The sequence below is a fragment of the Punica granatum genome, chromosome 7, assembly GCF_007655135.1.
Source record: "Punica granatum isolate Tunisia-2019 chromosome 7, ASM765513v2, whole genome shotgun sequence".
Taxonomy (NCBI): Eukaryota; Viridiplantae; Streptophyta; class Magnoliopsida; order Myrtales; family Lythraceae; genus Punica; species Punica granatum.
The window spans coordinates 23898889-23967046 of record NC_045133.1 but is presented as its reverse complement, the minus strand read 5'-3'; the positions used below and the strand labels follow the sequence as shown (position 1 = coordinate 23967046).

General features: G+C 36.0%; 6 protein-coding genes and 1 long non-coding RNA gene across 8 annotated transcripts; 2 read left to right on the top strand and 5 right to left on the bottom strand.

Annotated features, from left to right (window-relative positions):
* Positions 1–24708: 24708 nt before the first annotated feature.
* On the top strand, positions 24709–26347 carry LOC116213401 (strigolactone esterase D14-like). Its single transcript, XM_031548300.1, has 2 exons — positions 24709–25193; positions 25408–26347. The coding sequence occupies exons 1-2, from the start codon at positions 24823–24825 to the stop codon at positions 25835–25837; spliced, it is 801 nt and encodes a 266-aa protein (XP_031404160.1). The 5' UTR covers positions 24709–24822; the 3' UTR covers positions 25838–26347.
* Positions 26348–34409: 8062 nt separating this feature from the next.
* On the top strand, positions 34410–36191 carry LOC116213400 (probable strigolactone esterase DAD2). The gene is made up of 2 exons (XM_031548299.1): positions 34410–35019; positions 35234–36191. Exons 1-2 carry the CDS (start codon positions 34649–34651, stop codon positions 35661–35663), a joined length of 801 nt encoding a protein of 266 aa, XP_031404159.1. The 5' UTR covers positions 34410–34648; the 3' UTR covers positions 35664–36191.
* Positions 36192–39340: 3149 nt separating this feature from the next.
* Positions 39341–41665, bottom strand: LOC116215145. The gene is made up of 3 exons (XR_004158420.1): positions 41479–41665; positions 41312–41403; positions 39341–40839 (listed from the first exon to the last, which is right to left on the bottom strand). It is a non-coding gene; the product is annotated as an uncharacterized LOC116215145 (long non-coding RNA).
* Positions 41666–50235: 8570 nt separating this feature from the next.
* LOC116215485 (U-box domain-containing protein 4-like) lies at positions 50236–52927 on the bottom strand. 2 transcript variants are annotated; one of them, XM_031551209.1, is made up of 2 exons: positions 51714–52920; positions 50236–50504 (listed from the first exon to the last, which is right to left on the bottom strand). In XM_031551209.1, the coding sequence occupies exons 1-2, from the start codon at positions 52728–52730 to the stop codon at positions 50427–50429; spliced, it is 1095 nt and encodes a 364-aa protein (XP_031407069.1). In that variant the 5' UTR covers positions 52731–52920; the 3' UTR covers positions 50236–50426. The 2 variants fall into 2 exon arrangements, with proteins under 2 accessions (XP_031407069.1, XP_031407070.1); XM_031551210.1 differs by lacking the exon at positions 50236–50504 and adding an exon at positions 51041–51571 and having other exon boundaries at positions 51714–52927.
* A 4284-nt stretch (positions 52928–57211) lies between these two features.
* Positions 57212–58517, bottom strand: LOC116213829 (F-box/kelch-repeat protein At5g43190). The gene is made up of 2 exons (XM_031548910.1): positions 58376–58517; positions 57212–58280 (listed from the first exon to the last, which is right to left on the bottom strand). The coding sequence occupies exon 2, from the start codon at positions 58104–58106 to the stop codon at positions 57399–57401; it is 708 nt and encodes a 235-aa protein (XP_031404770.1). The 5' UTR covers positions 58107–58280; positions 58376–58517; the 3' UTR covers positions 57212–57398.
* LOC116213827 (WD repeat-containing protein ATCSA-1-like) lies at positions 58399–62781 on the bottom strand. Its single transcript, XM_031548908.1, has 10 exons — positions 62418–62781; positions 61687–61947; positions 61413–61572; positions 60599–60774; positions 60002–60245; positions 59703–59857; positions 59479–59568; positions 59295–59360; positions 59027–59108; positions 58399–58536 (listed from the first exon to the last, which is right to left on the bottom strand). Exons 1-9 carry the CDS (start codon positions 62565–62567, stop codon positions 59067–59069), a joined length of 1344 nt encoding a protein of 447 aa, XP_031404768.1. The 5' UTR covers positions 62568–62781; the 3' UTR covers positions 58399–58536; positions 59027–59066.
* A 2376-nt stretch (positions 62782–65157) lies between these two features.
* Positions 65158–66393, bottom strand: LOC116213828. The gene has a single exon (XM_031548909.1). The coding sequence runs from the start codon at positions 66315–66317 to the stop codon at positions 65520–65522; it is 798 nt and encodes a 265-aa protein (XP_031404769.1). The 5' UTR covers positions 66318–66393; the 3' UTR covers positions 65158–65519.
* Between the last annotated feature and the right edge of the window lie 1765 nt (positions 66394–68158).

Below are 68158 nucleotides of genomic sequence, written 5' to 3'. Positions count from 1 at the left end.
TATTGATTCAAATGTCAAAATTATAAACCATGGAAGTCAAGTCAAAGGAAGAATAAAGAATTTGATAAAACTTGAAGTCGATCAAATTAAAATAATTCTACTGTTGGGAGACGCCCATCCAAATCTTTCCTTCTTTTTTTTTTCTTTTTGGGTAATATTATATCAATGATCTAGCCAAGTTACTTCAGTTATGTGTTTTTTTTTAAAAAAAAATTATTAAAGAACTAATACAAACACGACTTACAATCTGGTAGTGTTTCAAACGAAATTATTAGCACTCAAGGCCCGCATCGCACAATGGATCCCCTGACCGAGACATCATTTCCAACCTGTAATAAGTATGAAATGGATTTATTACTTATAAGTAAATCTCAACATTTAATCAATCAATTTAACATAAAAAAAGTAATGTGAACATACAGATGTGGATTCTGTCAGTAGAAAAATAAGGCGACTTTGGGTTCCATCTATCGAGGTAACCCACAATCCTGATTAGAAAGTTTTACTTGTTCGATAAAAACTACTAAATATCAAACATCAATATTATCAATTAGGATGTCAAGAAGACCCTCTTTAACTTTACAGAATACTTATTCAGTTACATTTTTATTACAAAAATATAGTGAAGCATATGCATTATGAATAATCATTACCTGGGAATATTTATGATTATAAAGAAAATTTTTGCATCTATATGGATTGATGTGATCTTTGAGTTCCAAAAACACAGTGGAAGAAGAAGAAGAAGAAGAAGAAGAAGAAAAATGCTCTTTAATTAATGAATCGAAAAGAATTAAAACATTACTTAAAGATATATTAGATATGTTGAGTTGAGTACTTTTTGCAATAAATGTAACAAATGTACTTAATTTTTTGAAAAATAAATATATCTATATAAATAAAATTTATTTGAGTAGCAGTGAATGCTCTTGAATTAATGAACTGAAAAGGAAAATAAATTGAAATTAACATACTACTTCAAGATATATTACAATGTAGAATTGACCAGTTTTTAAAATAAATGCTATCAATAAATGTAACCATTATACTTAATTTTTTTAATAATAAATAACTTAATAAACAAAGATTGAAATAGATATAGAATATTTTATATTCGAAAATAATTTCTTAATCATATGTATAGATTAGAACAAGGAAACTAATTATATAAATTTACTAGCATATTAAAAAATAAATTTCATTATGTGAAAATAAGGATTGTAATATTTCGAAAAATGTGCAAAATAAAATTTATACATCTATATGTAATGTCCTCAATATATATTTGTATTATATTAACAATATCCAACATGTGTTGAATAAAATTTTAATTACCTCCACGTATGATTATATTTTTAGAATAACATAGGACTCTAATTCTACAAATGATGGTCACATAAAAAATGAAAAGTTAATTATGAAAGAAAGGAGTTAACAATATATTGTTTTAAAAAATATTTGCAAAATTAAATTTGTATCATTGCACTTCATATTTGTAGTAAATCTGAATAATATTAGCGATTAAACAAATACTGAATATAATTAAACAGGAGAATTAGCAGCAAACTTACAAAAAACTATTTAAAATTATTCTAAGATATAAGGTTTGTAATTCAAACCATTCAATTATTCTTGAAAATTTTCATTATACTTAAAAAGTAAACTTATATTTTAAAAATTATGAATAATTTTTTTGAGTAAATCCTTGCAACCCACGAGTCCGAACACTAGTATCTATACATATGTAAAATTCACTTGAGACAATAAATGCTCATTAAAAATTGACTTGAAATAGTTATAGATGTATTTAATGCAATTTAGTTTTGTTTAAAAAGTTAAAATGAGAATATCAGAAACTGAAAAAGAAGATCATCATTCCACGTGAAAAAAAAAAAAACGAAGATTATCATTAATGCACATATCAACGCTCAACAGCATTTTCAATATGAAATATTTGAAGAGATTTTATTTTAAAATATAACTATAACTATAACCAATTCCATTGGAAATGACCAAGCTTTCTGGAAAACGCTGTCAATCAATGAAATGAATTAAACAATTGAAAAATAGAAGAAAAGTTAATCTTAATTATCACAATTAAAAATTTTAGAAAGATTCACTTGAATAGTATTAAATTAAAAAATAAAATTATTTTAATTTGCCATGTTAAAAAGATACTTAAGAGTCTATATTATATATCCACATCTAATGTGCTTAAATTAATACACTTAAAAATTAGAAGAAAATTTTATTTTAATTTTCTGAATTAAAGATTATAGAAAAATTCACTTGAATAGTGTTAAATGTGTTTAAATTAGTGCACTTAAAATATAGGAAAAGAAAATTATTTTTAATTTTCCAAAGTAAAAAATTACCTGAGGATCTATATTATATATCCACATATATATATTTAACAAAAAAATGAAGAAGAGAACTTAATTTTAACTTTCGGAATTTATATATATATAAACTTGACAAAATGTCAATTAATAGGGATATAAAGGTAAATATTGTAATATCATAGGGATAAAAAGGTAAATCTATTCAATATATATTATGTTTATTAGTGGCATAATTGTAAATAGATTAGGATTAATTAGGCTAAATTAATAACAAATGAATACAAATTGAAATTTATAAATAACAATACTTAATAATTTTAATATATATGCATAAATATGTTTGGACGTGAATTATTTTAATTTTATATATCCTTAAAACTTAAGATAATTACAAATTATCCTCAAAACTTGCATAATAATTTTGAATTGGAGAATTGATAATTTTAAAAAGGTTACAGCACTCCTCCTCTAATATAGTAGTATTATATGAATTAACCGCAATTTCTTAAGATATTTTGATAAAACTATTAGATATTATATAATATAGAAAAAAGATTAATTCTTTATTAAATTATAAAATTTAACAAAATTTAGTTAAAATTTGAATAGGTAGATAAAATTATATTTGAACTAAAAGTTTCAGTGCAATGCACGAGTCAAGAAAACTAGTCTATATATGTATATATAGCAAAACAAACTACACTAAGTAATAAATGCATCTAATAAATGTTATCAACATACTAAAAATAAATATTGTAGTTAATTTATATAAATAAAAATAAGTACATGATACAACAAAATTGTCATATTATTTGCACGATTTCACATATAGAATTAAGATATAAATTACTAGAAGTCACTTATTTTTTGGCAAAAAATTATCAAAAGATTTAAATTAAGTATTTTAAATGAGAATGTCACGATATACTATTAGAAATCATTATATAAAAAGCTACAAAATCAAGTTTCTATATTTAAACCAAATATATATACAACTTGGATAAAATACAATAAAGTATAATTATGGGTAGAATAGTAATTAAATTATTATTTTATAGGTTAATTGCCATATAAAAATTAATAAAGTATAATTATTATTATTATTGTGTTCAATAATACTATATAATATAAAAAATTCAAAGAAGTATTAAAAAAAGGATTCCTATATCATTAGTAAATAAATATTCCTAACTTTTTAGAAGTATTTTATAGCTAGCCTTATTAAAACTTAATTAAGTATTTCTTTCATCGAAGTAAGTGGGACACTTTATATCTAAAATTATTCAAATTCATACAAGTCCTTTATGTAATGTGAAAAGAATAAAGTACAAGCATGTTTTAAATTGCTAGTATAACAAAGCATGCGTTGCACGTGCGTTGTCTATATATATGGCTTTATCAAGATGGAAATTAAAGGGGTAACAATATATAATAAATAATAATAAAATTGCAGCAATACACAAAAAGAAAAAAAGATTTGTAATTTATTGATCTCTTCGATATTGAATTTAGTAGGAGTCTTAAGGGAACAACGAATCTATGGCATGCACCTGATCATAAGCTTCTTGAAGTTTCCGGAGCTACCAGAACCTTTCAAGTGTAAATGCAGCAATATTTTGTCACTATATAATGGACGTTCTATTTAGTGAGGATGTGTTGTCTATTTCCATTTGCTGCAGGGTATTTTGACACTCAATTTCAGCCAATTGGTTATCCATTGCACTTGACCTCTTGGTCAAATTACTAAGTGCAAGGCGAAACTGTTCGTGCAAGAGGGTAACGGATTCTCATCAAAATTGTAAAACATCGATATGATGTGTATTCTAACAAATGGATCACATCAAAAAATTAAAATTGAGAAATAGGGAGAATATCGTAATACTTTTGCAGCTTCATCCCTGGTTTATGCTACGAAAATGCATGTAGTAGTGGATTCATCGGAAAACACAAACAGTATCTTGTCTTTGTTTATTGGGCTGAAAGATTTCCTCTTTTATTCATCATCCATTTTCATCAATACAAAATCCTCCACTATTATTTACATCAGAATATAACAAAATATGTAAAGAGAAGGGGTCCATGATCCAATTTCCAGAGCTCATTCCCTTCTTATAGTTGATTGCTATCCAATCAGCACAAGCATTAACTTGTCTTCTAATCAGACTTATCTTTATGCTTCTAAAATGTTTCTTGTTTTTCGTTTATCTCTTGATTGGAGGGTCTTATCTTCCAGGGAATGTCCACTGCCTGCATTGTAGACTGCTGAAAATAATCGCAGAATTTGTCTCAGAAAACAACAGACTTCCACAAGTTCAACTGAATCTCCCATCATTCTTCTTCCTGTCCCTCCTATCATACTTCCTGTTGAGTCCCTGGCAATCACACCTATACCTGCCACCACATTCTCTGTGTCGATAGCCCCATTGCAGCTGATCTACATACAATCTGAAAAAATGCATAAAATACGCCAAAATATTAAGAGAAAGAATAAATAATTTTAAAAGTCTATCAAAAATTCTAAGATTTATCAAACGTCATTATTCAAAAAAGGTCAGGAATTAAATACTTATAAAGAACAATTAAAGTAAGGGTTATTTTACATATTTACATTAATTGAAAATAAACAAAAATTAATAAAAATGAAAGGAAAAGGATTTCTCATTTATTTGCTAATAATTTTATACTTAATTTTATATTTCACATTTTATTTTTATTACCTTCATATTTGACATTTGGTTTATATTACCTAGGTAACAAATTGGTGTCAGAGCTTGTTCGCAAAATTTTTGGGGGAAGAAAGAATGGATTTTGTAAAATATTTTAATTTTAATTTGCAACATAATGCGAAAAGTGCCGTAAGTAAGAATAAACTTGAGTGCTTTGAAAGTATTTTGCCGGATAGTTGTGATCTCGACAGTAAATCCTAGGAAAAGGCAGTGAGACTGTTGGCCAGCGGTGACCGCGCAATACCTAAAGGCACTTGATGTTAAACTTACTCTCTCCAATTTACACAAGATTTTGTAGAAAGAAATTAAGATGTTTGCACTATTTAGAATACTCAATCGTCGAAAATCTATCACTAGTTCATATACTAGTAGTATTTGTTCTTCCCATTCTGCTCAAACTGAATTTTCTACACCAACGATGGAAACTAATCAAAACCTTCATAATGCACAAGAAATTCAAATTGCGAATATAGAACAAGATTTACAAAATTGGGATATTCCCAATACTAGTAAGAAATAAATATATGAAGTTGAAGTTTTTTATTCTTTTCAAGATTATACTATTAAAACTGTTGAAAACTCAATACCCATTTCGGAAGAAGCCATTAACTTGCAACTATTTGCTAAGGAGTATATGAGAGAACATAGAACGAAATATAAGTTTTTAGATATTGGCTTAGTACAAATATCAGTAAAACGATTACATAGGGTAGGCCTAGACGTACCAATTTCAGTTTGCTTGAGAGAAAAATCTTTTAAGAAATCTTTATTAGCAATATTAGAGTCAAATTTACAAAATGGTCATGTATACTGTTATCCTAACTTTTCCATAGATTTAAATGAACCTTTAGTATTAGATACTTCAACTTTAAATGCACAAACGCAAAATCACGACTTTGCAAAACAAGGAAAATGTTTAGTCTTAATATATGGAATTTAATATAAATTGATGGGCACTAACCTCTCACCAAAAGCTTTAAAAACGTCAAAGATGGAAGAGATAGTTTTAATAGAAGCAAATACACAGAGATTAGGCGTCATAACACCCAAGCCTTTAAAATGGAAAGAAGTTACATTTTCCAAAGTCATGGAATCTGAAGGAAATAATGCCAAACCTGACAGCTCCTTTAATAGTATGCCTTCCAGGATAATAGAATTTGAAAACGGAAGTGTTCAATTACTTTGAAGGACAATGCCTTAGAAAGATTCTTCTTTTTAAGAATCTTTTGGTACCGCTCCAACCCCTTATGGGAATTCTTTCCATATGACATGAACATCTTCCATTAATCTGGAATAAGTAGATTTTAATAGGCAGATTCCAAAACATGTTTTCAAAGAAGAAATGGAAAAGTCAATGTCTCCCACACAGTTTGATATGCAAGCAGATAATTCTGAATATAAAGAAATTTTATGATCACCAGAGAATTTATTTTTTATAAAGAAAACTAAGAAAGGAGTTTTACAACAAACAGAACAAAGAAAGAAGAGAAATTTTTTTTGTTGATTTCAATAATGCTCAAAGAGATCAAATTCAAAAGGAATATTATAAGTATATGAATGATTGGAAAGAAGAAGTTTCATATTTTGAATGATTTGAAACTTACACAAAGTTAAACTTTATGCCGATCAATAAGACAACTAAAAGTTGGAATACAACCAAAGGAAATACATTTTTCTCAATTCACCCTAGGAACTAAAGATTACAGAAGAAATTACTGCTGCACCATTTAGAATGATTAGAGATAAACATGGAATCTCTAGTAGTCCTCCTACGAAATATGATATAAGAAACGTTTAGATACAAAATAATTACTCTAATCAAATCCTTCACACTATGTCAGAACAATTAGACATGATAGAATGCTAGATAGAATCTCTAATAAAAACAGAAAATAATATTGGTTCTTCCTCTTCCCAACCAAAGTTCAAATTTCACTTCTCAAAACCCCATTTTAACCCTCCAGTAATTTCTAACGAAGAGCTTTCCATTCTAAATAAAGAAAATACGAATGATTCGTTAAAAGAAATTACCATAAAAATAGACAAACTCGCTCAAGGAGAAAGTAAAGATAAAAATATTCATGTAATCTTACAAAACGATGGAAGTGAAAACGAAAGTGAAGAAGTTGAAGATGAGATTGATAAATTAGTTATCCAATTTAGGGAAATGAATAATGAAAGCTCAAACATAAACAAGATTCGAAGATATATCCCGAAAAGGCATTTTTTTCCAAAAAACTACTACCCTAGACCTATGCCTCTAGATTTACAATACGAAGAATCAACATTTGCTACTTCATATTTTGGCGATAGCCTTTACAAATGGAATTTAGACGAACAATCGGAGCACCAAATTATTAATATACTTAACGAAATGACTATAGCCGCTAAGACGTATAGAGGTATAAATAATAATGATCACGCAATTGCTAAACTTCTAATAGCATGATTCATTGATCTCCTAAAAGTTTGGTGGGATAATTATATAATGGAAGAACAATGGAATTATATTTTAATTGCTACGCAAAACATAAACGGAGAAGATGTGAAAATTGTTGTATCAACCCTAATTTATGCAATAACTAAACACTTTGTAGGCGATCCACACCACGTACAAGAAAGATCTATGGAATTATTAACAAATTTAAACTGCCCCACTTTACTCAATTTCAGATGGCATAAAGATGTATTTTTGGAATCAAGATTTTTGGAATAAAAAATTTATTTCCGGACTACCACCTTTATTTGCGGAAAAGGCAAGAGAACGAATTAGGGAGAGACATGATGGAAATATACCTTATTATGTTATAACATATGGAGAAATAATAAATTATGTAACAAAAAAAGGATTAATGCTATGTGTATATCTAAAATTAAAATCTAACGTTTCTCAAGATACTAATAGGTTTAAGAGAGAATTAGGATCATTTTGAGAAATTTTACCTGTTTGGATTGCAAGTTAAAATTTTTTAATTTTAACTTTAACTTTAACTCAACACACTACAAACAAAAACACACATTTTCCAAGTCAAATTTATAATCCCATCTCATTTGTCCTTTTCCACAATCAAAATCAAAGTTAAAGTTTTGCAACTTTAATTCTGAATCCAAACGGCCCATTAGATTTTAACTCTAGATCTGTACATAGCATTAATTTTTCAGAATAAGGTATATTTTGCCATCCATATAGCCTAACATTTGAAGGAATTCTTAGTTCTAGCCCAAACTTGATTTTTTACTTGAGATATCCCAACGTTGACGTGTTTAATTTCATATCTATCCCGATACTAACTTCCCGTCCAAAATTGACGAAATTACACACGTGGCACGTTAATTTTGTAACGTTGCTTACATGTCTTACAAAATTAACGTGTCATGTGTGCAATTCCGTCAATTTTGGACAAGAAATTAGCGTCGGGATAGATGTGAAACCAAGATGTCAACGTTGAGATATCTCAGGTAAAAAATCAATTTTGGGCTAGCACTAAGAATTCCTTCAAACGTTAGACTATATTGCGTAATTAACCCCTTTACGTATTTACATTAAAAGAAAATAAACAAAGATTAATAGAAAATGAAGGGAAAAATGATTTCTTCATTTATTTGCTAGTAATTTTGAATTTTCTTTACTTATATTATTACATTATATTAAAAATGCATGTAATTAATACTATTAATATTGTAAAAATAACTATTAAAATTAATAAAATAAATATGATATTTGATCTACGTAAATAATAGATAAGTATATATTTTATGAAAAATAAGTCCTATTACTATTATATATTTATATTTATGATAGGTGTTATAATTCCACGTATAAAATTAAAATATGAATAATATGAAACTTATATTAAATAAAATAATTTTTGTAAAACGTATGTGCTTAATCTAATAAGTTTCATATTGATAGTTGAATAAATATGCAACGTGTATTAAAAAAAATTAATAATGACCTATTCATGTAATATGGTTTTAAAAAAACACAAGGACAACTAATTTTTTTACATAAAAACAAAAAAAATTAATAAAAATAACAAACCGTTATCGGTAGTGAATCTGCATAATATTAATGATTAAACAAATGTCCTATGCACTTTAAATAAGAGAATTAAAAGCAAAATCGGACCTAAACTATTTAAATTAGCATAGCATATTAGAATTATTATCCAAATTTATAGTTATTATAGAAGTTCCAAAATTTATGAATAATTATTATAGAAAATAAATTCATGCAACGCATGGGTTAGAACACTAGTATTAATTAAAACAATTAATTGTAATTTTTATTGAACTATTTAACTTACTTGATTTTAATAAAAATTATTGAAGATTATTACTTGAAATTTAAAATCAATAATTTAAGGTATTATTATTTTATAAAAAATTCGTGTTTCAAAATATAAACGATTAGACTAAGAAATGATCAAGAGATATATATAAAATGAAATGATATAATGCGCCGGATAAAAGCTAGTTAAATTTAATTTAGGGTTATTACGCCAGATATTTCATAGTATCACTCGTTTCTCAAATTTATCACATGGTTTAAAAATTACCGAGAAAGGCCTATGGTTTACATCTGGTTCCAAATTTATTCTGGCATTAGTTTCTCTGTCAACATTCAACGATATTGCTGACGTGGAATGTAAGTGGACCCATTCTTGTCACTATACCCCTTTATCCGAGATAAATTTGAGAAAAAAATTAAAATTAATGGATAGATTTGAAACCAACTTACGTTTCATTAACGGATAAATTGATGGCGGGATAAATTTGGAATAAAATGTAAATCATATGATTTTTTGAATAATTTTTTAAAGTATAAAATAGATTTTTAAAAACAGTAAAATTATAGAATATATGGAATAATAACTCATTTAATTTATACATGTATACGCGGTGGACACGCGGAGTGCAGAAGCTGGCCGGCTTCTGCGAAATTGCGCTTGACCTCTTCCTTTCTCATTGATTTTTCTTGGAAACATTGAACTACCAGTCCACGATGTCGACTAGACAGACAGACCCAATATAGAAGTTCAAAAAATATTGGCCGGGAAAATAAAAATCAAAAAGCATATAAAAATCAAAACTGTTGTATTCAAGCAAAAACAAAGCTAAAGAAGAAGAAAAAGAAAAGAAAAAACGACAACGACTTCCGCACTTTTCTTTTTCCCAGCAATTAAAGAAAAAACGACAACGACAGCTCGGACATCATTATAGAATATCTTCGTTTCGTCGTACTTTCATCTTCATTTTCACAAATTGCTCCTTACAGTTTCTCGTAACCTATCATGAATTATTTAATCACAGTGATATTTGGATTCCGAACTTTAAATAAATTGCAATGACTTTGTACTGCTTCCACAGTATTTATTTTCACGAATCAGAGATTGCGCATGAGGCATAATCTTAATCTGTTGCCATTGAAGTATGTATTTGTGATCCTACAAGCTTAGAAACTTCTCTTTTTAAAAAAAAAGTAGTTCTCGGAAAACTTGAAAATAAATCAACTAAATTTCTAGGTATTATATGTATATATACATATATTCTTTCAGAAATCATCTTTCCACCTACAACCTGTTTGTTGGTAAGAAAATTGTCCTTTCCCATTTTGTTAAATGGAAGTCCAGCCAGATGGGGGAGGGTTGCCAATTCACGACGAACTATGCGGAAGAACCCCAAATTTTTATTTGGAAAACCAAATTTTTAGACAGCACGACTTCCCAAGAGATAAAATTGTCAGGTATTTTAATGCTCAAACTTATCAAAAAAAGCGGGGAAAAAAAAGAAAAAGATGAAAGTTTGAGAAAACAATTAATTACATCTAACACTAATAAAAGGAAAATTGACTGTTTAAATTTGCTAACTACTTCGCAATTTCCTAGTAAGTTATTTGTTTTGTAAATGTGCTGAATTTGACAATTGAAGAATTTTATCTTCTTTTCTGTAGCTAAAAAATATAAAATAGGAGAAGAATTTTAAAATATAAAATAAGAGAAAGAGCATTGAAATATAGAGAAAGATAAACGTGGATTCGTCATAAGTCAAAATCACGAAAAATTATTCGGTGATCTTACTTCTAACATGAAAATAAATCAATTAAATTGTAATAAACTTAATAATAAGTGCTAATCACTCAAGTAATTGTGATAAATCTTCTTAATTGAAATAATATTATTAGTTCTTTCCCGTCATATCATTATGAGGTAAGATCATTTAAAATTTTCTCCAAAATCACGCAATAAGACACAATTTTAGTCATAGACAGCTCAACGAATTTTATAAAGGAATTTTCTATTTATAGGCTCAACAAACCACTAAAATAGGAAACAAAATAACATAAAAATATGTTAACAAATTCAAATAATTTGACATACTCAATACTCATCGATAACTAACCAAATAAACGAAATAAAGAGTTCTATTCTGCAAATCATCTATTTCCTAAATATTAGATCTACATCTCCAGTACCAATCAAAGTTAACATTACTAGATTTATTGCATCTGCGTATTATATCCCTTCAAAACAATATACGATTACCTGTCAGCGTTAGGTTAAGGATAGGAATGGGGATGAGAACGGGAAGATGTGGGAGTTGAAGAATATATAATGTTGGATATACTAATCAAATGTTTGGGGTGTATCAAGGATTAGGATTAAGTTATAAAAAGGAAAGAAAAAACATACATAGATAATGTTTTTTTAGAATATCGTAAAGTTAAAACAAAAGAATTCTGAAATTAGAAAAAGAAAAAGCAGAGGAACAATTGCAATGTTCATGGAGGGGGGTGGTGATCGGTGGACCCATGGCTCGCCTACGACCTTGCATTTCGGTCACATAGCCCCTCTCCTTCCTCTGATCTCTCTCGAGTGAAGAGAGAGAGAGACCATTGTGGAGCCGTGGAGGCCCCTCACCGGCCACCACGGAGGGCGGTGGTGGCGTTGGGGCTCCACTACCCTTCTCCTTCTCCAATTAGTCTAATGGCAATTTCGGAAAATTCAAAGTAAGAGCAGAGGCAGTTCGATCTTTTCGTGTAAAATGTTATCCCAATTCTCTTTTAACCCACCTCTAACTGGGACTAGCCTGGGAGGCTACCCTACCCCTTTTTGCCATTTCAAATAATTTTTTATACATAAATTTGTCAAAATCTTTACCTTTGCCCCCCCCTAAAAAGCACAAATGCGCCCCCAAATTATTTTATTATTTGACTTTTGCCCCCAAGATTTTCTTATAAGTCCTACAATATTTAGAAACTTTTGATTTGGCCCCTTAGCATTATTTCTAGCGCTGCCCCTGATTAGTCTCTTATCGATTATATCCTGGTAAATCCTTAACCCAATTATTATCTCGTTGTCTCCAAACAAGGGTTTGGGATTTCTAAAACCCCATCCCGCTCTATTTCCGGCCTACCAAACATGGCCTACGTGAATTACTCAGATGGCATATATTGAGAACTTTGATCAGCTAGACGCATTTATGATTTGTCCTTGAAGCAGCCTTAATTTTGCCAGCAAAAAGCATCATGAAACGAAAATTTATGAAGCTTAACTTCATGGACTATACGATTTGATATCAACTTTTTTAACCATCAAAAACTTATTTCTTTAATTCTTATTATATCATGTGTACCCTTATATTTTAATCATATCTTAATTTGTGAATTTTTTGTGAAAATAATTTTTTGGCGAGACCACGAATTTTCGCAACCTATTGATTGTGCTACGAGTGGTGGGATTTTTATATTCCAGTTTCTATATCATACAAAAAAAAGGTGTGGATCATGGACGGGACGGTGGATATATATTAAATATACACATATATATATATATATATATATAGTTTTTTTCCTGAGCATGATTCCTTGTGATGTGTACTGCATTGGAGCCCGGCCTGTATCATGTGGGAATGGGTTCCCATGATATACATTTCTTAATACGCAAAACTGTCCTGTCATTTCCATGACTTTTTAGCCTTGTAAGTCTTAACATGTCACGTGCCTTCTATTGGAATAATTCCCTTGCCGGCCCTTCTTAAAGTCATAAGTAAATGAATGAGACATGCTTGCCTGCACCGACGTAATACAAAACGTGAAAAATATCAAAACCAACTGGTCGACGTGGTAAGATCCAATGATCTCGTGCCAGGGGCTTGTGAGCCCCTCAGGATCCTAGAGAGGCTCTTCATCCACCAACAACACTCATTTGGACACATTATAATCTCATTTGTACCCCCAAGGATCCGGCCCTCATTAATCCAAATCCTACGACAGCCCCTGCAATCTGATGATCGAGGTTGAGCCGCGAGTGCCAATGAATTATATAAGATTAATAAAGATGGGTGCACCGTGCACGTTTGATGTTTCAGCATTCGACCGGATACCGGACCCTATCTCGGATTCATAGTTCCTTATTGGTCTCATTTGGACACTTTATACTCTCATTTATCCCCGAAGGATCCCGCCCTCATTAATCCGAATCCTACATCAGCCCCTGTAATCTGACGATCGAGGTTGAGCAGGGATGCCAATTGAATTGTATAAGATTAATATAGATGGACGCATGTTTCATGTTTCGGCCTTCGATCGTACACCGGGTGCTATCACGGATTCATAGTTCGTTAGTGGTCTCATTTGGACACTATATATTCTCATTTGTCCCCCAAGTATCCCGCCCTCATTAATCCAAATCCTGCATCAGCCCCTGTAATCTGATGATCGAGGTTGAAAGCGGAGTGCCAATGAATTATGTTGCGTTTGGTTTCATATTAGGATTTTGAAATCAGATTTTGATTTTGAAAAAGAGTGGTATAAGTAGGGCACACCATTTGACTTTGTATGAGTTATGTTGTTTTGTTGCGGAAAAAAGTGATATAAATGGGGTCCACTCTTTAACTTTGTATGAGTTATTTTGTTTTGTAGTGGGTAAAGTTAAAGTTAGAATTGTGATTTTAAAATATTATTATAAAACCAAACAACCCCTATATATATTATATAATAAGATTAATAAAGATGGACGCATGTTCGATGTTTCGGCCTTCGATCGTATACCGGGCCCTATCACGGATCATAGTTCCTTATTGGTCTGGACTGGAATACAGGCCTGATCAGGGATCACGGATCGAACCCAATTCAAGAACAATTAATCCAAGAATTAATCTGGGTTCCATTTAGAATTGGGCCAGAATGGGACCCGGATTCAGCCCCATATATGTCGGGAGGTTACGCTTGAGAAGGTCCAATTGTCTCGCTTAAGGGCATCTCTTTACTTTCCTTTCTTTATCTTCAAGCGATTTTTTTTTTTTAAAGGGAGACCGGCGAGAGTATACGTCACTGTATTACACCCTCTCTTGATGTATAATTATTCATCTATTGTATTTTTGCTTACTCCCAATTTCACAAGTACACATAGAGTTCCTCTTGCACAGATTGTGCTAGCTAGAGCCATCCCCTCTAAATTATCATTCATACCGGAAATCACCCCTAGCCCACAACCATCGGCTGCAAGGACATAAATAGTTTGAAAGATTCCGATTACTCCTTGTATAAACAAATATAAGAGGAATTAAGGGAGACTAAAAGCGGTATTGTAATCATTGTTCCTGCGACAAACACTTAGTAATATGAGCGATAATCACATTAAAAAAAAGTGCTATTCACGTCTCTAAATACATCATCGGGTTCTACCTTCTACTCTCTTATGCTTCTAGCGCGGGTTCTAGATCCACCAAGAGAAGCGAGTGCCTGCCTGGCTCGATCCAGGTTCCTATACTCCGAGTATCTTCTGGCCCAACCGCTGTGTCGATCTGGGAAAGAGCAATACCCGCACGTCCCTGTGCAGCACCAAAATATGCAGGTATGGACAATTGCTGTGTCCTATGCTTTTGATACGAAGAACGGGAAAGAATCACACATTCGATCTGCAATCCGCATATTAATTTCGTACGTGCATCTGAAATGAAAGAGAAAACGGAAGGGAACATAAGTTGACCTTTTTTTTTTTTTAACACATACTCTGGAAATTCCCCTTAAAATTCTCAATTAAATATTCCTATGCAGGAAATTTGTATATGGGAGAGGATCCGATAATAAGAGTGAACAAATTTCATAGAATTTTAGGAAGCAAAGAATAAATTAATGAGTGTTAGTCCAACGTCACGCAATGGATAGAATAGTATCGTTAGAATGAGTAACTGAACGTCCCCACCCACCATATATTCATTCAACGGACTGATCGAAAATGTTTGATGTATTAACGATTCTATATATCGTGTGAAAACTTAAGAATGCCAATCACACACTTTTATATTGATGTACAACTGAACGGGAGTTACATAATTCATCAGTAGATCGATCGATTTGATTCAAGTGTTGCACGGATTAGTAAACAATCGAGATTGACTATGTACATTAAATGTTCAAGTTAAAGTTGTTGCCACAGTACATATAATTAGCCTACTGCCCTCGTGATGCACAAGTTTTAAATATATTTATCTTATTCAAAGTTGTATTAATGTACTTTTAGAAGACAACTATCATAATTGGAGCGTTTGTTATTTGATAAAATTATATTTCAGTAAATTTAAATAAAAAATTAAAAATTGTATACATAATTTAAGGTGATCAAATTAACATATGAAATGATTATTTTAAATTCTTTGAGAAAGTGATTTTTCTAACAAACACATAATATTTTCAATTAGAAGTTAAATGTGCTGAATATTGAACCAGATATCATATAAATTATATTATATTATTTTTAAATAAATAATAAAATAAATAGATATGCCTAATACATTTTTCTAAAATACCTCTTTTATGTAATGTTTAAATTATAGTGATATTTATAGTTATGTAAATTTTATAAATTTGGAGATATTTCTACAAAAAGTTATAATCAATATCCAATTCAGTACATGTAAATTTGCTACTAAAAAATTATTAATATTTTAAATTTTTTTATAATGAACTATAAAAATAATATTAAATAAATTATGATATATATGAATTTCTTCATTTGGCATTTGGCATGATTGATATGTAAAAGTTATACATTACATATACTTAAATAGTTTGCAATGTTAATAAGAGCAAAATACCTACATACTACAATCTCTTTTAACTATTTTAGAGCATCATCCTATAACAAAAATTTATATTTATTCAGTGTATAAAATTTTAAGATTCATTTTGTTATGAATCATTTCCCAGAAAATAAAATTGAAATTGATTTTTATAGAAAAATTAAATTAATTGCTTATATTAATACATTTAATGCATAATAAATTGGTCAATTCCATTTACACTATGTATTATAGATCGTCCCACCCATTTATCGTCACAGGGCACCACAATCACTAGGTCGAAAATGATTGTCGTGCCGATGTCCACTGCCATTACCCCCGGGCCGCCACAATATTTAAGTCGATCGTTGTCCCTTTCGAGTAGTTGCCCCCACAAATGATCATCAATAGCTTCGCATAGCTGAAGTCATCCTAGACAACCTTCTCTTGTTGCTGGTTGATCTCTCTTCGTCTTCTTATAATATATTTTTATTAAGATGCATTTTGGAATTCCGATCATAATAACTAATATGTCACCAAGCTAGAGATTTGCCATCCATCTATAATCTATAGCTATTACCAAAGTACGAAATTCAATGAAGTTTTTCTCGATTTTTTGTAAAAAAAATTATGCTTTCAATGTGTCTAGATTTTTTTTTTCATTTAATTTGCTTCCAATACTTTCAACAGATCTAGACCATTTTTACTCTCTCCATGTATTTAGACATATTTAATACTTTCTCCATGATTTTGATGTATCTATCTTATTTTTACATTTTCAATGTAATAGAAAAAAATTTAATGTCTTTCATGTATCTAGACTATTTTTGTCATTCTATGTATATAATCTAATTTTATTTTTATCTCTACGTTTTTTTATATATATATCTAGACAAATTTTAATTAATACTTTTCATGACTTCATTTAAATTCTTTTTTTTTCGGTGTAAACTTTGGTATTCGGAAATCCAATTAGATCCCGACTAATCCAATCGAGTCGAGTCGAGTCTGCCCATTAAGGGGTAAAACTCTCCCAGCGTAAATTTTCTACATTCACATTGAATCTGAGACTTTACTTAAACGGAATAAGTGCCGAACCGTTCGAACCAACCCTCGTTAGTAATTTCATTTAAATTCTTTGTTCAATAGCCTTGTTATTCATGTTAGTAAGTATTTTATATTTGTATTTGTAATGGCTATTTAAATAAGAACCTATAAGCTTATATATTTATTTTATTGGAATAAACACATTTTTTCATTGTTTCGTTCAATATCTTTGCTGTGTTCATATACAATTTTAACATAAAAAGGAAATAACTCGGAACTTCTAATAGGTGAATTTGCCAACTATTATATATGCGGAATTTGTTCCCATTATCATTACATATATGTTTCTGCATATCATTTGCACCTTATATATATTTTATTTTTTAAGTATGTTCCATATAAATATAAATAACATATTATATATCAGAAAAGAGGCATAGTGCAGTAGCATGTGCCATCATCTGAGAATCCAAAAGTTTCAGGTTCTATTTTCGTGAAGGACTATCCGTACTCTCTTATTAGATTTTTTATTTCTATTTCCTTATATCATACATTATATATTTTGAATTTCAAACAAAATAAAAAAGGTAAGAGGAATATACTACCACATGTATAGAAGAAAAATATATGGATTATATATTTTCGAGTAAGTGACATTTATTTTAAAAATATGAAAAATGTGAAATAAGTTACATTATCTCACGTGTGTGCACGTGATTATTTTATCAATCTATCTATATACAATATATAAAAGTTTAGGTGAAATTTAGAGGCGTGCCATGTAGGACAAAGCATGTTTGTTATTTCATGTCGCCTTTCGAATATCTACAAATAAAGATGTGACATGGCTTCATCATTATATTGTCATCTCATTCATAGAAGTTTCAAAGACTGTGAATGAGATTTTTGTACTTCTAAAGAAGTAATTTCACTTAAAAAAGGCCTACTGTTGGTAACAATCCCAAAACCTTTTAAAGAGCGACAGAAATCGTATAAAAAAAAGTCTATTTTACAAGAAAGAAGTAGTGAAACTTTATGAAGAAATTAATGATTCCCTTGTGTAGAGTTTAACCCAGTAAGTGTAATCCCAAGTATGCGCGGGATTTTCATCTAATATTTATATATAAATTTATGAAGCTCCCATCATCGCCATATTAATAAATTATAATGTATCCGCAAATTAATGACGTATTGTATCATATTATTTAGGGTTACAAAGCTAAATTAGAAATGAAACTTCTATATCAATGTTGAGCTGGTGCCAAGATGTTTTCCGCTCCCTTTGAGAACATACATGCATCTATAGACGGGGTCGCTCGTTGTGTCATTTTCGAATAGAGATAGTGGTCCTATACATTAAGCTGAGTTTGGAGTTTGTCCAGGCAACTTTATTTCCAGTCTGCATCATGATATCGTTGTATATATCTTTGAGATTATCGTTGCATGCAGTTAAGACATCGATCAACTACTGTACAATAAATATAGGACTTGCAGATGGATCATAACGAGTTGGCTCCAACCTAACTAATTAATAAAAACAACGGCATATACATGTGGCACGGCGCAGTTAAATGAATTTTCCTAGTATACAATCAAAAGCTTGACAAGCAAAATCTTTTCTATTTAAGATAAGCATACTAGCTATAATTACATCAATGAAGAGAAAAAAAAAAAAGGGGTCAATCTTTGGAGATGCATGCAAATCACCTTACCCACGTAAGTCAGATTCCCAATAAAGAGGAGAATTCTCTTCGGGTCAATTTCAGATAAAAGGAAATTTTGTTTTTTAATCCGATGTATTTTTAGTCTATTAGCAGAAATTAATTCTCATTAATTCATGCATCAACTTGACTATGAGAACGGGGTGCTCACTACAATAGAATTTATCTTAGGTAGCAATTATTTTTACTTTATACTGCGGTTTTAACCAGAGTCGAGCCTTTTTTCTGCAGTTCAAAAATCGCAGCTAAGCAATCGTTGGAAGTCTTTCTCCCTACAGATTTTCACCCTTAGGTTAAGACACCCCTTAGGTTAAAATCCTAAGGAAAATATGTTTCCCCTAGTAGTTTTAGCTGCATGTAAAATACGCCTGATAAAAGCTTAATAATAAGTTACCACATCACATTGTCATGAATAATGAAAGGGGACTTATAGCTTGTTAAGCAAATCTTTTCTATTCAAGATAAGCATAGCTATGATTACCTCAATGAAGAGATGCAAATGGGTCAATCGTTGGAGATGTATGCAAATCACCTTACCCACGTAAGTCAAATCCCAATAAGGAGGAGGAAAATTCTCATAGGATCAGAGTAAATTTCGAATAAAAGAAATTATTTTTTTAGATCACGGAATATTTTTAATATGATAATTAAAATTAAGTCTTTTTATGTATCGACGTGATTATAAATATGAGATTCTCTCAATTCATTTTGATCCTATATTGCAAGTAAAATACTTCTAATAAAAAGTTATATGGATGAAAAGGGGCTTTATACCTTGCATAATAAGTGGGAGTCAGTCACATAAATGGAAAACGCATGCGTGCTTTAAGAGGGGAGAAGAATTAGGTCCTTAAATATCGCAATAATGATTGTGAATGTGTGGAACACTATTGGAAAGTTAGGGCAACGTGGCATCATAGGATAGAAGAAACAGGACGGATTAAAAAGCAAAATAATTAATACTAAGGATAAAAATGATGATTTACGATTGAAATGATTGTGTCCAAACTCTCCAATAATAATCTAACCAATCAATGATACAAAATTAAAGTGAGTTGGATTCCATTTAACTTTGTAGTGAAGACCTCTCTCTTTATTCTTTATGTGGTTTTCCGTATCAATCTAATCGCATTTCCATTTTTATTGTCTATATATTCAGCAAAAAATAATCGCATACTTATTTTTTTTAATGTTTATGTCTCTCTATTGTAAGTCGGAAAAAGAATAGTACTGTCCAATGTCTTTTTTCGTCCTTAAATTTTGTAAAGATGAACCCACCATATCACATACATATAATTTATGTTATCTATATAATTTCAAAAAATTAATGTCCATATATCAGTTAGCTCTAACTAGCTATATCTGTCCACATTTAAGTTTCGATTTGACCATAGTGGATTTTTAATTCCTACACGAAGACAAATAGTTCACCCACGCAATATACAATCTGTCAACAACATTTATTATTTTATGTATTTATTTTCCCCTCAAGATTCACATGCATGCATGTTCATGTTTCTTATTCTAATTCTCTCTCTCTCTCTCTCTCTTCCCTTTCTTAACTAGACGATGTCGAATATGTGTAGATGCTATGGGCAATGCAAAGCAGGCAAAAGGAAGAAATGGGGACAAAGCTGCGGATAAGATAAGCCCCATGACTCGTCATACCAATTAAGACTCCATCAACACTTCCCTCCACCGCATTATTGTACCTCCACCTATATAAATACCTAAAACTATATATGTTGTGATAAGATGCCAAAAGCTGAAGAAAACAAAGAAAGTAAATCGAAACTAAATATATGATAAAACTCCCTAGATCGATCAAAAGAGGGCGTATCACAGTAACATACTTTTTCACTCAATAATCAAGAGATTTTAGATTCGATATTTATTGTGAGATTACTGATATCCCTTTATTGGTTATTATAATTGTCATTTATTATACTAGGCTTGTGGATGTTCGTGTAATCGAAAAAAAATCACTAAATCAAGAGAATAGACAGTGTAGAAAAAATTTAGTAGACAAATAAATCGAAATTACATTTTTCAGAGAGATCTCTCAATCCTAATTTCTAGTACAGACTCAATGTTCTTAGACTAAAAAAAAAAGAATTTCATGATAAGGTCACATCATTAGAGTCTCAGTGATTCCATATTCTATCTAACTAGGTCTTAGAGGAGCCGACGTATCGGATTTAGTACAATAAAATAAAAATTTTAATAGTTAATAAAGGAGTATGGATAATTTCGTTGAGTATTGACTTATAACATTTTGATTACCAAACGAGAATATGCTTTACTATCCAACGTCCTCTTTATAAGATATTTATACTTTTAAATAGATGTAGAGTTTATTAAAAATCCCGAAATAGAAGAAAATAGTATTTTGTCTCATTTCCTCGCTTATTGGATAAATTTCCAGACTTAATGCGAGGGATCCCAACAGTGTATATCTCTCTATAAAATCTTCTTTTGTGTGCGCGCAAAGGATGCCAATTATACCGAAGCAAAAAACATGATTTGGGATAAAGGCATATGGGTAATGGATAATTGTGTAAATCTTTTTCACACTATGATCCATTAACCATAGTGTAAATTTACATCTTATGTGATTGAGCCTATATCATTTATTTCTACCATTATCTTTTTCTTTCCATAGACTCTTAATAATATGTATGTCCTTGTTTTGCAAAATATGCCGTTTTTGGGGGAGGGGGCCCAGCTTATCTACAGCTTTCTAATTTATGTCCCCGCATGCCCTTATCTTACTAATAGGAGACCTACAGCTAGTGGACTGGTCCACCTATCTCCTCGCCTAGCTTTCTAGAAAATTATCACGTAAATTGCACCTACCGACGTACCGTATATGTTGCCTTATGCTCCATATTGTCATCGGAGCGTAACTTGCGTCAATGTTTAGGGTAAGGTACGAGTGCTTATTCCACTTCTTATTTACTACGGTGCGGCCACCTCTTGGTCGATATATCGAGCGATACGAGCAATCTCGATAATTACAGATCACTCAATGAATTTGGTTTGACTTTCAGGGGAAAAAGAGAGTAGAAGAGGAAGAGGACAAGAGAAGAGAATGGGTGAGGATTGGTTTGAGGAGGTCAATTTTCACCAATAACACCATTGAGCTGGATGCGGCAACAAGCAAAAGGATGGACCAATTGCCAATTAGAACTTCCCCGGTCCCTCTCTTTTTGCGATGAATGAATTCGGCCTCGCCCGCAATTGAATCCGATTCCGTCGTCGACCCTATTCTTTGATTTCTGGAAGCACAAAATCTCATGTGAATCGACTGTCAATATATGTCAATCTTTATTACTGTACCGCTCGACTATAACGATGGAGGAAAGATGTTATGAATCGATATATTCTATCATGAATGTAGATAGACTTAATTCATGGCTGCTCTGTGATGCAAAGCGACGTAATTAAAACAAAAATTAAACATGTAGTTTGAATAATACAATATGCTTTTGGAAAAAGTTATTTACTTATTTCTTTAATTTAAGGCAATTCTTGGGCCTGACGTCATCGATCATGCCTGTCCTAGCGTCATTATAAGACATCATGGTGCATTTTCAACTCAGTGTTGTAATAATATCAATCATATATATTGGATGCTATGGATGTTCTGATAAGAATTATGAGTAAATTGAAACAAAGGGGAGCCTTCCAAACCATTAGAATTTCACCTTTTTGTCTACGTCAATGCGCAACTTTGTATGTGACAACCCCGCCTAATTACATATACACGGTTCTATACTTCAGTCCCTGAACCTTTACATTCTCCAGCAAATGCTAAGGCTACCCCTCTCTCTAAGATGATCGTCGGAATATGAATATATACATGCACTAGAGTCTTTTGTCTTCTATGATATATATGCAGGCCTTCTATCTTACCGGGGATCCACTATCACTCGGAAAAATTTGCGTGCGAGATAGTATTGATATGGTTCTTTTGGCTCATAATGTAGGAGTGTAGAACTTTATGTGTGTTGTTCACAATTCCCATTTCTAAATCTTGGATGCTTCGGACTATTGGTCCCAATGCAAAGGTGAAATGAACATAATTGATCATATCAAAGTAGAGATGGCCGAGAATAGAATATCCACGGAATTGAGATAGCGGAAGTGGCCAAATTGAAAAGTAGAAATAGCTAGGAAAAACACACAGAACAACAGAATCTAAAATGCCTATCGAGCATTCTTCCTTAAACAGGAAAGGATGTTGCGATTTTTTTTAGCCGTGGAAGGTTTCACGAGAAGTCAGCACCAACTAGGATTTAGCCATCCCTTCCTAACTGCGCATACTTATAGGTTTTAGAAAGCTTGAAAATCAACATCTTCTGGAGTAAGTCTAGCTTCCACGTATATCCACTCAAATCGTTAAGCATCAATAATTTCACGCTGATGTAGAGAGACTCGGTACGACAGTTTTATAACACAAATGCTTGAACCCGTGTTCTGATATCGTGATACCAAAGCACATCTAAATGACTAGAAAGTTTGCTCATCTTCTCAAGGTCTAAGAGTCAAATCTTGTTAGAACCTTATGGGAAATGATTATTTTCTTGAAGTTATGTTTGTTTGGCGTAAACAACCTGCTTAATTGGCGAATGAATGGATTAGGTCGGGTTTACACTCATGAGTTTCCGACCGTGTTACAGGAGAGAAAAAAACAATAGGAAAAATTCTAACATGACAAAATGTTTAGATTGACATATTTAAGTTAAAGTATTTTAGGTTGCGTTTAATAATGGAGTGAAGTTGTAATGATGATTAGCAAAAGATATGTGTGAGAACTTATTATTAAATAGGAGAAAAATGAAAAAAAAAAGTAATGACTATATTGTTAAATTGATGGAAGAATTGAGTGGAGATAGGAAATTTATTATTAAAAAATTAATTATATAATGATGAAGAAAAAAATATGGATGAAAATTTATTATTAAATAAGAGAAAAGAACAAAATAGTTATGATTATATTATTAAATTTGAAAAAAAAATGGAGTTGAGTGGAATCGAAATGTAATTTCACTCCATTCCCCAAAAAACTCTCAGTGGAAGAGTTTATTATTTTTACTATTTGTGATGTATTGTATCAAATTCTAAATACTTGAATTGAAATATAAAACGCTTGAGCTGAAAGCACAAGTAAAAAATACTTGTACTAATAAGAAGTATTAAAAGTAGCAAATATTTAAATTGAAATATTAAATATATGAATTAAAAATGCCGCATATATTATCATGATCAGTTATCATGTTAGACTTGTACTTACGTAAATATCTTACTTTTGGTTGGAGTTAAGCATTGCATATTTTGTTATTGTTATTCCACGGATATGGTGTAGATTTTTCCACAATCTAACGGACACAACGCTAACTGCCCCCAAAAGAAGCCACTCATGTGAAAGCCTAATGGCTTTGAAAATAATATAGAAATTAAAAAAATAACAAAAAAAAAGAAGAAGCAAAATCACCAAAACTGTGGCTCATGGCAAATTGAGCTCTTATTGAATGAACTTAAAACAATATACAAGTATTAAAAGAATACCGAAGCATATCTTAATCAGAGTCAAGTCAATCCCGGAGCATGAATTATCACTGGCCAGTAAGTGGAGAATTTCCCGAGGTCTCACCGAAAAATACAAGCAATATATAAATAAGCAAACCCCTCTCTCTGCATCTCCGAATCTCTCCCATAGGGTGGCTATAACACAAGCTCCTCCCAATCCCAGAAACAATGGCCCAAACATTTATAACCCAAACAAATGAAAAAATAATAATTAATTTTTGAAACCCCCCCCCCCCCACAAAAAAGAAAAAGGAAAAAAACATACCTTTCACTAATCCAATCCCAGAGCTCCCTTTTAATCTTTCTTGCTGTGCAAATTTCTCCTAAGCCATGGGGAACAACATCTTAGACGCCCTGAACGTTCGGGTTGTCGGGACAGGGCAGCGGTTCCTGGTGTTCGCCCATGGGTTCGGGACGGACCAGTCGGCGTGGCAGCGCATCCTCCCCTTCTTCACCCCACACTTCCGGGTGGTCCTATACGATCTCGTCTGCGCCGGCAGCGTCAACCCGGACCACTTCGACTACCGCCGCTACACCACCCTCGACGCCTACGTCGATGACCTCCTCACCATCCTCGACGAGCTCGGCATCGAGCGCTGCGCCTACGTCGGCCACTCCGTCTCCGCCATGATCGGCATCCTCGCCGCCATACGCCGCCCCGAGCTCTTCACCAAGCTCATCCTCATCGGAGCTTCTCCCAGGTGAAGTACTCTCTCCGACAGTTGACTCACATTATACGAGATACTAGCGCGTCGGTCGGTGTCAATTGGGTTCGGTTAACTGCTAAATTGTCACTCCTCAGATGTTCGAATTTTACTGTGGAGAATGTTTTTTATTATGATCGATTCGGTGAATTTAGTGATCGGTCGCCGGAATTCACGTCGGAAAAATGTTGTCTTGGCCGGGTTCTTGTAGGTTCCTGAACGACAGGGACTACCACGGGGGGTTCGAGCTGGGGGAGATCGAGAAGGTGTTCTCGGCGATGATGGCGAACTACGAGAAGTGGGTGAACGGGTTCGCGCCGCTGGCGGTGGGGGCGGACGTGCCGGCGGCGGTGAGGGAGTTCAGCCGGACGCTGTTCAACATGCGGCCGGACATATCGCTGTTCGTGTCCCGGACGATCTTCAACAGCGACCTCAGGGGGGTGCTGGGCCTCGTGAGGGTGCCCTGCTGCGTGATCCAGACGGCCAAGGACGTCTCCGTGCCGGCGTCCGTCGCCGAATACTTCAAGAGCCACCTCGGCGGCATGACCACCGTGGAGATGCTCGACACCGAGGGCCACCTCCCCCACCTCAGCGCCCCGAGCCAGCTTGCCCGTGTCCTCCAGCGAGCCCTCTCCCGGTGATTCCCCGGCCGCCGCTCGCCGTCGCAGCGGCGAAGGCGATACAGTGGTAGGACCCCCTTTTGACCACTCGGCAGTCGGTAATACTTGTCCCCATAAAAAAGAAAAAAAGAAAAAAGATAGAAGACAGAGAGTGAGAAATTGCGTCCGACCGATGATGTCGGGCCCACGGAAGAAAAGAAGTCTTAAGAAGTGTGCAGATGTTGACACGTGGCGAGTATTTTGTGGACACAGGTCGGGATTATTATTATGGTGATGTGATCAGGACGGGAGGGAAAGGCTGAGGATGTGCACGTGAGATGCACGTGATGACGCATCCCATTTTGTCTTTCTGTTTGTTTCTTTTTTCTTTTTCTCTCTCTCTTTTTTTTTTCCTTTTATTTTATTTTATTTTTATATATTTACGTTCGCGAAATTTGGCTGATTTTTCTTCGACTTGGGAAGATGAAAGGAAATGAAATAGATATGTGACTTGAGCTGTGTGCGTGCTTAATGCAACCCTTCTTTCCGCAATATTGTGGATTTTCGACTCTTTGTCGTATGCCTCGAGGACACGGCGAGATTTCGAGTTCAATGGGTCTGAGCACAGCAGAATGATCTTGGTGGGCCCGTCTGGCCCCACCACGAACAATCTCAGAAATCTTATTTTTGACGTTGCATGTTTCACCACATATTAGTATTAACAATTACTTTACTTTTTTTTTTTGGGTAAGGAATAATTACTTTATTTTATAAAACAGAAGATGTAAATATAAATATATAGGATGCACTTGCAGCATAGCCCACAGTGACTAACTGGGCCTTTGCCCAAATATTCTCTGTCCCTACAGCTTTTACTGATTCTCATTACAATCTCTTGCTCTGGCTATCGCACAGAGACGGATGGGACTCACCAGAGCCATATATAATCCTGTTGAATTTAGGATACAATTTCAGGTTTCTCGAATCTTTTTTAATAAGGCATTTAGTGGGATATGATCATTTACTTTTCCGGGTACTCGGGTGATCTACTCAGTGTAAGGACCGAGTTTTATTCGTGACTGATTTTTTCAATAAGCATAAAAAATTTTATGCTTTCAATATATCCAGATTTTTTTTTTCATTTAATTTGCGTCCTATACTTTCAACAGATCTAGACCATTTTTACTCTTTCCATGTATTTAGACATATTTAATAGATTCTCCATGATTTTGTATCCATCTTATTTTTACATTTTTAATGTAATAGAAAAAATTTACATTGAAATTTTTTTCATGTCTTTCGTGTATAGACTATTTTTGTCATTCTATGTATATAATCTAATTTTATTTTTATCTCTACGTTTTTTTATATATATCTAGACAAATTTTAATTAATACTCTTTATGACTTTATTAAAAAAAAATTTCAGTGTAAACCCTAGTATCCGGAAGTCCAATTTGGCCCCGACTAGTCCTGTTGAGCCCGGGATAAAGCTCTTCCAGCGTGGCTTTTCTGCATTCATAAGGACTCGAACCTAAGATCTTACTTGAACGGAACAAATACTGAATCGTTTGGACCAACCCATGTTGGTAACTTCATTTAAATTCTTTGTTCCATAGCCTTGTTAATCGTTTTCTGAAGAATTAGTAAGTATTTTATATTTATAGTTCTAATGGCTATTTAAATAAGAAACTGTAAACGTATATATTATTTTATAGGAATAAACACATTTTTTCATTGTTTCGTTCAATATATTTGCACTGCTCATATACAATTTTAACATAAAGGGGAAATAACTCGGAACTTCTAATAGGTGAATTTGCCAACTGTTATATATGCGGTATTTGTTCCCATTATCATTACATATTTTTTTATGCATATCATTTGCACCATATATATTTTTATTTTTGAGTATGTTCCATATAAATATAAGTAACATATTATATATCAAAAAAGAGATACAGTGCAATAGCATGCATCCTCACCTGAGAATTCAAAAGTTTCAGATTTTACTTTTATATACCATATATAAAAGTTAAGATAGAATTTAGAAACGTGTGAAGGATAAAGCATACTTGTTATTTCGTGTGACATTTTTGAGTCCCTAGAAATAAAGATGTGACAAGTGGTTTGACAATATATTGTCATCTCATTGATAGAAGTTTGAAAGACATCTACCCATTAAAGGTAAGTCAAGTATATGTAAGACTGTGAATGAGATATTTGTACTTCTAAAGAAATAATTTCACTTAAACGACAACCAACTATCGGTAACTATTCCAAGACCTAAAAACGACTATTTTAAAAGAAATAAGTAATGAAACTTTATGAAGAAATTAATGATTCCGTTGTATAGAGTTTAACCCAATAAGTCTAAACCGCAGTATGCCCGGACTTTTTATTTAATATTTATATATAAATTTATGAGCTTCCACCGCTGCCATATTAAATACTAGTGTTTAATGTATGTGCAAATTAATGACGTATTGTATCATATTATTTAGGGGTACAAAGCTAAATTAGAAATGAAAATTCTATATCAATGTTGAGCTGGTGCCTATATGTTTTCCTCTCCCTTTAAGAACATACATGCATCTAGAGACGGGGTCTCTCGTAGTGTCATTTTCGAATCGAGATAGTGGTCCTATATATTAAGCTGAGTTTGGAGTTTGTCCAGGTAACTTTAGTCTGCATCATGATACTGTCGGATATATCTTTGATATTATTGTTGCATGCAGTTAAGGCATCAATCAACTAATGTACAATAAATATAGGACTCGCAGATGGATCATAACGAGTTGGCTCCAACCTAACTAATTAAAAAAAAAAACAACAGCATATACATGTGGCATGGCGCAGTTAAATGAGTTTTCCTAGTATACAATAAAAAGCTTGACAAGCAAAATCTTTTCTATTTAAGATAAGCATACTAGCTATATTACATCAATGAAGAGATACCACACGAGTCAATCTTTGGAGATGTATGCAAATCACCTTTCCCACGTAAGTCAAATTCCCAATGAGGAGAATTCTCTTAGTGTCAATTCCAAATAAAAGGAATCTTTGTTTTTTAATTCGACATATTTTTAATTTATTAATTGAAATTAATTCTCATTAATTCTCGTATCAACTTGACTATGAGAATGCGGTTCTCACTACAATAGAGTTTATCTTAGCTAGCAGTTATTTTTACTTTGTACAATTGATTTTAACCGTAGTCAAATCTTTTTCTGCAGTTCAAAAATCGCTGTCTAAGCAACCGCGAGAAGTCTTTCTCTCTGCAGAATTTCACCCTTAGGTTAAGACACCTCTCGGGCTGCGGTTATAAAATCGCAAGGAAAATATTTTTCCTCTGGTAGTTTTAGCTGCAAGTAAAATACGCATGATAAAAGCTTATTAATAAGTTACCGCGTCACATTGTCATGAATAATGAAAGGGGGCTTATAGCTTGTCAAGCAAATCTTTTCTATTCAAGATAAGCATAGCTATGATTACCTCAATGAAGAGATGCAAATGGGTCAATCGTTGGAGATGTATGCAAATCACCTTACCCACGTAAGTCAAATTCCAATAAGGTGGAGGAGAAAATATCAGAGTCAATTTCGAATAAAAGAAATTTCTATATTATGGGATATTTTTAATTTAATAATTAAAATTAAATCTTTTCATGTATCGACTGGTATTATAATTATGAGATATTTTCAATCCATTTTGATTCAATATTACAAGTAAAATACTTCTAATAAAAAGTTATATGGATGAAAAGGGGCTAATAAGTGGGAATCACTCACATAAATGGAAAACGCATGCGTGCTTTAAGAGGGAAGAAGAATTAGGTCCTTAAATATCGCAATAATGATTGTGAATGTGTGGAACACTATTGGAAAGTTAGGGCAACGTGGCATCATAGGATAGAAGAAACAGAACGGATTAAAAAGCAAAATAATTAATACTAAGGATAAAAATGATGATTTACGATTGAAATGATTGTGTCCAAACTCTCCAATAATAATCTAACCAATCAATGATACAAAATTAAAGTGAGTTGGATTCCATTTAACTTTGCAGTGAAGACCTCTCTCTTTATTCTTTATGTGGTTTTCCGTATCAATCTAATCGCATTTCCATTTTTATTGTCTATATATTCAGCAAAAAATAATCGCATACTTATTTTTTTATTGTTTATGTCTCTCTATTGTAAGTCGGAAAAAGAATAGTACTGTCCAATGTCTTTTTTCGTCCTTAAACCCACCATATCACATACATAAAATTTATGTTATCTATATAATTTCAAAAAATTAAAGTCCATTTGTCAATTAGTTCTAACTAGCTATATCTATATAGGGCACCTCTTTCAATTCGGGAATCACAATTCATATGAAATTACTACATATTTTTAACTTATTAAATGAGATTAATTCACATTTAAGTTTCGACTTGACCATAGTGGAAACTATGGACGCGATATTTTTAACTTATTCATGCATGTTCACGTTTCTTATTCTAATCTCTCTCTCTCTCTCTCTCTCTTCCCTTTCTCACTTTGACGAGGTCGAATATGTGTAGATGCTATGGGCATTGCAAAGCAGGAAAAAGGAAGAAGAAGGAAAAAGCTGTGGATAAGATACGCCGTATGACTCATCATACCAATTAAGACTCCATCAACACTTCCCTCCACCACATTATTGTACCTCCACCGATATAAATACCTAAACTTATGCTCACCAATGTATATGTTGTATAACATGCCAAAAGTACGAGATGAAGAAAACAAAGAAATTAAATAGAAGCCAAATAAATATATGGCAAAATTCTCTAGATCGATCAAAAGAAACATGAATAGTTTCACAGAATATTAAACCTATAACTTTTTGATTACTAGACTAGAACGTGTGTTACTGTCCTAGATTCTCTTTGATAAGATATTTATCTTTTAAATAGACGTAGAGTTTATCAGAAATCCTGAAACAGTAGAAAATAGTATTTTGTCTCATTTCCTCGCTTATTGGACAAATTTCCAGACTTAATGCAAGAGATCCCAACAGTATATATCTCTCGATAAAACCTTCTTTTGCATGCGCGCAAAGGATGCCAATTATATCGAAGCAAAAAACATGATGTGGGATAAAGGCAAACGGGTAATGGATGATTGTGTAAACCTTTTTCACACTATGATCCATTACCCATAGTGTAAATTTACATCTTATGTGATTAATTTCTTCCTCATATTGAGCCTATATCATTTATTTGTATTATTATCTTTTTCCTTTTCATAGACTCTTAATAATATGAATGTCCTTGTTTTGCAAAATATGCCGTTGTTGGGGGAGGGGGCCCAGCTTATCTACAACTTTTTAATTCATGTCCTCGCATGCCCTTATCTTATTAATGGGAGACCTACTGGTAGTAGACTGGTCCACCTATCTCCTCGCCTAGCTTTCTGGAAAATTATCACGTAAATTGCACCTACCGACGTACCGTATATGTTTCCTTATGCTTGATATCGTCACCGGAGCGTAACTTGCGTCAATGTTTAGGGTAAGGTACCAGTGCTTATGGCACTTCTTATTTACTACGGTGCGGCCACATCTTGGTCGATATATCATGCGATATGAGCAATGTCTATAGTCACAGATCACTCAATGAATTTGTTTTGACTTTCAGAAAGGAAAAAAAAAAAAGAGTAGAAGAAGAAGAAAAGAGGAAGAGGACCAGAGAAGAGAATGGGTGAGGGTTGGTTTGCGGAGGTCAGTTTTCGCCAATAACACCATTGAGTTGGATGCGGCAACGAGAAAAAGGATGGACCTATTGGCCATTAGAACTTCCCCGGTCCCTCTCGTTTTGCTATGGATGAATTCGGCCTGGCCCGCAATTGAATCCAATTCCCTCATCGACCCTACTCTGACATTCCTTGAAGCACAAAATCTCATGTGAATCGACTGCCAATATATATCAATCTTTATTACTGTACCACTCAACTACAACGATGGAGGAAAGATGTTAACAATAGATATGTTCTGTCATGTATGTAGATAGGCTTGATTCATGGTTGCTCTGTGATGCAAAGCGACATAATTAAAACAAAAATTAAACATGCAGTTTGAATAATATAATATGCTTTTGGAAAAAGTTATTTACTTATTTCGTTAATTTAAGGCAAATCTTGGGCCTGACGTCATCGATATTGCCTGTCCTAGCGTCATTATAAGACATCATGGTGCATTTACAAGCCATTGTTGTAATAATATCAATCATATATATTGGATGCTATGAATGTTCTGATAAGGATCATGAGTAAATTGATAGAAAAGGGAGCCTTCCAAACCATTAGAATTTCACCTTTTTGTCTAAATCAATGCAAAACTTTGTATGTGGCAACCCCTCCTAATTACATATACACGGTTCTATACTTCAGTCGCTGAACGTTTACGTTCTCCAGCAAATGCTAAGGCTACCCCTCGCTCTGAGACGATCGTCGGAATATGAATATATACATGCACTAGAGTCTTTTATCTTCTATGATATATGTGCCGGCCTTCTATCTTATTGGGGATCCACTATCATTCAGAAAAATTTGCGTGCGATATAGCATTGATATGGTTCTTTTGGTTCATAATGCAAGAGTGTAGAACTTTATGTGTGTTGTTCACAATTCCCATTTCTAAATCTTGCGTGCTTCCGACTATTGGTCCCAATGCAAAGGTGAAATGAACATAATTGATCATATCAAATTAGAGATGGCCGAGAATAGAATATCTAGGGAATTGAGATAGAGGAAGTGGCCAAATTGAAAAGTAGAAAAAGGAAAAACACACAGAACAAGTGGTCCTAAACAGGCCAAAGTACTTAAAAACGACAAGAAGAATTGGAAAGAGTATAAAGAAAAACAACAGAATCTAAAATGCACATCGAGCATTTTTCCTAAAATTGGAAAGGATGTTGCGATTTTTTTTTTGAGCCGTGGAAGGTTTCACGAGAAGTCAGCACCAACGAGGATTTAGCCATCCCTTCCTAACTGCGCATACTTATACCGCGACACGAGTTACACTCATGTTGTTCCACGTATATCCACTCAAATCGTTAAGCATCAATAATTTCACACTGATGTAGGGAGACTTGGTATGACAGTTTTATAACACAAATGCTTGAACCAGTGTTCTGACATCATGATATCAAAGTAAATAAATGACTAGAAAGTTTACTTATCTTCTCGAGGTCTTAGAATCAAATCTTGTTAAAACATCATGGGAATTGATTATTTTCTTATAGTTATGTTTGTTAGGAGTAGACAACTTGCTTAATCGGCCGATGAATGGATTAGGTTTGCTTTGCACTCATGAGCTTCCGACCGTGTTATAGGAGAGACAAAAGCAATAGGAAAAATTCTAATATGACATAGTGTTTAGATTGAAATATTTAGGTTCAAGAATTTTAGGTTGCGTTTGGTAATGGGGTAAAGTTATAATGATGATCATAAAAATGTATGTTTGAGAACTTACTATTAAATAGGTGAAAAAGATGAAAAAGTAATGATTATATTGTTGAATTGATGAAAAAATTGAGTGGAGATAGAAAATTTATTATTAAAAAATTAATTATATAATGATGAAAAAAAATATGTGAGAATTTATTATTAAATAAAGAAAATAATGAAATAGTAATAACTATATTTTTAAATTTGAAAAAAAATTGAGTGGAGTAGAATCGAAATGTAATTTGACTCCATTCTCCAAAAAATCCCATTGGAATTGTTTATTGTATTCACTATTTGTGATGTGCCGTACAAATTTCTACACTTAAAGTGAAATACAAAGCGCTTGAGGTAAAAGCACAAGTAAAAAATTCTTGTACTAGTAAGAAGTATTAATAGTATCAAATATTTAAATTGAAATATTAAATACATGAATTAAAAATACCAGATATATTATTATGATTAGTTAACATGTTAGACTGACCCTAACTGTAGGGCCTTTGAAGCAAACTTATTAAGGTGAAGCCTTATGTAAATTATTTTACTTTTGGTTGGAGTTGAGCATTGTATATTTTTTTATTGTTATTCGACGGATGTGGTGTAGATTTTTCCACAACCTAACGGACACCTGTCCGGACAACGCTAACTGCCCCCAAAAGAAGCCACTCATGTGAAGCCTAATGTCTTTGAAAAGAAAATAGAAATATAAAAAAAAATTAACCCAAAAAAAAAGAAAGTAAAATCACGAAAGCTGTGATTAATGGCAAATTGGGCTCTTACTGAATAAATTTAAGTACAATGCAAGAATTAAAAGAGTACTAAAGCATCTCTTAATCAAAATCAAGTCGATCCAGAACATGAACGGTGCGTTTGATTTCAGAGTTAAAGTAACTTTGATTTTGATTGTGAAAAATGACAAATGTTGTGTTGTGTGTTGAGTTAAAATTAAAGTTAAAATTTTTGACTTGAAAAATGTGTATTTTTATTGTGTAGTGGGTTGAGTTAAGATTAAAGTTAAAGTTTTGTGATTTTAACATTGAAAATAAACATGCCAGAATTATCACGGTTCAATAAGCGGAGAATTTCCCGAGGTCTCATCAAAAAATACAAACAATATATAAATAAGCAAACCCCCTCTCTGCATCTCCGATCTCTCCTATAGGTTGGCTATAACACAAGTTCCTCCCAATCCCAGAAACAATGGCCCAAACATTTATAACCCAAACAAATGAAGAAATAATAATTAATTTTTGACCAAGAAAATACATTTGCACTCACTCAAAACATAGTATCATCCTTCAATAGGATCCCCCAACAGCCTTTCACTAATCCAATCCCAGAGCTCCCTTTAATCTTTTTGCTGCGCAAATTTCTCCTAAAGCCATGGGGAACAACATCCTAGACGCCCTGCACGTTCAGGTTGTCGGGTCAGGGCAGAGGTTCCTGGTGTTCGCCCATGGGTTCGGGACGGACCAGTCGGCGTGGCAGCGCATCCTCCCGTTCTTCGTCCCACACTACCGGGTGGTCCTATACGATCTCGTCTGCGCCGGCAGCGTCAACCCGGACCACTTCGACTACCGCCGCTACACCACCCTCGACGCCTACGTCGATGACCTCCTCACCATCCTCGACGAGCTCGGCATCGAGCGCTGCGCCTACGTCGGCCACTCCGTCTCCGCCATGATCGGCATCCTCGCCGCCATACGCCGCCCCGAGCTCTTCACCAAGCTCATCCTCATCGGAGCTTCTCCCAGGTGAAGTACTCTCTCCGACAGTTGACTCCCATTATACGATATGCGATCGCGTCGGTCGGAGTCAATTGGGTTCGGTTAACTGCTAAATTGTCACTCCTCAAATGTTCGAATTTTACCGTGGAGAATGTTTTTGATTATGATCGATTCAGTGAATTTAGTGATCGGTCGCCGGAATTCACGTCGGAAAAATGTTGTCTTGGCCGGGTTCTTGTAGGTTCCTGAACGACAGGGACTACCACGGGGGGTTCGAGCAGGAGGAGATCGAGAAGGTGTTCTCGGCGATGGAGGCGAACTACGAGGCGTGGGTGAAGGGGTACGCGCCGCTGGCGGTGGGGGCGGACGTGCCGGCGGCGGTGAGGGAGTTCAGCCGGACGCTGTTCAACATGCGGCCGGACATATCGCTGTTCGTTTGCCGAACGGTCTTCAACAGCGACCTCAGGGGGGTGCTGGGCCTCGTGAGGGTGCCCTGCTGCGTGATCCAGACGGCCAAGGACGTCTCCGTGCCGGCGTCCGTCGCCGCCTACCTCAAGAGCCACCTCGGCGGCATGACCACCGTGGAGATGCTCAACACCGAGGGACACCTTCCCCACCTCAGCGCCCCGAGCCCGCTCGCCCGAGTCCTCCAGCGAGCCCTCTCCAGGTGATTCACCGGCTGCCGCTCGCCGTCGCCGTCGCGGCGGCGAAGGCGGTACAGTGGTGGGACCCCCTTTTGACCACTGGGCAGTCGGTAATACTTGTCCCAAAAAAAAAAAAAAAAAGAAGAAGAAGAAAGAAGACAGAGAGTGAGAAATTGCGTCCGCGGATGATGTGGGGCCCATGGAAGTAAAGAAGTCTAATAAGTGTGCAGATGTTGACACGTGGCGAATATTTTGTGGACACCGGGCGGGATATTATTGTGGTAGATGTGATCCGGACGGGAGGGAAAGGATGAGGATGTGCACGTGAGATGCACGTGATGACGCGTCCCATTTTTGTCTCTCTTTTTGTTTCTTCCTTCTTTTTCCTTTTTCTCCTTTTTTTTTTTGTTGTTTTCCTTTTATTTTGTTTTATTTTTATATGTTTACGTTCGCGAAATTTGGCTGATTTTTCTTCTATTTGGGAAGGTGAAAGGAAGTGAAATAGACATGTGACTTGAGCTGTGTGCGTGCTGAATGCTACCCTTCTTTCCGCAATATTGTGGATTTTCGACTGTTTGTCGTATGCCTCGGGGACACGGCGAGATTTCGCATTCAATCGGTCTGAGCACAGCCGAATGATCTTGGTGGATCCGTCTGGCCCCACTATGAACAATCTCGAAATCTTATTTTTCACGTTGCATGTCTCGCTACATATTAGTATTAATAATTACTTTTCTTTTTTGGTAAGGAATAATTACTTTATTTTATAAAACAGAAGATGTAAATATAAATATGCAGGATGCACTTGCAGCTGAGGTCACAGTGACTAAATGGGCCTTTACCCAAATATTCTGCGAACACCATGCATTATATATATATATATATATATAATATATGCGGTTATATGCACGTTGTATATGTCACATTATGTATTATGTCTGACATGTGTATATGGGCCTATTAATTTATTTGGATCATGGCTCAGTCCATGAAACTATTTGTTTAAGCCCAATCCATCCATTATACTTACTAAATATGGCCCATAAACACACCTTTTCCTCTTCCTGACACTTCACACCGCCTTCTGGTTTTGCTTTTCCTTTTCCTTTCTCTCTGAGTCTTTCTCCTACTTGAATCTGGTTTTGCCGAGAAGAAAGGAAGGAAAGGGGTTTTATGGCAGATTCTGTCTGAATCAGAACAAGTTCGGACAGAGAGAGAGAGAGAGGAGAGAGAGACCAGTTCGAGAGGAAGAGAGGGACAGAGAGCTAGAGAAGGAGCCGGCGGAAGAAGAAGAAGAAGAAGAAGAAGAAGAAGAAGAAGAAGAAGAAAGGAAGGGCAGGGAGGAGGATGTGAGAGCGGCAGCATGTCAGTGAGCGAATAACCCAGCAAAGAGGGAGTTGGGTTTCAGTGGATTGAATAGGGGAAATGTGGGTGCACCTGTAAGGAAGAGGTTAAGCTTATAATCGGGTAAATTAGCTGTGATGCTTAGGTATGTGTGGTTGAATTTGGAGTTGGTTGAACATTCATATTTCTTAGATAATCGACACGGTTCGGTTTGTCCGAGCCGAAATTGTTGTCTTTGTTGTGTCTGTCGATCTTCTTGCATGTGGCTGATATAGAGTTGTTTAATGTTGATTTGCACTTAAAACTTCCAAAGGAGCTAGGTTCTTATTAAGACCAGCTATGCCTTCTCGAAAGTGGGCATATATATAGGTATATCTATATGTATATGTACAAGGTTCTATGAGATAATTGCAAATTTGAGGTTGGTCAAATGATTTCCTAATAATGCCAATTCAGTTTTGACTTTAGTAAGTATTCTCGCATTGTAAAATTGTTCCGTCGGATTAATTGAGGTAGCCTACCCTAAAGTCCAGGGGAAGTAATGGAAGTTGAAATTTATGGGTTTTATAGTAGTGGATAAATAGATGAGAGGATGTAGGTGGGAAATTGCATAGAAGATATGGGTTTGCTGCCTTCTCCTATCTTCAAGTGAGTTGGTATTTCTTACTTAGGGTTGCCTCATCGATGGTCTGTTAACGTGTATTTTGGGTGTGAATCTTCGTCATTTAGGTGTATTTCATCATGAGAAGGTCATGGACAGATATTCATATGTATGCATATATTTATAATTTCATTTTCTAACCGTGTCTATATTTTTCACGTTGCATGTTTCACCACATATTAGGATTAATAATTACTTTTTTTTTTTTGGTAAGGAATAATTACTTTTTTTTAAATAACAGGAGATGTAAATTGAGCCTTTGCCCAAATATTCTCTGTCCCTACAGCTTTTACTGATTCTCGTTGAAATCTCGTGCTCTAGCTATTGCATAGAGACGGATTGGACTCACCAGAGCCACATAATCCTGTTGAATTTAGGATACAATTTCAGGTTTCTCGAATCTTTTTTAATAAGGCTTTTAGCGGGATATGATCATTTACTTTTCTGGGTACTCGGGCAATCTACTCAGTGTAAGGACCAAGTTTTACATGACTAGGGATTCGTGACTGATGATTATAAGGTTCAAAGACATCCTATGATGATGACTCTGGAATTCCGTTGGCATGACTTGACGGGAGCTAACGATGTCTATGAGGGGAAAGGATGGCAAAAAAATACTATTGGTGAGTGGCATAAAGATCGATGAATGACCATTAGCAGATTACCATGTACTCGTGCAGTTCCTTTCCCAAAATCTCATCTCAGTTCATGTCTTTCTTAGCTTATCTATCCCATATTTGAGGGTAGAGATTGGTAGATCCTTCCATTAGACCTTCGAGCTGTTATGGTGCACCACTAGATCTTGGCGTCGAAGACCAGTTTATAGAACGTTAATCTTGCAGTCATGGTGGTCACATGGATGGTATAGATTCTTGTTTTGCTATTTGTACCAATACTGCAGTTTACATGCATGAAAAGGAATGTTCTAGCGCTCGAGAATGGCGAAATGATGAAGTTTTGGTATACTACGCGGAGGTCCAAGCTGGCCGAGTCCCCGTGTCTTTATAGTATTCATATAATGTTGAGGCCCTACAAGAGTGCCATCTTTTTAGGTAGAGAGCTCAATATGGCCTTTGGACATGGTTATGGTGATATCCTCGTCAATCTGGATTCCCTCTGAGCAAAGTGGCAGCAGAGAGCTGAGGCCCATAGCGCTCGAATATGTCGATAGGGCTCAAAGCTGGCAGTTCAGGCAATCAATTTATCAAGCTCGAGGCTGTAGAGCCCATCGCGTTGAGCTGTAAGCCTAACATCAGGTTCTGTCTGATTTTCGGAGGCTCGATGAAAAGTAGTACTTATTAGATCGAAGTATAACTTAAGAACGTCTTTTGATATATGACAATGGTTGCCATGTATAATATATATTTAGGATGGTGTTTGGTTTCTTCATGGGCTTCTTCAGTTTGGCATATCAAACCCAGCATGGCGCTCCAGCTCTATGAGCCATGAATGAACCTAAACACTACTAATTAGTGGTTAGTTTTTAATTAGAGGTTTTCTTAAATTGTATATCCCGATTTTATTTTAACAAATTGATTGAACTTTTATATTAGATATATATATATATATATATGTATATAATTGTTTTTGGATGAAAGGTTTTATATTAGATATATTGCTGGTTGTAGGTGGACTTTAGAGAAATATGTAAAATGAACTATATATATATATATATTTATCTCTAATTGATTAGCTCTTACATACAAAATCAAATCGTATGCGGCATCCCCAAGATTCCACCACCTAGTTCTTAGTTTTTCAAATAAAAAATCAGAATAATTAATGCTAATGAAACCCACCCACTAGTTCATCTTTCAACTATATATATCGTAAAATGGTGCTTGCTACAGCATGAGAACAATAACACCGACCAGAACGGTGGAAGTACCATGCACGTTCTGCTCTTCTGGAACTATTTCATGGTCATTAGAAATGAAGGGACAACAGCTTTTCTTTGCTATGCATGACAACAGCAGCCCTGCCTATTGGTAGAGCTCTCGATCGAGCCCATGAGTGTATCCTCGAGTGGCTGGTAAGTCCACCCCAGCTTCTTCAGCCTCTTGGAGCTCAGCTTTCACAAAAATTGTTTTAGCCCAAAATCATACTCTCCAATGAAGCAGACTCGGAGAACCTATAGGCCAGATGAACGAATTACTTATTTGTTGTGCCAAAAGAAAACAAGCTTTTCGAGTAATGTGAAATCAGGATAGATACTACGGTCTCCGTGGTCTCTATTATGGAGCTTTTCCGCCAAATCTCGCATCGTGATAGAATGCGCAATGCATATTACGGAGCTTCTCTGCCTTGGATTTTTCACATGCTAAAATTACAGCCTCAGCAACATCTCGCATATCGACTTGTGTAACAGAGCTTGTTGAGAACTGATTCCTCAATGCCTAACTTACACCGTAATTTACCAGTCCATTACTGAGCCAAACCACCATCCCTCTCATATAGATACTTTGCAAGGGAAAAAGAACCCGGATTGATATGTCAGTTTCAATGCTTACATAGATTAAATTGCGCAGGTGACCCAAGACAGGATTACAATGAAGGATATATAGTAAAAGGTGGAGCATTTATAATCTAAAGAAGTGCTTGTATCAGGGGATCTCCCCCAATAATCATGCCTTAATCACAATGTATAAGAAACTGAAAGAATTTCGATAACTTTTCATCTCATCAATACATGCATAACCATTTCTATGAGCTGATATATGTACCTTTGACGAACTTCGCATTCAATGTCGGCGGCAGAACATGCCCTACTGTAAGGCCGGGACAGGCTGCCACTACTACAAACCCGTTTTCTCTCATGTAGTCAAAAGCGGCACTTTCTGTTTCAGTCTTCGAAAAACAATATAAACCAGTTCTGTTGGAACACAAAAAGATAAAGCAAGGGGAAACTGAAGTAACGCCACACTTAAGAATAGTCGAAATTCTGTATCGACAGCTTTCCTATTCAGTGCAAAGTATTAAGTAAATTTCATCAAAATGCTGGGGAAAATGCCCTTAAAGCTAAAAGGTAATGAATCAAGACACTGGGCATCCAGTGAATCAAGAAATATCTTTGCAGCTGCGTTCTTCCATGTCAGTAACAAATCCTCTTTTGTCTCCGCCACTCCCATGGTGGAATGGGCGATGGGGTTATCCTTAGCCCACAGACCGATACTCCTTTCCTTTGCCACTTTCTTCCCACTGAAAGTTTATATACGCTCTTCATTATTGTAAATATTTTGATATCAACAAAAGCTCACTTAGAATAATTAACCTGGACAAGGCTAGCACGGCTGTCATGATATTTGTAGTGCCAAGGCATTCCATTCCTTAGAAGAATTTCTTGTTATAATTTTACAATAAATGGTAACCGATTAATAAAAAAAAAAGTTGAATTTAAAACCTCAAACAAAGATGTACCTGAAGAAAAATCTCATAATGAAAAGAGAATGTAGTGCAGTAGCGCACGCCTCGCATGTTGACCTAGAAATTGCATGTTGGATATCTAGTGGGACTACTCGTGTCTCTTTATTAGTTATTTAGGATTTATCTTTCATTGTATAAGGCTTTGAGTTCCTTTGTAATCGGAAAGAAAAAATGCCTTCATGTTATACATCATCCACCCCACGTCCGTATTTGTCCTTGTCATAGGTAGTGACAGTCAATGGTCTACCTTGCACTAATCTTCTAGGCCATTCTTGGGCAAGAATCTTCTGAGGCCATTCTTCGACTCTTGCGCATATTCTTGATCAAGCTCAGGTGCATCTATTCCATGTGTGACTTGCTTAAATGGTAAGTTCTGGAGTCTTGAATCACAATGCATAAAAAGGGAGATTTTACCTCATAACAGCTATGATTTGGAAATGGAGAATCTCCGCAATGGGATGAGAATCTCATTGGCACTGAATCGAGGAATCAGGATGAGAATCTCCGCATCGGGATTGGAAGACCATGGTAAGCTGATAAAAACTTCAATATCAGCTCTTTTATGTCCCTTCGATGTCTTGAAGATGAATCAAGAGGTCTGTTTCGGTGTTTTAGGTTGATTTTTTTTTCCACTCCTGCAGTAGCTTTGTATACCAAAGCGCTTTTGCTTTGGTTGAAGAAATCACATGCTGGCTTAGGTCTCTAGGAACCTAAACCATCGAAATCATCACAGGATGAACGCTTATGGACAGATAAGAAAGTAAACGATGCCAATCAATCTAATTAATTAGATTATTTGTTAGGGAATAATATCTTTAAATTAATAATAGATGAAAGGAAGTAAATGTAGCAAACATATCTAATCAATTGGTCCTTGTTAGGGAATACTATTTTTAATAGAAAGGAAGCAAATGGAGCCAACTAATTTCTAACTAAACTAACCGACCCGCACATATGTGTGGGCTAGACTAGAATGGCTATGATAATCAATAAGGTTACTATTATAACTCTATAAAGATGATCTTTATCTTTATTATTATTTATATTAAACATTCTTGTTGACAACTATTATATATTACCGTTATATATTAAACATTCTTGTTGACAAAAAATTCAAGATCATCATATAGAAAATAAAATCTTCTAAAAAAGTTTCAAAAATATTCCGTTATCTCTATATCGTATCAAAAAGATACTCATTTTATTTTTAAAATCAATAAATTTATGATTTTTAAATTAAATATTTTGTAATCAATAATATCTTATGCAAAAATATAAAAATATTCTTTATCTTGATAATCTAAAAAGGTATCGTTAATTTTTCTTTTTGAAAAAATAGTTTTTGAAAAAAATATTATAAAAATTTTAAAAAAAGAAAAACGAGAAAATCAGATTTTAAAATACTATATCTTTTAAAGATTAAAACAAACCATTTTTATTAAAAATTAAATATAAAAATATAAAATTTTTGGAAAATTCAAGAAAATTTCATTAATAAACCAAATGATTCTTTGATTGTCTGATCGGATCCACTGCAGTTTCGTTGTTGAAATGTACATATATAGAGACATGTATATATACAAATTTATATAATATATATGACTACATATACATATATATAGATGTATATATATAATATCTAAAATACCTTTATCTTATAACCGAGAAAGGTAAATATATTATTGTAGTTATTTATAAGGGTTAAAAAACTCAGAAATCCGAGAAAATTTCATTCACAAATGAAGCGTTCTAAGGCTATTTGGCGAGGCCCACCTCGTCCTTGCTTTCACGGATAACAATTTGAAATGAAACAAATATGAAATGAAACTCTAATTAAAAATTTAAAAGAAAAATTTCTTCAAGAATCAAAAGTGAAACAAAAATAATAAAATAAACAACATTCACGTTTAGTAATACACGAACTTACTTTATGAGACCTTGCTTAGAGGGGTAGCCTTTCTAAAAATGAAACTTACATTACCAATCTTGAGAAAGAATATGAGAAAAAAAGATAAAAATTAGAGAAAAGATAAAAAAAAAATTACGATAAAAATGAGAGAAAAATCAAAGGATAAATTTAATCAACTCACTTGAATCTAGAGATAGATATGCGTTTTGAGGCATTTAGGGATGAACATACGTTTTGAGAGCTCGCGTCTAGTTATAAACGTATTGTTTGAGAAATGAATATATATGTGTATGATAATTTATATTTATAACTATTATACAAAATCTATATAAAATATAATCTGATTTATTTTCATTTATTGGTGAACAAATTTGATTTATTTTTAAAAAAATATATTATATATCTATAAAATATTGTCTAATATATTTTTGAAAAATAAATATCTATAAAATATATAATTTATATGTATTTTTTCTTCATATATATATTGATCGTTGTCCATGTAACCACTTACTAATACATTTATATTATGTATACATATATACTTATTTTTAGGTTAATATTGATGTAATGAAATAATAATCTTTGTTTTAAAATATTCAAGATTCTTAAATAATATCTATATATAATAAAATCTTATCATTTATTTTAGATACATTATGTTATATAATTATAAAAATTAAATCGGCCAAAATTAAATCAGAATGAACATCAAGCAAATCAACAGAGCATCTCCCTAATTCCCACTATGATCGAGACCATTTTCACTGCCCCTTGCCTGCCTCCCATCTCCGACCGATGTGACTAGCTCCGATGTCGACGTCGAGCAATTCATCAGTATCCTCACAGTGTGCCCCTTCTTGCTGAAATTTTTTGTCAGGGAGTAACTGACATAATAGCACATCTAAGTCCTTTATTCGAAGCGACTTACATAATCACTAAAGTGATAATCCAATTGATGACGGATTTCGTCTTCCAAATGGAAGGTTAAAAGGTCGAAACTCGACTTAAATACGAAGGCGTTTGCGTTAATATACCATTGTCTTCTATCATATGGAAGCTGTTCCGATCCACTGTACACTTTGGCGGGGTCATGATGACCTAGGTGGGCTATGTCTCATCGAATCATTTATCAATTCAGGCGAATGGAACATTTCATAGCAGCTGTAGAGTTCCTGTGGTCTCTAGAATACTCCATTTAATTCAGCGAAAAAAAGAAGCAACTTACATAATTGTAGAGTTGCAACTGTAGCATCAATCAACTGATGTCTCGTTTCGATCAAGTGGTCTGCAAGTTCTTTTCCAGTTTCAACAATAATGTACAAGTTGGAGTCAAGCTGTCAATGATACGGGTGAGCGCCCGAATCCCATAGAAAATGGTTTTGAAAACTTCCCGACTCCCCCGCTAACCCAAAACTTCCTGACTCCCCCCACTTCGCCCCCGTCTCTCTCTCCCAGGCCAATTTGGCTTATCGGAAAACTAAACATCAAAAACCCTCACGAACGAACCCTTACGTTCCAATTCCACGATCCCAACGGAATCATTGAACGGAGACGATATCTTGCTCTATCGCCATCGTGATTCGGTATGGAAACGATATGAATCTAGTTAATTTACTCTTGAGTGCGACTGACTATTGTTGAACAGATATGTGGTCAATAACATAAAACGTAAAAGTATGAGTGATGAATCTTCATTTTACAAAAATGTGAACACATATACGGTCTAAATTTTATCTATTAAAATCTAACGACTCAAATAAAAATAGTCACGACGATTGTTTTTTCAGTCAACCCTAATAGCATTTCTCCTAAAATATTAAGTACAATTATATTTACACACCTCTTCTTGAAACTAGTCGGGGCTTCTTTTACGAGTTGGATTAATTGAAAGAGGAACTCTTATAACATCATTATTATGAGATGTAATTTTACAAGGAAATCTACGTTCCGTTAATTCTATATAAGCGTTGTATTTAAAATTAAAGAATTATGTAAAACACTGAATATTAGTTTTATCTCGATAATTTCTCTGTCTTACATATTTATCTTATGTATTATTTCAAGTACAATTATTGCCACAAAGTACGATTGCACTATTAGCTATTTAATTATACATATGTAGGTTTAGCAAATTTTGAAATAAAGTTATGACACTATTCTTAGAATGTTTTTCATAGCGTGTCCATAAACTTTATTTAATCTCAATTATTTGCATTGTACCGTTACATCTATTAGCTATAACGAGACATGCATGCACTGAATGTGTAGGATTTTTAAAAATAATAAAGCCAATGATATCATTTCGATAAAAATATCAATTTATGAAATAATGAGATGGGTCCCTCTAGTAGGAACTCCACCCACCAATCGTTTTCTTTCTTACTTTTTATTTTAATGGAAAAATTATTATGCTATTGAAAAAGATAAGAAAGAAAGATTGCGACTTCTTGACAGTAGGGAGGGAAGATTATAGGATAGTTCCTTTACATCATAGATGTAGCTATCATATAGACATATAGTCAATATTAACAAATTCAGTGCATTTTAATTATTATAATATAACTTCTTCCTTTTTTTTTCTTTTGGACAACAAGGGGTTGAGTCTAATAGAAATTAAAAAAATTACAAATTACTTTTTATAGCTTAAGCATGGAAAGTGAGTTTTCTGAGATACATAAATACAAAAGGTTTTGTCCAAATTATACTACAACACTATTAATTATCTATATTTAAAATAAACCATCTCATGTGTTGTTTATCTTTTTTTTCCTCCTTAACTGAAATGCTTCTTTTCGTTTAAATATATATGTATGTATGTATTTTTCTAGATAATTGCTTTTCTATTCATTCAATAATATAGAAAATTGAAGCCATATCTGAAATTAGAAAAATAAATATTCCATTGGAGCACAAAAATCAAGAATCTTTTTCTTAATGAAATTATAAAATGTCTTCAGTATATTAAATAAAACTATTTTCATGTTCATACATTAATTTATCTCTGACCACGAAATGTTTCCATGATAGGATTAGAACTATTAGTGAAATCTTTCTCATCTACAAATAGTATACGCTAATCTAATGGGAGCGGGGTAGTGCATCCTTGACCAATTGTGATGTGTTGGCCTCACAATTACATTTACTTAATCAAATATCTCAATGATATTTCACCTTTTACGTACAAGTGACATCGACATGAAAACTACTTTAATGCGCCATTTTACACTAAAGATTTGCATGCAAGACCGACAAGGAGTAGGAAGAAGTGAAAAAGTGCATCTGCTGATCACAATTTAACCTAAAGGCTCCAACAAATTTCAATATGGTAAGTGCGATAAATATATACACAGGGGAATCCAGAGACTGATAATGAACGATTCAAGCTTGACACAGTCTAATGCCCGGTTAGTTGCTACTAGAAATGGAAAAGGCCGGACATGAACTCGTTCAGTTGAAACACACAGCAGTCGAGCTATATAGATAGGATTCACGATTATGCTTGATGCTTCTGAGCTGGATCGAGTAAGTCAAGTTAAAGTTGACAGGAGCTCAGAATAACTAGACCTCTGCATTCCTGAGAGCAGACTCAAGCTTCTCCTTAGTTCCAACATCATTGTGCATATATATGGACACTAATTTGAAAATTTTACGTCACAAAATTTTAGCCGGGCCATGCACTCGAGTTTTAGACGAGCCAAGGTAAAGCTAGCCTGCCCTCAATGGGATTTCTTGAATGCGTTTCATATGGTATGAATTTGAGGCTGATGGCTCGATCTTTAAATGTGGGACTCAATCCAACTCAAATCTATCAAAGTTGAGCTTTCATGAATCTACTTGTCGAGGTTAATATACGGTCAGATACTTGGCTGAGCTTTGAGTTTGCGGGGCCCCCTACCGCAGGAGCATGTGGGCCCGATGCTCACGTAGTTGCAAACTTGCAATCACCCTGAGAGAAGCCTCCACGGTTTCGACGAACTAAAATAATGGCAAAATTTCCCAGCTGGAAAAACTTTGCAGTAGAAGACAGAAACGTGTGTTTGACTTTGCACAGAATCTCATGGCACGACGGACAGTCAAAGCCCGCAGCGGTGTGTTTATCATTCCCCCCCTCCTTTTTTGCCCCTTTTTTATCCTTCCTTTTTGTTTCTTATCAGTAACTTCCCACGACAATACAAAGCCTGGTGAATTCTTGCGTGTTGACTTTCCCAATCGGTCCAGATGGGCTTTTACTTTCCCGATCCGAAGGGTAAGTTGGTCGCGGGATGAACCGACAGCACGAAATTGGTCCATCACAAATCTACTCAATGGAGATTGAGTCTTACTATGTGCATCGAACCCAATACGTGAGGTACCATAACTCGTTTACGTGAATCGACCGAGATGAGTGTTATGATTGCTCGAAGCGTATCATAACATCATGGATCAATATGCCATGGCGCGGTGAAAAAAGTTCCTGCTTCTTTCACTATTTAAAAAACAAGCAAATCACCATTAAAAGACTTTATCTTTTGTAATATATGGATATGTTTAGTAAAGAAAAACAGATAAAAGAATCCACTTAGATTTGGTCTCCTACCATGCTCCATTAATTTAACTCAATTCTCAAGTTCTTGTTCTATTCAACTAGGACCTTATCAACGCGTCATACATGTGCAATGCTAGTGCTTGTAGTGCCTTTTTTTAAAAAAAAAATTTTCAAAGAACTACACGGAGAAAAGCATGATCTCCCCTATGAAAAAAGGTCTGAAGCAGTGATTTATACTTTCTCTTTGTAAATTAATTTACAGGTTCGATTCTTCTTAGTAAGATTTATATCCGTCCTTTACATCTTTTGTTTTCATTTACTAGGTGTTTCGCCTTTTTTTTTTTGGGTACGAATCTCCTTCCAGCACACGTGTGTGGCAAATTGCTTACGTGTTAGGTACTAGGTGTGCCAAGGCACAGTCCCAAGGAGTTGTGGTGGCGAAAACCACCAGCCGACCTCACAGTGCTAGAGGTCCGTAGGTCTAGATGGCGGCTGTGTTTCGAGGTTGAGCGGGTCAAATGGGTGATGATAATGTCAATCGGATGATTACAGCAGCTCGATGATTTAGCCACTTAGATTCTTCTTAACGAGTGCATGCGACCTATTATTTTGACGGATGGAACGCCTTGAAAGCCGGTTCGAAGAGTGGCTAATCACGGTCCAAGATGGCCCTTGAGTAGCGTGGCCTTAGCTATGGATAGCCGTGACGGATGAGCTGAAAGTCGAAACCTTTGCTCGGTAATTTTCTTGACCCAGAAGTCAAGACGATAATAGCCGATGGATCGACGGTAGGGTGACCCTAGAAGGTTGGTTGAGTTTGCTCTGGAAAGCGAGTTTAATACATGGCATGTAAAGGCGCTGAAAAATAGATATTGAAGATGTGGTGCGATAAGTAGAGATAGAAAAGATAAGTGCATGTTTAATTGATGTGCCGAAGGAAGAATAACAATATATGAGCTCGATTTAAATAAGCTAGACACAAGTGTGCCGCCCAAGAAATCGAAATCGAAAACAATCTAGAAAAATGGACAACTAACTAAACCCTAGGACTGGAAAATATTTTTCACTTATTTAGATATCTAATAGCCTAACATAGAGATTAATTAACAAAAATAAGACTTAGCAATTGTGGAAGATGCCACCATTATTTCCTCTCCTTTCCATGGACGTCTATTGCCTTGGATACATGGGTGTCTTCCAAATATAGGAGATTCTCTTGCAACATATATAATGTATCTTGCATGGAAAGGAAAAGCATGATCATCTTGAGCTGTTTATGCAAGTAAACTTCCCAAATATAAACTCCATAGAATATTCTCTTCCAATTGAAGCTACATCTAGGTTCTTCTATGTCTTGGACAAGGAAACAAACCCAATGATCTCCTTCTTTGCATCACTGCCAGTCTCATAGTCGTCGGGTCGAAACTTGACACGAAGTCGGGTCTAGTAGAGTCTCGAACTTCAATTTTAGGCTGCTCCTGATGGGTCTCATGGATTTTAATCGGTCCATTACACGTGAAGGTCCAACTAACCACGACGTGCGGAAACTGCCGTAAACAGTAGGCTAATTGACCTCCTCCGTCACCGAAAAGAAGAAAAAAGGGGAAATCTAGTGGGGCCAGACACGAGAGGGAAAGGCTCCAATATATAGTTGATGGAGGTATTTTGAAAATGTCAACCTAACAAACTATAAGCCACTAGTGGAAGACCTTCCCCTTTTACCTGTTCATACCGAAAACAGGAAAAAGGGGAACAAGAGGGAAAAAAAGAGAAATCAGAAATCGAAGTTTTCAATTATGGTGAGTTGTTTTAAATGGTTCGGTACTTGTTTTCCTTGAGTAAGGTCTCGAGTTTAACTCTATGAATAGAGAAAATTCATACTAGGAGGATTTTACTCCTTAATGGGCCGATCTGACTCAATTGGATTAGTCGGAGCTTAATTGAGTTTCCAGATATTAAGATGCACATCGAAAAAGAAACCGACATTTTCACTATTAAAATTAACCATTGCACAATCGACTTGTGGACATATATATTTACGAAAACAGAAAAAGAAAAATAAAAAAACAGATTGGGAATGATTAGATTTAGATTAAGTAATGAAGCATCTAACTAGAGCTTCAGCATCACCAACAAACTGATCCTTCGAGATTATGCTTTTGGTTGCTTGTCCAATTTTGTTGATCATTTTTATATTTCGGGTGCAAGTAGCATTTCCTTGTCCTAGGCTTTCTTCTTGCCATTAACAAAACCCCATAATAAACAGTACATTAATTATGTGACATCAGAAAAAGTATTTATTGTAATCAAGTTGTTCAAAATTACTTATGAACTTGTTTTCGTGTTATCTTTACCCTTTTCATTAATTCATCTTCTAAGTAGACGTGGCATAGTTTAGCTTATAATAGGTGCGGACTTAAAATTGCATTCAGGAAAGCTGAATGGTTGGATGAAGTTCCCGATATCATCAGAAACCTATAGGAATTTCGGAAACTTGACTGGAACATACTGTATTTCAATCCTTTGGTGCTAACATCAAAACGATCTTCATTATCCGATCGATCATGATTCGGCACTTTTTAAGGTAGAATCAAATTGATGACATCTATCGGTTTATTTTACGCTTGCCTGTATGTGTATTGGGACTGGGAATTCAATAGGATGCTGTATAATCAATGTTGCAGCTATCTCGCGATGATTAATATATTCGATGATAAAAAAATTGAAGATTGTATGCACTCAACAAACACTCAGACGAGGAGAAAATCATCATTGATCGTCTGTTAAAAACGGGGCACAACAAATTAGTCATCATCACAATCATTCTGCACACATATTTACATTTCCTTTTTGCCTTTTGTTTTTCGATATTTTTCCGATCGAGCTGTATCTTTCTCTTCTTGATGAGATTAGCTTCGGAGGGACCTATGACAGTGCTTCGGATCCTCTGGCAGCACCGTCGTTGGACCTTGTTTGCCGAAGCAGTTCTATTAATTTCTCTGCCTGCGAACATACAAATCGTACGTCTCATGCATATCAGTAAAACTGATGATTTCTCTAACCTTTGGGTTTCTCCACATCCAATTATAATTAAACAGTCACAAAAATCATATCAATGGTGGGACCATTTTTAGAAATTAAATAAAAATATACATGAAATAAAATATTATCATGCTTGCTTATTGTTTGGCTGGCTCAATAAGATATATAAAGAGGCAGGGACAGTTTGAGCAAGTAAACCCCGGAAAAACTATCATTAAAATAAATAACATGCAAACACGACAAAAAAAAAATGTCAATTCCTAAGAGCATAATTTTGCAGCAGCCAATAGGAAAATTATCCTCTTTCCACCAATTTACAAAATAAAAAATTAATTAGAACAAATTAAGCACTAAGCAGCGATACTTAATATATAAAATCTGGACATATTTTTCCAGATAAGATCACGATAACCTTAAACCTTCTTTTTTTTCAAACCAAGTAGTTTGTTTTAATAAGTTTTGAATTTGCATGCGATAAATAATAATTATTTTACTGATAACACAATTTGCAATTGTATTATAACTCGTGACTGATCAGATATTTTTAGCCCGATGAAATTTGAATTTGCAATTGTAGTAACTCAGTTTCCACTAGGTATGATGAGAAAAGGAAAAGTGAAAAATGAAAATAAAGGAAAACCCGAATCCAAGTCACTCGGACTGCTTTTTAAGAAGACAGATTCCACCAAAAAACTGACGTGGCAACACACGGCAGCTCTCCCTCTCCCATCTACGACAGCACCAGCGACCACTAAGACAACATTTTTATTTTCAGAAATGCCCTCCACGTCAGCTGCCCTATGACCCACCACCGACCAATCAGCTCACTCGAACGGCACTCCCTTTGCAATGCAATTGCAGTCGGAAGTTTCCACGACTTTATTCTTGCTGACAGTCCGTATCGAACTATTATCGTTTCCATTGGAACGACTTCAAAAAATTCTAAGGAAGTAAGTAAGGAAGTCGTATCATTATTATTTGAATCGACTTAAAGGTGCTTATTTGTGCTCTTATTTTTGCAATTCACCCTGTCAAATAATTCTAACAAATATCAGTGATGGATGACACTGTCAGAAAGACTTTCCGAAAACACAATTTTTTCTGAAGAATTCGTCGTGATATATCTGATCAAATACATAATAACATGAAAAATGGATACAAACTTGTTACCTTTTGCTTGGCGCGGCTTGTGCTGGTTTGTGATAGGGCCACGAGGGGTGGGATTGCGCCTTCCCGGGACACCATAGTACGGTACACGACGCTGTCCTCGCACAGCTGCAGCAGTATCGCGACCGAGATTTCCTTCTGCCGCCGGGAGCCGACCTCCACAATCTCCACCAGCACGGGAACGCCGCCCTCCTCCACAACGGCCGCCCTGGCCTCCTCCAACCCCGTGACCAGCAAGTGGGCCACAAATGCGGCCTTGTCCACCATGCTCGAATCGAGGTCTGCCATCAGCTCCACCAGCGGCCGCATCAACCCGGCCTGCACTGCCCTGACCTTATTCTCCCTAAGCGAGCAGAGCGAGTAGAGGGCTGTGGCTGCGTCCTTCTTCCCCCGTGCCCCGCCGCACTCGAGCAGGCCCACCAGTGGAGGTATTGCCCCAGACCGCCCGATGACCGCCTTGTTTTCCTCTAACTGGGACAGCCGGAACAAGGCGCAGGCGGCGTTCTCCTTGGAGGTTGGCGTCCCGACCTTGAGGGCCCGGACCAGCGGCTTTACAGCACCGGAGGCGGCGATCGCCTCCTTGTTCTCGTCGCAGAGGGACAGGTTGAGGATAGCGGTGACTCCATCTTCCTGGAGCAGGGGATCGGAGGAAGACGAGATGATCGAGACGAGGGGCTTGATCGCGCCGGCCTGGGCGATCCTGAGGCGGTTGTCAGCCTTGTTCTTGGCGAGGAGGCGAATTTCCATAGCGGCCAACCGCTGCTCTTCAATGGAACAAGACCCGAGGTCGGAAACAAGCTGGCTGATGAAGCTGTCATCTGCTCTGTCGGAGGTGCAGGCCACAAGCAGCCGCCGCCGGGCCTGGGGAGAAGCTGAGGCGAACTCGCCGGAGCGGTCGCTGTTGCATTCGCTGAAGGCGGACGAGTGGGAGGAGGGGTCGTCGCTCAAATCGCAGAAGCCAGCCCTCGGCCCTCCCCCACCCTGCAGATGAGCTACGTCCGCCGGATTCTCAGTCTCCATGGCCGTCTTCTCTACAAGCTCTGCATCAATCAACTGATACTATATACAATCCCTGGAGTACGAGAGGGATTACGGTTCGTGTCGGATAATCCGGAAAGATTACGTCGGGCCACCGGACACGAAAGCAGAGGACTGAGCGGTCTGAGGAGGGTGAGGTGGAGGGCAGAAGAACGATGGCAAAAGATTATAAAGAGCTTGGCCAAGAAAACTTTTTCCAAGAGCAATTAATTATTTCTATGAAAATTAATTAATTCCTCGTTGGAACCACAAGTTAATTTCTAATCTATTATCCACTAATAAAAGTGTTGATTGATTGGTAAGCAACTCACCCCGTAAGGAAGAGAATATAAGTTTGAATATCGAAAAACGCACTTATTAGGAGGGAGAATAACCTTTAATGTTGGATCTCTCGACTGAATTAGTTAGATCCCATTGGACTTTAGATATCAGAATACACACTGAAAAAAAAAATCTAATCTATTATCTGAGACTAACTTTCAATTAGAAATGGGTTTAATCCTAGTGGAATATTATAATAAGCCTGTAGTTACTTTTTAAGGTAAAAAAATACATTAATCAATATACGAATATATTCATTCGTGCAAGTCCAGTGCAGGCTAAAGAAACACCTGGACAGAGGGAAGGAACGCCATGGGAGGGAGGCAGGAGCCGACATGTGAACGCAGAGGGGTGACCAGACCCATTCATGTTCAAGCGTGCACGTACCAAGGCTGAGCCTCCTTTCAAGTTGTCCGTGCTGTACTCCCGGTGTACCGTGAACCCAAGGTGGGTACCCTGCTCTCTTGAAGATGCTCCTGCATTGTGCGCCGGGTGCAGAGAGTATTTCAATTCTTTGGTCTCCTTAAACGCGTGCGGAGAAGGTTCTGTGCCCGATGGGAAGCGTTGACTGGCCCTTTTTTAGTCTTTTCAAAAATCTGACGATCTTAATCAGCTGCCGCTGGTTAATTAAGGAAAAATAATAATAATCTACTGCTAATGCTCGATTGCCGTTTTTGCAACAGGAGAGAAGAAAGTTGAAGTTGTGGTGTCCCATCGATGGTAACTTTTCACGATGATCCCATTCATCATGTGTGTTAAAATTGATACCGGTGAATTTCTTGATACGTACAATGGATTGAGAGGTAAAATGATACGTGCTGGTAAGGAGTACGTGATGGCGACGGATGGTCCGTACCAACTCAACGCGGTTCCTCCAGCGACTAGACGACCACGTCGATGAGTAGTATAATGAGACTTCAGTTGGTGAGGTTAATTGCACAACACTTTATGCCTTTAGTCAATTTACTTGCAAATAAGGGATTGTAGTTTAAGCAAGGAATATACATATTGTAATGCCAAGTGACGGCAAAATTTGACCTTGAGAATGCATAAATGATAGAGCAAAGCCGGTAGACAAGCCATACAAGTCAAAGTTTCATTTGTTTATAAGTTTCTTAAAATATGTCGAAGTGCTAGATATCTCGGCAAAAATCTAAGTACTCGAACCTAAACAGAACCTTACCTTAGTAAAGTCCATTTGAGAGTAAATAATCTTGCGGAGGATATATTTCCGACACGATTTCTCTATGTTGAATGCAACGATCATCAACGTATGGGAGTTTTAACATTTGAAATCTGGTTCTTTAGTATGATTTCTTTTGGATTCAGGTTTAACTGGGCCAAAACCACAAACTGCAAGCCCAAACTCATCATACTGAATTTTTTCGGTGCGTATCTTAACATCTGGAAGCCCAACGGAGCTCGACTAATCTAGTTCGAGCCGAGTCGACCCACTAAGGGGATAAAGTTCTCATAATATGAATTTTATCCATCCACAATACTCGAATATAAACCTTACTAAAGGAAAACAAGTGTCGAATCGCTTGAACCAACCTACGTTGGTTCATCCTATTGCATTTTGCTTGAAGAAAAGAACGACAAACAAAATTCGCTCTAACTGTGATTACATGGTCCAAAGGAACTTAATATAAGCGTCAAAGATATAGAGGAGTATAGACCTGGTCCGTCGTGAGCTGAAATTACTTGAGTAAGTAACATTAATTTCTTTGTATGTTATAATCCGATTGGTGCTTCCTTATGTCATATAACAAGATAAAATCACTGAAAAATATTCTCCATTTATAAACTTAATAGAACTGCTCAAATAAGAGATACATAAACCCAAACAAATGATACTAAAAAAAATAACTGCTTAATTTACCCATTAAAATTTTATTCGACGAATTAGTTATTTCCTAACTACCAAATCCATATCTCTGATAATAACTATTGCCCACTTAGCCATCACAATTTGCAACATGTAAGAGAGTTATATGTTAAAGCCTAGACATGAGGATCCCCGAGTTATTAAATTACAGTGTATCACAATGACTTTGAGTTCGGGTGACCTCGATTAATTAGGTAGGCTGGTCCTTACATGAGTGTGGTACTTAATTATGTCGATAATCGGTGCCCGGTACCCTAAGTTGCCTTGGCATGAGGTCATTTGGTCCCCAGGACATGTAACTCGAATATCATTTGCCTGTTGGCTGCTCTCTATTGAACAATTAGCTAACAAAACCGTGTTTCTGTTTGACAGATTAATATTGGAAGCAGCAGCCTATGAAATTTCCAACCGCTGCCCTATCGCCCATATTTTGTCAATAATTGTAAGTCTTTTGAATCGAGGGGGATAAATTCAAATACCAGGAGTTGGACTTAGAGCATGATTTCCGCTCCAAGAGGAAGAAAATTGGGAATAGTGATCCATCAATCCTCTAAAAATTTTTACGGGATGGATCCATTTCCAATTTAAAACTCGAGCTAATGGGAAGTAAAATTCAAATTTATATATACCCTAGGATGTTTTGTTTCCTGACCGGTGTAGGAACCGGGACTCGTCTCTCAATGCATGTCTTCACGTAAAAAAGTGAAATTATTTCTTCATTTGCTTACGCGTGTCACATGCACTTAAATGTCCGTCCTCAACTACTAGTTATGAGTCGAGTTTACACATCCGTGCTGAAAGCCCGAAACTCATACCACAAGGTGGGCTTCCTTTGGGCCAGGGGTGAGAGGCGTGTCTTTTCGTGCTCAGACTAATTGACAACCATGATGCGACTTCCTCTTCCGTACAGGATGAACTGATCATGAGTTCCACATTCAAGTCTGGCATGGTGCAAGCGATCAGTACCCCGCTCTAATATCATGTGAGAATTTTTCCTACGTGTGTACGGGATTCGACCTATCTCCAATCCCAGAACTAGAATTAATATGTATGGAAGCCCAAGTCATTTATATATATATTCTTGGATATTTTGCTTCTAGGCCCGTTTGTCTCTCAAACACCCGATGTTCCTGGCTTCCACTGGCCTACATGTATCACGTCCATTTGAACATTTATGATCTATAGATGGATGAGTTCTATGCTAACAAAAATGATCACCAAGCCGAATGAATTTTTCTCTGTCGCCGGCACTATGATCACGACAATTTCTCCATCAAAATTAAACAAGTAAAATGGGGTAAAGTTCATTCGAGCGACAGAAGAGAGAATTGATATAATTTATCACGTAGTATCATATTACAAGTTCGAAACGCTGTCCCATCACAATGATTATTTTCGCGCAATAACACTGTGAACTTATCCAAATTCTCGCTCGCCTGCGGGGTTTATCTCAAAACTCACACTGTTCATAGAATCGAGCTGAGCCAACATGATGAGGAAGTCTCCTTGTGCTTAGTTACAGCAAAAGACTGATGTAAGATTCTTCTTCTGAAATTCATAACAGCAATCACTGGTTCCGTCTCTCCCTAGGCTCCTTCCGCGATGAAAATAACGGGTTATGGCTCACCACCGAACGGGTTAATTAGTAACGCTAGGCTCCCCACGACCCACGACAGCTGAGGGATACGTCGCGATTTTCTCAGAATGATATACAAAGATAATGGCCACAAACAATTATAGTATCGGGTGGGTGACAGTGCCAGGAAAGGAAATATAGGCTGATTGACTGACAAACGGAGGGAGAAAAAGCCACTGGCGTCAATTATTAACTGATAGGGACAGATAAGAAATGGATTCTAAATTTTTGAACCTTTCTAAAGGTTCTAGACGCCCCCAAAATTGGGATTTAACGACCCCAAGTGCAGACTCTTAAGAAAAGAAAATTGAGGCGTAATTATTCTCAGTCATATCTGCTAAATCTGATTTAATTTGGTGGAGATGGTTGGCCAAATCTTTTGGTTTGTGGATAAAGAAATCGAAAACCGCGGGAACAAGATACGCGAGAAACGAAAGCGCAAAACGTGCAGTGAAACTTGCACCGGAAATAGTAAGAGCACAGGCTTAGCGTCACTACACTTATCCACCAAGCCTGGCTGCATTGCAGCCAGTTCCACAGTCGCGCAGAAGGTTTGACAGGGTATGACGGGGACCGGAGCTGGGGACATCGAATGTTTGCTTAAATTTTCAAGAAACCTTAGACAGAACGGGACACAGTTTAGCATTTCAATAACGAATTCCAGAGAACTGTTTCTAAAATCTCCATATATAACTAGAAATTTACATATGGTACATCCGCAATGCTCATCGAGAAAGAGCAATTATTTCTATGGACCAGGAGAAATATAGATGCCTCAAGAAGAAACCAAAAGACGGACTGTAACTCAGACGACAGCAGAAAACTCAGGGAGAAAAGAGAACCACCTAAACCCGCAGCTCCATTTCTCCGGCAGGGATGGGCACTTTGGGAGCCAATGCCAGGTCCTCCTCCTGACCTTATAGTACAGAATCTCAGGCCATGTGTAGCAGCAGATGCAGATCATTCCTTGGTGCCAGAAACAGTAAACGTGCTCGTAGTTGTGATAACAGACAGACATGAACTTCCTGCACATCAGCTCGGGCAAGCTCTCGACCTCGACCCACCTCTTCCTCTTGCCTTCGCCACTCAGCTCCCACAGCTTCATCGCCCTGGAGATGCCATTAGTCCCTATCCCACCCACCAAATACAGCTTCCTCTCTCCGTCGTTGGCGAGCCTCGTAAAGGTGATGTTCTGGGGCAGATCGGAGACCTGAGGCTCCAGCTTCCCGCTCTCTGGGTCGAGGCAGACAATTGAGGATGGGCCACGGTTTGACACGGTGAAGTAGAGGGAACCATCGAAGTAGACACCTTCCTGGTAGGAGCTATCGCTCAGGATGAAATCAGGGCTGTCAAACCGGAACCGCCTCCACGAGTGGAATCTCGAGTCATAAAGGAAGGCAGTAGCATTGGAGGTGATGAATATCTTGTAGCCGAGCGGGGCGGAAACGAAGGTGAGGTGCTCAAAGGAAAAGGGGAATGTGGGGAAGTCGATCTTCCTCAAGGACTTGGTCATGAAATTGCAGACGACGAAGGATGACGAGCTCGGAAGGGAGAGGCAGAAGAGGCCATTGGAGGTGGACACGAGTGTAGATGTTCTTGAAGGGCTTGGGAGCAACTGCAAGGGAGAGAGCGAGGAACCGCACCAAATCCCGTGGATAGAGTCGTACAGAGCGAACCTCTCATTGTACTGAGGGTGGGACAGGAGGAGGAATGAAGACAACGACGAGGGGGAGTGACTGGATATGAAGGATGGGGAGTAGATGAGGGAGTCAAAGTGCTTACAGGTCGATCGGAGGTTCAAGAAGGTCTTGAGAGGCAAGAACGAGAGGACGAGCTCGAGGAGTTCCTGAGGTAGCCTGCTCCAGATTCTCGGATCCATAACTCACCCGAGCTTTCGTTGATTAAAAACAAAATATGGATTTGATCCACCACTGGTCTTGCATCTGAAAATTTAGGAAGAACAAGCTCAATTAGTAGCAGACAGAGAGAGAGAGCCGCCCTGCAGTATTGGAATTGGATTATATTATAATCAAGTAGAAAGTTCAAGGAGCTTGACTAAGTTAGGTGGATCCGTTGTTTTATTAGTGGACACAGCAAGCAGTTCATACTACACGCAGTTTAACTATAATATATATTTATTCCAACCCAGCACTCAAGGTCCCAAAGTCAATTCACCACAAAGAAATTTCCTACGAGAGACACGATAAATATCCTATCGTTCATTAATTCAGTTCAAGTTTCGTCATAATGAGAATAAATAAGTATCCGAAAAAGTGGCGGGTTAGTTAATTTTCTCATGGTAGACTAGCCTGCATTTGACTCTTCCAGTAACACAACGTGATAAACATGCTAAATATTGCAAATCAAAGCCAATAAGTCCAGCAAAATAAAATGAAAAATGAAAAATGATTGGACTATCACTGTAGAACTCACCCATTACTTTCACTTAAACATGAGCAGCTGCAACCAAGTATCAGTCGCTCCAGCTATCTCGATCTTGGGCAGTTCCTTCTTCCTGCTCATCCACTCAAACTCAAAAAGATCAGCTTTATTAAGCAACAAGTAGTAATCATGCATTCATCTAATAAGTATAAGCTTTTTGAGCTCAGGTTCAAAAAAGTAAAGCGTACGAAGTGGGCCTTCCGAAGATTCATAACTGCAAATGATGCTAAACTCAGAAAAGCTTTAGTTTTAGTCGTACCATTTCGTGAGAGACAAATGGAGACCACACGAGTATTTGTCTATCATTCCCACCTGTATATAATTCCTGTAACAACAAAGGTCAATTACATCAGTCTTTCTTGGTTAATAGTTCGCAAAGACGGTTTGAATCCCTAGAAACTTTATGAAGCACTCTATCCAAAAAACGGCAGGAAGCATATTACCTGATCATGCGAACTAAACCAGCAACAGTTGACATTTTCAAAGTGGCCACGAAATGTCATAGATGTCTTCCCTGACCAGAAATCAAAGGCCTGTTGATTGCAAAAGGGAGCTCTATTCAGTAAAATTGCTACTCATGAAAAAGGAAGTTCAATAAATCATCCATCTTCTGAGGAAACCATAAGCAAGAAAAGGTAATTAAAGTAAATTAATAATCAAGATATACTTTTACTGCAGTCATGCATGGCACGAACACAAGGTCTGACTCCTGTGATACTGCTAATTGTATGGCCTTGTTAGTCTGAAGGCGGACTGTTTCGAAGTTGACAAGTGTGTTCCAACCTGACTCAACGTCCCATAGTCGTAATCTTGAATCAGAACCTAAAGACAATACCAGAGAGCAATTATTAAAAGATGCAAATAACAGAGTGGAAGACAGTACATTATCAGATCCCCCGAAAAGTATTTTTCATCATAAAATACTAACGCTACAACTACTTCCAATACGTTTGTTAACAATTATACCTGCACTGAGAAGGTACATGCCATCCTCAGTTACTTTTAGCCCAGTAACAGCACCATAATGGGCAGTAGCACGATCCCGACTGGACATCATCCCAGGATGTAATCTCTGTTTGCTCGATGTCTTCCCAAGAATTCTACCCAAAGATGACTTTTTTGTACCATTCCCATTCGGAAATTTTCCCAAAGTTGTACCAGTTTTAGCACTTGTACTTTGGCCTCCCAACGAGGATTTAGATGTCGAAGCCTGTAAGAGGAAATAGGCTGAAGGTCCAACGCACCCAAAAAAGGAAATCAAAAGGATCATACAAAATTTTATTTTTGTATGATAATAAAGAAGGTGGAACATTATTAGACTTTAAAAGTGCAAAATCACTCCTTCAGAAATATCTAAATTACAGGTATCCGGTAGGAGAACATCATTCTCATTTTCTGGTTAAAACACCAAAAAAAAAACAAGTTGATATATGTAGAATTACATTGGAGAACATTTGTTTTCCAATAAAAGCATGAAAGCTTTTTAAGAAGACTATAGGAACTTAAACGCAATATCCTCAAGAAACAAAATAGTTTCCAGCATCAAAAGGAGAGTAAAAACACCTTTGTTGTGGCATGACACAAAATAGGAGGGCGCCTCCCAAGCTGAGAATGAGACTGGTCTAAAACACGGAAGCACCCCGCACGTCTAATGTCCCAGAAACGTATAGCACCATCACAACCACCAGTTACCAGTACCCACTCACTAGAAGCAGACCACTGAGCCGTCATTACACCATCTATCACCGTGAATGCAGACAAATAGATTAACATACTCCATTTATATATCACAAGAAAATTTTTTCTAGACATCACCAGAACTAAGTATGGATGCGGTATTGCTTGTCGAAAATGAGTATCCAAACATACACAAGGAGTGGAACAAAATGAAACAGTGAAAGGAACTTGAAATTAAAATTTTGATGCTACAGAACAGGAGCAGTATGATCAAAAGTGGAAATAAGACAACCTAAATCGTTGAGGGAGAGCATCAGCAGACGGTAAGAAAAGAATAATTTAAGAAGAAAGACATTTAAGGAGGAAAAAAAAGGAAAAAATGGGAACTCAGTTTGATTCCTTATAATTCTAAACCCAGAGATATCTTGGGGCGGCAAGTGCCTGTTAAACTAATTATGAATGAATGCCAATAATGCATGCCACTAAACTCTCAAAAGATTGTACTGCATCAATATCTCAAGAAAACTGCTCAATTGTACAATCAGCAATTTCAGTTAACTGGTTCTGGCTGTATATCTACAGTTGACACTAAAAGTCTATACTTTCCATTAAAGAAACCCGCCACTGATGTCTAAGGATCATCACAAGGCAAAAGTGTTAGAAAAAATAAAATATAAGGATTGTAGGGGAATAAACATACCACGATGACCAGACAAAGTGTGAGCAAAGGCCCCTGAAGCGATATCACATAGGCGAACTTGAACATCTTCAGTTCCCGCAGCTATTAGCATATGAGAAGTTGCCAGGGGAGACATGGCTGTGGTATAAACCTTTCCAGGCATTTTGAAATTCATAACCACCTGAAATAGCAATTTTGACATAAATAAGATGATGATAGTATTAGTTAGATTACAAACTTATTGACCGGGAGGGACGGGAAACATATTGATGGTGGTCAAGGAAAACCTCTTAACCTGAGTACTGTTTGTATCCCAAACTTTGATGAAGTGATCATATGAGCCGGTGATGAACAGTCCTGTGTCAATGGGATACCATATTGCTGTGGACACAGCATACTTATGACCCTGTTCGTGTTGCTTATCGACGACCAAGATAGACTTGTGCTTTGCAATCAGCCCACCCCCTTCATAATCTTGGGGTTGCAGAACATCAAAAACAGCAGTTGACGCATCGGATGCACCAGATAACAAGTATCTGCCCTCTGTCAAATCAATCTGAGTTTACCATCAGACCAGGGAATCTTCCAGAAATTTCGGGCAAATTAACGACTTCGAACCAATCAAATAAATCCCAATACTGAGTTCAAATGCCAAATCAGCTTAGAATTATGAATCAGTTAATTCCCACCCATTTAAATAACGAAAACCGGAATTGCTACACTGTCTATCCCAGTTCAAAAGTCCCATATTCAGCCTTGGCCCTTCTACATAGTCAGGTCAAACTGCGAAAAGCCCGCAACTTGAAAGATGGGTTGGTCACAAAATGTGGATTTGAAGCCTCTGTTCTTCATGGAACTCATAATGTCAGCTCAGGGTGTATGGACCACAGCTGAAGCATGAAGCGGGAAGGCTAAATTTGACTCAAAATTGGAAATTGGCAGAAGGGAAACAACAAGCGGGCGTGCAGCGCGGACAACTAGAAGCTTGACGGAGCAAAGGTGATGTCTTTAGTGAGGGAGAGGTACCTGAAGGGAGTTTACGGAACCTCGGTGGGGGGAGACGATGTCCTTGGTGTTGGAGAGCTGCAAGGAGGCGACGCGGCGGGATTTGAGGCGGTTGGCGAAGCGGTGGGGGCGGATTTTGCCCGATTCTCTGCTCTCGATCTCCTTCCACATCCTCCAAGCATCTTCGTTTTGTCTCGCGCTCTCGCTGTCTCCCCTTCTAGGCGTTTGTATTGATCAGAAGGTGACTGTGGCTCTCTCTGTCGGATTCCTTCTGGGACTTTTCAGAGCTGTTGTTGATTGACGATGGCGGAACGAAGGAAGGCAGGCTGCGGAAGTGGAAAGGCGCTTCCACGTGAGGGGACGAGGAGATGACGAGGATTTTCTTTGAGATAAAATGGATTAGATATTTATTTAAGACCAAAAATTAATTAATATATATTTGATTGAATAAATTTATTTTCACTTATATCCAAGAAAAGAAATTATATATTCGACTTTATTTTCTTTGATATAAACTATGATAGTGATTATTACAAAATTAATTAAATGATTGCTTAAGAATTGATTATAAGTTAGTACATGTAAAAATATGTAGGAGAGTAGGGAAAGATAACAAATATAAAGGTCCAATCTATTTAATCATTCAGTAAAAAATCACTTAATGAAATAAATTATTTTTCTCTTACTAATACTCTCCTCTTATAGATTTTTCATCCTTATCATTTCTCCCATTGTCCTATACAGTTCTTTTTTAGCTAATTAAGTGCCTAATTTTCAAACACTTAATTTATCAAATGCAAACACTTAATGCTTTGGAGTTTATAAGGGTTATAAAAATTAATTTTGGGGAGAAGTCTATTTAAGAGATGAGACGATTACTTGTCGTTGAGTGCGAGATATATAGTTGAGTTGATTTTTAAGTCTGTCGAATTTTTTTTTCTTTTCTAATATTAAAGAAGAGTGTGGGATAGAGCGGAAGAAACGGATAAAAGAAAGATTGATAAGCGCTTAATTAGTTAAGTGAAGAAATGTATATAAAGAAAACAGAATGTACAATATAAAAAAAGTTTTACGAGAGATAAAGAGCATTAATAAATTAAAAATGATTTATTTCATAAAAAGTATCAAAATTTTCTATTTATTTTATTAAGTGATTTTTTGACTTTATAATTAAGTAGTTTAGATTATTATCTGTCATCTTTTCCTCTTTCTTACATTCATTTTCTCCTTAATAAGTGAAGAATGACTTATTTCATAAAGAGCATTAAAATTTTCTACTTATTTTATTAAATTTTTTTCGCTTAATAATTAAGTAGCTTCGATCATTATATGTCATCTTTTCGTCTTTTTTACATTCATTTTCTCTTATAACTAAATTGTAATTAACTTTTAAGTATTCGTTTAGGTAAGTCGAAATAAACACACTCTTAGATAGGGTGTGAACGTCGAGAGAAATGAGGTTCAAATTGATTTCTTTCTTTCTTTTTCTTTTTTTTTTTGGCAATCAATATACTTATGCATTTAATTTAGAAAGTATTTACATTGTTAATACCTTTCTTCAATTTTTCAGAAGTCAATGGGGTCAATTGATATGTCTATGTGGATCCATATCTGGCGAGCAAATCAGAGTTGAAACCTTGGATCGGGACAAAAAGAAAAATGCCCCGATAACGTATACCGGTTGCATGCGACTACAACACTTCGTAATGATGGAACACCTGAGACGAGTAACTGTAAGAATCTCCTCCACCCTCCATGAGAGTGGTTATTTCATGAGAGTTTCTCAAATGTTAAAGGTGAGTTGGTCTAGACAAGAACAAGTTACTCCGATGGGTACTAATAAAACCACTCGATCTCATATTGAAAAGAAATAAGAATGTTGATATCTTTATAAAATTCCTTCAGAAGGTGCCTTTCACAAAAACAGAGAAAAGAAAATCGAGCGAGTTGCATTCGAAGCGAATAATACCTCTATATTTAAAAAAAAAAAAGAAGATAAAATATAAAAAAGATATGAGAGGTGCGTTCAAAATGAACAATATCTTAAACGGTCCTTTCCATGTCGGGAATATTAGGCCTACAGATGAGACGACCTCATGACACTCCAATGGATTCCTGTGTTTTTTTACTCGTCTGCACATATTTCTCAATTTTAACTTACGTTTGAGAATTTTCTTATTGGCGACTTGATTGTAGTACGACCCTTACGTTACGGGTCAAGGATTCTGCCGTGGTCGTGAAGAACGCGTTGCCGCGTTGAAGCCTTCTTTCTGGGTCTACTTCTTTTTTTCTCTTCTTCTTCCTCCTCCTCCGAACAAAGTTGTTTTTTTTTATCCTTTCCAACCAAGTCTCTGTATATTTTTTAAGCTCAAGTTCACATGCAACGAGCTAATCATGGAACTCCCTTCTTCAACTGATTTATGTCATCATAAGCAAGTCGTCCTTCGCTCCAAATATAGAAATCACGACAACAAATAAAAGGATGAACGACTTCTTAATATTAACATGACATGGACGCCGATCCGATGATCTCTGGCAAATTCAAATGAGGAACGGATCGCAGTTATCTATTGTTAGGTGTCAAGGCAAACATGCTCATCATGGCGACCGTATCTAAAAAGAATCGAATCCAAATGATCAAAGTACCACGTCGTGTTTTTCATCGTCTTGGCATTGCTGCTCTTTGTTCTATCTTCTTTACATGATTATGATGCGAACAAATCGGTCACGGAATGAGGGGACAAAAGCTAATCACATCGGCTGACGAATAAAAAATACCTCATAAACAGTTCACGAAATTTATCAGCAGTCCATTTTTAGAACAAACCATTCTCAACAAAACCGCAATGCCGTACAATTGGTACATGACATGGCTGCTCTGTTTCTGTATCCTAGGTGGGTTATTACAATGCCCGGATTACATATCATAATTTACATTGATGATTCATTGATTTCAATGAAATCGACAAAAATGCCAAAAAGGTCACTTAATTTCCAATCCTACTGTTAATATATGAACCGAATGGATTACCTGAAAAAAGGGGGATAAAAAAACTTTACGTGTATCCACAAAATGAACAAAATCTCGAAAGGTTTGGCGGCATTGATCCTACGACATCGTGTTCACCAGCTTCTCTGGTGCCCATGTTGCCTTGGGGACCTGTCCGGTGATCGTTGAGTAATTACAATCCTATTCTCGCTCGATCTTCTGGCGAGCTCTTTCTTCTTCCCCGACTTGGTAGCTTTCTGGCTGCCTGAACTCCCTCCCCTTAACGTGGGGACCATGTACCAACCGATGGATGTGCATAGAATCGCGACGGACCGCCCAAAGAACAGCAAAAATACCAAAATCAGTATTATAGCTGCAGGCATGTAGTAGGAAGGCCTCCTCCACTGGTCTAGATTCAATGATCTCCACGATAAACCTTTCATCTTGTCGCCGGCCTTCTTATTGGTACCTGGTGCTTTAGGTTCACTACTGACTGCCTTCACAGCTGTAGATTGATGCGAATTTTCTGGATGATGGGTCCCGTGCTTGTCCTTGGTCGCCTCATCCCCTCTTGGCGGGCTCCTGGACTGGCTGTCCTTGTCTTTCAGCTTCACAACGATCGGGACGCAGTCATTCGAGCTAGTGTACGCGAACCGGACGAATGAGATGTCACTGCGGTCGTTCTGGGTGTAAATCTCCTTCTTCTTCTCCTCAAGGTCCGCCAGGAGCGCCTCGAACTTGTCCAGGCCCCTTGTGGAGTACGGGTTCTTGTTATGCTTGTTGTGAGTCTTGCAGATGGTGGCCCTCCTCGCAAAGGACCGCCTCGGGGTCGAGGAAGGGCTGGTGGGACCGGCTCCGACAAATCCGAGCTCGTCCTGATCGTCTTCCGAGTGGAAGGTGCCGCAGGTGAATGGACTCAGCATGCTCAACATCTTAGAGATTGGGTTATTGTGATGGATCTTTGGGCGTTTTGATTTTTTTTCAGAGAGGAAGTTGAGAGGGGGAAGGAGTATTTATATTATCAGTCACAGTCAATGGAGGGTACCGTCGTTGCTAATTGGCGAAGACTGGATCAAATTGCGCATATAAAATTAAAAATTAAATGGAATATTAGATTTTAATTTGGTCAAGTGAAAAGGTTTGAAAAACATGGTAAGTCGAATAGAAGCTTCCCACATGGATCTTCTCTTGATATGACTTTCTAATCTTTGGGGGAGGAGGCAAATTGCAAAGACATTCATAAATTTAGGGGGCAGACAGAGAAATTTTCCCTTCTTGGATGCATTAATTGAAGCACTTAAATGCAAATTAATTATCCTTCTAATTGGTTACAAACTTCTAGAATCATTATATTATTACCCACAAAATAAGCTCAAGATTACAATCTTCTAGGGAAAAAAAGGTACAACTTACAGGTGTACATATGGAGTGTTAATTGCTATCAAAGTATTCTTCGTGCCATGTCAACCATATCGATAAAGATTTATCCGTCTAATATGCTAAATCGACTGATTGATCCTTTTACCTCGAAACTAGTGAGAAATTATCGCCATGCCATCCCGAAAAGCATCAACACGATGGCTGGAACTCTTTGTTTTTGAGTGGGAGATTTGTCCATCTAATAAGCTAAATCGACTGGTTAATCCTTTTGACTCGAAGCTAGGCTGGAACATTTGCTTTTGGGTCAGACATATTCAGTTTTTAAAAGATCTGAAGATATTTAGGCAGGAAAGAATTCGGTCGAATCATTGTGGCGGGCTTCGAATAAGTTCAACATTATTCTCTTTAGAGTTTGGATCCCTCTTTGGTAGTTATCGTGTCGTATTAAAACGCGACAAAATTGTTTAGTATGGTTTGATGAGAGTAGTATTTCCCTAAATGTAGGGGCATCCTAAATTTGTGAAATGTGAATGCGTGGCCAGTGCAATTAACCAAAAGATAAATGAAAACAAAACAATGGAAAATGTGTACGTATATCTATTTCTAGAAGGGGCACTTTATTTATTGGGGTGGTTAGTTGAATAAATGCACAAAATGATAGTCGTTCGATAGGGAAATATGCATGAACAAAGAAATTCTGTCATCCACACCTCAGGTGGGATAAGGTTGTATTCACCCAAAATATTATCAGCATAAAACTTCGCTTGTCTTATCCGATTTAATGTTCATATTTCACGATCACGCCTCCACATAATTAAATTAGCATCATAAGCATATGCTTCCTTTAAAAAAAAATAATTTAAATGTCATAATCCTTTAGTAGAGACTTCAACTTTCATACTTTTTTTTCCCCTAGTATGTACCATGATATTTAAAAGCTCATGCCATTAATGGGCTCTGATTAATCCAATTCAAGCTGGGCTAACCTATTAAAGGGTAAAACTTTTTCAATCAAGGATTTTTTCTATTCACAAAGTTCGAACTCGAAATCTTACCTAAAGGGAACTAGCCGAACCGCTTGAATCAATTCTTGTTGTTTAACTTCCATACAAATAATTTTCTGTTCAAATATATATATTCTTCAATGATCTGCTATTCAAAATCTAGAGTTGCTACTGGCGGCTGAAAAATAAATCGAAAAAATTTCTTCGATCCCATGATCACCGTGAGCTTGACTCTCCAAAAATTTCAAATCACTGATTGCTTGGAGGATACGAAGGCTGAAAATATTCATTAAACATGCATTCTTATATTATATTAAGAACATTATTATTATTATTATTATTAAAGAAGTAAGGCAAGTCCCATTTTCCTCCTAGAAAATTGTCAGACA

Bases quoted from the DNA above. Each gene is read 5' to 3' on its own strand.
- LOC116213827 (XM_031548908.1), bottom strand. From the start codon at position 62,567: ATGTGGAAGGAGATCGAGAGCAGAGAATCGGGCAAAATCCGCCCCCAC. The intron at 61,948-62,417 runs GTACCTCTCCCT...TGGTAAACTCAG, and splicing joins GTTCCGTAAACTCCCTTCAG to ATTGATTTGACAGAGGGCAG. The intron at 59,109-59,294 runs GTACGACTAAAA...GTGGATGAGCAG, and splicing joins CATTTGTCTCTCACGAAATG to GAAGAAGGAACTGCCCAAGA.
- LOC116213401 (XM_031548300.1), top strand. From the start codon at position 24,823: ATGGGGAACAACATCTTAGACGCCCTGAACGTTCGGGTTGTCGGGACA. The intron at 25,194-25,407 runs GTGAAGTACTCT...GGGTTCTTGTAG, and splicing joins CTCATCGGAGCTTCTCCCAG to GTTCCTGAACGACAGGGACT.
- LOC116213829 (XM_031548910.1), bottom strand. From the start codon at position 58,106: ATGACCAAGTCCTTGAGGAAGATCGACTTCCCCACATTCCCCTTTTCC.
- LOC116213400 (XM_031548299.1), top strand. From the start codon at position 34,649: ATGGGGAACAACATCCTAGACGCCCTGCACGTTCAGGTTGTCGGGTCA. The intron at 35,020-35,233 runs GTGAAGTACTCT...GGGTTCTTGTAG, and splicing joins CTCATCGGAGCTTCTCCCAG to GTTCCTGAACGACAGGGACT.
- LOC116213828 (XM_031548909.1), bottom strand. From the start codon at position 66,317: ATGTTGAGCATGCTGAGTCCATTCACCTGCGGCACCTTCCACTCGGAA.
- LOC116215485 (XM_031551209.1), bottom strand. From the start codon at position 52,730: ATGGAGACTGAGAATCCGGCGGACGTAGCTCATCTGCAGGGTGGGGGA. The intron at 50,505-51,713 runs GTAACAAGTTTG...GTATGTTCGCAG, and splicing joins CAAGCCGCGCCAAGCAAAAG to GCAGAGAAATTAATAGAACT.